Genomic DNA, 72089 nt, shown 5'->3' with positions numbered 1-72089 from the left:
CAGCCAGGACTCGGGGACAGGTTGTCAGATGAGATTTCTCCTGCATTTTGTGAGCCCTACCTGTTGTTGGGGTACCCATGTTTGTTTCATGGCTAATCCACGCCTGGTCATCACTCTTCATATGGTTCCGCAGGATCTGCTGAAGGGGCCTTGTACAGGGTGGAGAGGACTGCACAGAGATGGGAAGCCTGGGTAGAGTAGCTGAGGGGTACAATACCCCAGCCATAGACTGTTCAGAAGGTTCTGACATTTCCATACCCACTGTGCAGCCATAGACTCCGTCAGTGCAACCTTCACTGATGTTATAAGGACCAGGCAGATGAAAAGCCTCCGACTTCTCTTGGGGATCCAGGCAGTTGCAGCTGGGCAGCATCATGGCAGCTGAGCTTTCAGAGAAAAATAATCTGTTTCCTATGAAAACTCCTCCTGAATAAATGGGTGAAAGGGGAACATTTCAGTTTGAATCTCAAAAAGAAAAGGAGTACTTGTGGCACCTTAGAGACTAACCAATTTGTTTGAGCATAAGCTGTCATGACGAAACCTTATGCTCAAATAAATTGGTTAGTCTCTAAGGTGCCACAAATACTCCTTTTCTTTTTGTGAATAAAGACTAACATGGCTGTTACTCTGAAACCTGTCAGTTTGAATCTCAGTTATTTATGGTGTCTGTTTTCCAGCCCATCATCAGCCTCTGTCCCTTGTGCTATAGGACCACAGCCCTGGGTGGCAGCACTCCCACACTGGGCAGTCCTTTAGGGTGACCATATTTCATAAGGAGAAAACAGGAGACACCCAGCTGCTCGCCAGAGGCCACTCCCGTCCCCTCCTGTGCAAGGCTGACTCCTGTGGCTGGAACCCTGCGTCCCTGCCTCCAGCTCTGCCTACCCCATACAGGGAGCTTACATCTCAATTTGTCTCCAATGAACATTCCTCTGCTCCCCACTGCTTTTACAGGAACAGACATTTTTCCTGTTAGCACTTACAACATCAGCAAGAGCATGTGGGAGAAAAGCCTCTTTTGGAAAAAAAATGTCAGGTCAGCTGTGACAGGACTTAACTAAGGGTCTGTACAAGCCAAAACGGGACCAATGGGTACCCTACCACACACTCAGATGTGATATTGCAGAACTATGAACTATGGTTTGGAACCTATTACTTAGCTTCTGTACCAAAAGACTGGAGGGTAGCTAATTTTGATGGCAATTCTTAAAAAGGGCTTCAGTGGTGATCTAAGCAATTACAGGCTGGTAAGAGTAATTTCAGAAGTGGGCAAACTGGTTGCAGCAATAGTGAAGAACAAAATTGTCAAACATTTAGGTGAATATAATTTGGGGAGGAAGAGTAAACATGTTTTTTGTAAAGGGAAAATATGGCTCACCAATCTGTGAGAATTATCATAGAATCATAGAATATTAGGGTTGGAAGAGATTCAGGAGTTTGGTCTTGTCCACTAGCCTGTTCAAAGCAGGACCAACACCAACTAAATCATGCCAGCCAGGGCTTTGTCAAGCCAGGCCTTAAAAACCTCCAAGGATGGAGATTCCACCACCTCCCAAGGTAACCCATGTCAGTACTTCAGCTCCCTCCTAGTGAAATAGTGTTTCCTAATATTCAACCTAGACCTCCCCCACTGCAACTTGAGACCATTGCTCTTTGTTCTGTCAGCTGCCACCACTGAGAACAACTGAGCTCCATCCTCTTTGGAACTGCTCTTCAGGTATTCAAAGGCTGCTATCATATCCCCCCTCACTCTTCTCTTCTGCAGACTAAATAACCCCAGTTCCCTCTGCCTCTCCTCATAAGTCATGTGCCCCAGCCCCCTAATCATTTTCATTGCCCTCCTCTGGACACTCTCCAATTTGTCCACTTCCCTTCTGTAGTGGGGGGACCAAAACTGGAGGCAATACTCCAGGTGTGGTCTTACCAGTGCCAAATAGAGGGGAATAATCACTTCCCTCTGTCTCCTCGCAATGCTCCGACTAATAAAGCCCAATAGTCAGTTGGCCTTCTTGGCTACAAGGATACACTGTTGACTCATATCCAGCTTCTCGTCCACTGTAATCCCCAGATCCTTTTCTGCAGAATTTATGCTTAGCCAGTCGGTCCCCAGCCTGTAGCGGTGCATGGAACAGATAATCATCAGGTGACCCATCTCCTGTCTCCCAATTCCCAGCTTCTGGCAAAAGAAGGCTAGGGATACCATCTCTACCAATCCTGGTCAATATCCATTGATAGACCTATCCTCCATGAATTTATCTAGTTCTTTTATGAACCCTGTTATTGTCCTGGCCTTCATGACATCCTCTGGCAAGGAGTTCCACAGGTTGACTGTGTGTTATGTGAAAGAAAATACTTCCTTTTGTTTGTTTTAAACCTGCTGCCTATTGATTTCATTTGCTGCCACCTAGTTCTTGTGTTATGAGAAGGAGTAAATACCTACTTTTTCCATGCCAGTCATGATTTTATAGACCTCTGTCATACCCCCCTTAGTCGTCTCTTTTCCAGCTGAAAAGTCCCAGTCTTATTAATCTCTCCTCACATGACACCCATTCCATTCACCTATTCCTTTTTCTTGCCCTTTTCTGAACCTTTTCCAATTCCAATATATCTTTTTTGAGATAGGGTAACCACATCTACACACAGTATTCAAGATGTGGGCATACCATGGATTTATATTTTCTGTCTTATTATCTATCCTTTTCTTCATGATTCTCAACATTTTGATATGTTTTTTTTTTGACTGTTGCTGCACATTGAGTGGATGTTTTCAGGGAACTCTTCAGAATTACTCCAAGATCTCTTTCTTTAGTGGTAACAGCTAATTTAGTCTCCAACATCTTATATGTGTAGTTGAGATTATGTTTTCCAGTGTGCATAACTTTGCATTTATCAGCATTGAATTTCATCTGCCATTTTGTTGCCTAGTTATGCAATTTTGTGAAATCATTCAGAAGTGCTTTGCAGTATGCTTGGGACTTAACTATGTTGAGCTATTTTGTATCATCTGCAAATTTTACCATCTCAGTCTTTACCAGTTTTTCCAGATCATTTATGAATATGTTGAATAGGACTGGTCCGAGTACAGATCCCCGAGGGACCCCACTATTTACCTCTTTCCATTCTGAAACTATTTATCCCTACCTTTGTTTCCTATCTTTTAACCAGTTACCAATCCATGAGAAGAAATTCCCTACACATAGTAATTTTCCTTCTTGTCAGCTGTTGGAAATGGGCCACCCTGATTCCACTGGCCTCATCAGCATTTTCCTTCCCTTGGAATTCACCCCTTCTTGTCAACTGTTGAGAATAGAACACTTCCACCTTAATTGAATTGGCTCGTTAGCACTGACCCCCACACACTTGGTAAGGCAGCTCCCATCTTTCCATGTGCTTTGATATATATTCTGCTTACTGTATTTTTCACTCCATGCATCTGATGAAGTGGGTTTTAGCCCATAAAAGCTTATGCCCAAATAAATTTGTTAGTCTCTAAGGTGCCACAAGGACTCCTTGTTGTTTTTCCTCTTATCCCCTGACATCTTAATTTGCTTAAGAATCTTTGCTGAGGGACCGTGATAAAACTCAGGACACTATATCCACTGAATGCCACTTGTCCACCAGCTTGTTGACCCCATGAAATGGCCATTGGCCATTATCTCTGAAAATTCGTGGCGATTGGGGGAGGTCCCGGATGATTAGAAAAAGGCAAATAAAGTGCCCGTACTTAAAAAAGGGAAGAAAGAGAACCCGGGGAACTACAGACCGGTCAGCATCACTTCAGTCCCTGGCAAAATCATGGAGCAGGTCCTGCAGGAATCCATTTTGAAGCACTTGGAGGAGAGGAAGGTAATCAGGAACAGTCAACATGGATTCACCAAGGGCAAGTCAATTCTGACGAAACTGATTGCCTTTTAGGATGAGATAACTGGCTCTGTGGATATGGGGAAAGCAGTGGACGTGTTATTCCTTGACTTTAGCAAATCTTTTGATATGTTCTCCCACAGTATTCTTGTCAGCAAGCTAAAGAAGTAAAGATTGGATGAATGGTCTATCAGGTGGATAGATTGTCCGGCTCAATGGATAGTGATCAACGGCTCGATGTCTCGATGACAATAAGATTCGGGAGAGGTAGATATGCTGGAGGGTAGGGATAGGGCCCATAGTGACCTAGACAAATTGCAGGATTGGGCCAAAAGAAATCTAATGAGGCTAAACAAGGACAAATGCAGAGTCCTGTACTTAGTAAGGAGGAATCCCAGGCACCGCTACAGGCTAGGGACCGACTGGCTAAGCAGCAATTTTGCGAAAAAGAACCTGGGGGTTACAGGGGATGAGAAGCTGGATATGAGTCAGCCATGTGCCCTTGTTGCCAAGAAGGACAATGGCATATCGGGCTGTATTAGTAGGAGCATTGCAAGCGGAGGGAGGTGATTATTCCTCTCTATTCATCACTGGTGAGGCCACGTCTGGAGTATTGCGTCCAGTTTTGGTTCCCACCACTACAGAAGGGATGTGAACAAATTGGAGATAGTCCAGTGGAGGGCAAAGAAAATAATTAGGGGTCTGGGGCACATGACCTCTGAGAAGAGGCCAAATGAACTGGACATATTTTACCTGCAGAGGTGGGGATTTGAAGGGGGAATTATACCACCTTTCAACTACCTGAATGGGGGTTCCAAAGAGGATGGAGCTCAGCTATTCTCAGTGGTGGCAGCTGACAGAACAAGGAGCAATGGTCTCAAGTTGCAGTGGTGGAGGTCTAGGTTGGATATTGGGAAACACTGTTTTACTAGGAGGGAGGTGAAGCACCGGAATGGGTTACCTAGGGAGGTGGTGGAATCTCCATCCTTGGAGGTTTTTAAGGCCCGTCTTAACAAAGCACTGGCTGGGATGATTTAGTTGGTGTTGGTCCTGCTTTGAGTAGGGGATAGGACTAGATGAAGTTCAGAGGTCCCTTCCACCTGAATCTTCTGTGATTCTATGATTCTATGATCATCGTTACCGCTCAGCTGCCCCCGAGGTAGCCTTGAGACTAACTGGAACCATAAACAGTGATGACAAGCCCGGAATCCAGGAGCAGAGCCTGCAGCAGGGCTGGCCTGCAGTCCAGTTGGGTAGCATCTCCACAAATCCCCTGTGATTTGGCCTCCTGCACTTTGCCATTGGCCATGATGGGGTTAAAGTTGGTGCTCATGAAACCAAGCAGCTGAGGTTCCCTGATGGCGAAGTGGCCCCCAGGGGACTGTGCTGCCATGCTTCATAAAGACACCTGCCTCCCTGTCTGAACAGAGACTGTCTGCTGCCTGTTCCACCCCTCCGATGACTCCATGTCCTTTTGGGTGAAGACCTCTGGTGTCGGCAGCTCCACGCCGTGCAGGAACTGGGTACGTTGGCAGGTTTCAATGTCTTTAAAATGTGAAGTGAAGAGGAAAGGCTGGAAACTGTTTCCATTGGCAGATGTTCTGCGGCAGAGGACTCAGCGGGGCTGTCGGGGTGACTCAGTGAGGGGGCTGAAGGGCAGACAGCGCTAGATAGCTTGGGAACCCCTCCCCCACATCTGCTCAATTTTAATTTAATGTAATTTAATTTAATTTGATTAATAATATTAATACTAATTAATTACAAATATTAATAGTATGGATTTTAGGCTTGCCAATCTGTTTGATCAGAAGATAAAAGTTCTTGTTCTAAATCAGGCTCCACAGAATTTACAAGGGATTCTTGGGGTATGACAGGAAGCTCAGGCTGAGACAGATATAGCCTTAAAGACTTTTTCTTAAAATCAATAACAGTAAGTCAATGGTAAAATACTCAGAGTTTCAAAGTTACAATTGCATTACTGCTATTCAGAAGATACATTTGATAATATGGTATTATATGCAACAAATCTTTGCTTAATATACTCACACCCTTCCTTGATAACCTGGTGGTAAGAGACACAGGAACAGCCTTGCAGTTTAGGTTTCTCAATTCTTGAGTGAGGGATGCAGTGCGTAGAAGACACATATTCTATGAGCTATTGAAGCGAACTTAGGGTTTACTTAACTAACTTAAACTTAAAATCAAAACCTAATAAACAAAGAATAAAAACTTAGGGAAACCAAGCTTCGCCTATTTCCTTTGAAACTTAAAGTTTAAAAAGAAGAAGTATAGCCTAATGATAGTAGCAGTCATTGCAGATCGATAGAATAGATAGAGAGAGATAGAGTAGAAATTGAATAAGTAAGAATAGAAAATGGAGTACTCTGTCGAGGTGGGTCACCTCTTTTTTGGGCAAAGTGCTGGAAATCCTTCCTCCTATGCCCAAATTTCATTCCTCACCCACAAAATGTTAGGGCATATTTCCATTTCCTGACTGGCTGGGGGCTCCAGCATTTCTATACAGTAGCTATCCCTCAGAGTTACAGGGCTACCAGTATCTCTGTCCCCTCTCTGGTCTTTTAATGCCAGATATCAGGCCTTGTAGTCTTCCCTCTCATGGGGTGGAATCCCACGATTCTCCCACCCTTAGACTAGGCTCTGGGCTATAACACACTGCGGGTCGACTGGGCTTGGCGAGCAGGTCCGAGTGTCTGTGGTTCTCCCCTCTGGGAATCTGTGTCCAGTGGTGAGTCGATTGACCAGCCAGCCTTCGAGAACCAAAATACTGTTGAATCCGAACAGCAGGAAGAAAGTGGAACATGGGAGAATCAGAGGGTTTTAAAACAGCAATCTGTACAGATCTCTGACCCCAAGCCCTTCTGCTCTGACAGGGACCCAGGCAGGCTGAGGGCCTTCAGACTTCCCAACAGTGTCTGTACCTGTCAGACTGAAGAGATTCTCACAACAGCTGCCCCACCTCTGGACAGACTGACAGAACTGGCAAAACAAGCTGTGGAATGCGGCTGGAACTCAGAAACGGGCTCTTCCCAGCTTCTAGCTTCTGTGTTCTCTCTTGACCTCCCTGGGGTGGTGGCTGAGCAATGGCTTTTTCTGAGCTATTGCTTCCCTTCTTGCTTGTTTTCCAGCAGCCTGCTATGAAACTAGGAAGATCCATATTGGTTTCACCCAATAGAGCCATAACTTAAATATCCCAAATGTTAACACAGTATAGCTCTGCAGCAAACATCCCAAGAACTGGGTTTAACATACACATTCATTATGGCAACTCAGCTCCATGTCTGTCACAATGCTGTTCCCAGATGCCACTTATTTTATGAATACAGGACGGAGACAGTCAAAGTGCAAGCGAGAGAGAGAGAGAGAGCAATGAACTACTTTCACGTGGGAAATGAAGTTCCATTTCCATGAATACTCATTCATTTGACTTGTTTACATTTCAGCCTCCTGGACCCTAACTTGGAACTGCTGTAATTTTAATAAACCACAGCATGAGCTTTTTTCACAGCCATATGATATTGGTGGCTCATAGTCATCCTATGATCAACCAAAACTTCAAGGACTTCTCCTCCTCCGTTACTTCTAATTGATGAGTCCCCAGCTTATAACGAAAATTCTTGTTATTAATCCCTAAATGCATGACCTTACACGTCTCACTATTCAATTTCATCCTATTACTATTACTCCAGTTTACAAGGTCATCCAGATCCTCCTGTAGGATATCCCTGTCCTTCTCTAAATTGGCAATACCTCCCAGCTTTCTATCATCTGCAAACTTTATTAGCACACTTCCACTTTTTGTGCCAAGGTCAGTAATAAAAAGGTTAAATAAGATTGGTCCCCAAACCCATCCTTGAGGAACTCCACTGGTAACCTCCCTCCAGCGTGACAGTTCACCTTTCAGTAGGACCCGTTGTAGTCTCCCCTTTAACCAATTCCTTATCCACCTTCCAATTTTCCTATTGATCCCCATCTTATCCAATTTAACTAATAATTCCCTATGTGGCACGGTATCAAACGCCTTACTGAAATCTAGATAAATTAGATCCACTACATTTCCTTTGTCTAAAAAATGTGTTACTTTCTCAAAGAAGGAAATCAGGTTGGTTTGGCACGATCTACCATTTCTAAAACCATGTTGTATTTTGTCCCATTTGCCATTGACTTCAATGTCCTTAACTACCTTCTCCTTCAAAATGTTCTCCAAGACCTTGCATACTACAGATGTAAGTATTCTAAACCTTCCTGATTTACATGACAAAATATGTCTAACTAGTGGATGTCAGGGAGAAACTTTCCCTGGGATCAGAGTATTTCTTAGTTCGCTATTGCAGGGCTTCTTTCACCTTCCTTTGCAGCATTTCGTAATGCCTACTGGAGACTTGGCTAGACAGACTGTAGGTCTGATCCAGTCTGGCAGTGCCTACCTTCCTATTGGGGGCATAAATACAAGACAATATTTTTGCTGATTTTCCCTTGAGGTCCTGAGAATCCCTCGACTTGCACTGAGAGCAGAAAGATTTCTCGCTAACTATCACCTAGTCTACTCTTCTATTTCTTTTCAGGAAGAAAAGTTTAAAACTCCCCAGATGTGCCCAGTATATTATGTCAGCTGTCAATGACACTAAATTCAACTCTGTAATGTTCCTTCTCACCAGGATACCTGGGCTGGAAGACATCCACCTCTGGATCTCTATCCCCTTCTGTTTCATGTATGTTCTTTCAATTGTAGGAAATTCAGTCATTCTGTTCATTATAAAAACAGATCCAAGCCTCCATGAGCCCATGTACATTTTCCTTTTCATGTTGGCCGTCACAGACCTTGCCTTATCCATAACTACCATACCGACGATACTGGGCATATACTTGTTTAACTTTAGGAGAATCAGCCTCGAGGCCTGTTTTGCCCAGATGTTCTTCATCCACTCGCTTTCAAAAATTGAGTCCTTTGTCCTCTTGTTGATGGCCTTTGTCTGCTTCACCGCAATTTGTAACCCACTGAGATATACCTCCATCTTAACTCCACCGAGAATATCCAAGATGGGCCTGGTGGCTGTGGTGAGATCGAGAAGTCATGGCAGATGGATTGGACTCGTTCCTCATCTTCCTCTCTTATGTGATGATCCTCAAAACAGTGCTGAGTATCGCATCCCACAGAGAGTGTCTCAGGGCCCTGAACACCTGTGTCTCCCATTTCTGCGCTGTCGTGCTCTTCTACATATCAGACATTGGCCTGTCTTTGACACACTGATTTGGAAATAGCTCTACTTACTTGCTTCAGTTTATCCTGGGTTACATCTACCTGCTGGCCCCGCCCCGATGAACCCTATTGTGTACAGTGTGAAAAGCAAACACCTGCGTGAGAGGATAATCAGGGCATTTGTCAAGTGAAGGGTCAGTTCATCACCTGGCTCCAGTGCTGGTGACATGGGGGAGGAAAAACAGGAGTGATGGGCATGGCCACGAATTTCATCCTGGATCCTCTGCCCATGAAGCCCTTTCCTCTGCCCCATCTCTTCTCCAAAGACCACACCTCTCCTATTCCCCTTTACCCGAGACTCTGCCCCCTTAGCCAGAGTCAGGCCTTGCTTAGAGTTGCACAGCGAACCAGAGCCACTATGAGGTGCCCTACACCCTCTACATTTTATCCCCCAGGATGTACAAATCAGGGAATGTGGAGAGTCTTGGGCTCCCCACAGCAACCTTTGCAGCCAGGGCAGCTCTTGAAATTGCCCGACTCTGGCCTGGCTCAGAGGCAGAGCCTTGGGGAAAGTGGAGGAGCAAGAGGGTGGGCTTTGTGAGAATATATAGGTCAGAGGATAGGGCTTCAGGGGAAAAAGGGGAGTAGGGTCTGAACCAACGCTGACTGTAGTAATCAGGACCGTGGGGGTGATCCTGAGTGCAGGATAAGGCTGGGGCTGGAGGGTAAGAGATGTTGTGTTTTGGAGAAGACTAAAGAAATGCAACCCCACAAAGGGGGCTCTTGTTTTAAGTATCTGAGGCTGACAGTAAGTGATTGCAAGGACCATAGAGGGATGGGCAGGGTTCCTTCAGGGCCACCTCAGACCCCAAGAGGCACTCTGGGGTGGTTCCATCCACAGGGCTTGGCCATAGTGGGCTGTGCTCTTCGAAGTTGTTACCAATGGGCAGATGTCATCCGAGCCCCCAGGCTGCTCTAAACTCTGCTGAGAGAGGGAGAAAACAGGCCAGTGAATAAAACCCCTGTAACTGGCCCATGGCCATCCACACTCTATACAGCGCAGGGGGGAGGTCTGCTGGTGCAGCAGAGAATGCAACCAGGCCTGTCAACACTCAGGTGTCTGGAAGGCTGGTCCTGTTGTCTGGGCACGGCTCTGAAACTCCAGACAGCTGGGTTTGATTCCCAGGCCATGCGTGACTGTGGACAAGCTATTTCATATCTCTGCACAGGTGGATAATAGCCTTGCCCTGCCTCACAGCAGTGGTGGGAGGATAAATACATTCGATGCAGTTCGATACTCTGAGACCCTAAGATCAGGCCTGTGTCAGGGTTCCACAGAGCAACACCTCTGATATTCGTCTATAAAAGGCCTCTTACTCAGCCTCCTGTGAGAGCTGGCTTCTGGGAAGCCCCATGACTCCAGCCCCTTAGTATCTGTGGCAGATGTGGGGGTGACAGTGAAGGTTAAGTGGTGGATTTCTGAGGGAAATGTTGGAGTGTCATAGGGAGGTTCAGCACAGTCACAGAACCAGTGATTGTAAGCCATTGAGGCTAAATGGGTCTCACTACCAAACTATGGATCAATGGCCTCGGGGGCCTCCTCTTTGATTGTCTGGTTGAGAGAAAGCAGTCTGAGGGCAAAGGCCAGCTTCACAACTAGGCCCTGTAACAAAGAAGAGGCTGAGCACTATGGTGGTTACGCCCAGGCTCATACAGGTTTCAGCAAAGGCTGCTTCCTCCCGAAAAGGAAAGACAGATGGGACGATGCTCTAAGAGCCACAGGGAAACTAGGCTGGGTCCCAAGAGCGTCTTGTCTTCCCAAAAGAATGTAAGTTGGTCTTCCCAAAAGAATGTAAGTTGGGCCAGTTCTGTTTGCTACTAAAGCTCCTCATTTCAAGGAGGCTGGGAGTGACTGTATAGGTCTGGTCAAAGTAAGAGTCTCATGTGACCATTCAGTGCTGCTGGGTGATAAGCTTTTATCATCGATGGGATGTTGTTCCCAGCTCACACAGTGGGACAATTAAAAACATCAGGATCCAAGAACAGCCATAGTGGGTCAGACAAATGTTCCATCTAACCCAGTGTCCTGTCTTCCAATAGTGGCCAATGCCAGGTGCCCCAGAGGGAATGAACGGAACAGGGAATCATCAAGTGATCCTTCTCCTGTCGTCCATTGCCATCTTCTGGGAAACATAAGCGAGATATACCATCCCTGCCCATCCTGGCTAATAGGGATATAGGACCTCTCCTCCACTAATTTATCTAGTTCTTTTTTGATCCCTGTTATAATCCTGGCCTTCACTAAATCCTCTGGCAAGGAGTTCCATAGGGTGGCTGTGCATTGTATAAAGAGATACTTTCTTTTGTTGTTTTAAATCTGCTGCCTATTAGTTTCATTTGGTGACCCTAGTTCTTGTGTTATGAGAAGGAATAAATAACATATCCCTGTGTACTTTCTCCACACCCATCATGATTAAATTGTGAGATTCCTCTCACGACAGGAAAGGATCTGGTTTACAGGGTAAAGAGAACATATATCCTTGTTTCACTGTTATAGTCTTGAGTCTTCTAGGCCAGCATATATTCTTGTTGAGTGATTGTAAGCATTCAGAATAGCAACTTTCTTCAGTTGCATCCAAAATAGAAATTCACTCAAGAGAATAAATAATAGGTTTCTAGAAGTTAAGGAAAGAAGGGACCATTAGATTATCGAATCTGACCTCCTGGAGACTTTCTCCCAGTTTACCCCCATATGAGCCCAATGACTTGTATCTGACTAAAGTATCACTTCTGTTCCTCTAAAGCGTATCTTTTAGGAAGGCATGTAATATTGGTTTGGAGACATCAGGAGAATCCACAACGTCCTTTGAGAGTTTGTTCCCCTGGTTAATGACCAACACAGTCAAAAATATGTGTGCCTGTGTGCTGCAGGAGTGAACAAAGCAAATGAGATCCTAGAATGTGAGAGGCGAGATAGGGAATTAGTAGGATCCTTATAACAGACACTGGTCAGACTTCCTCTGGCAAACTATGTAAAATTCTGGTCACGTGTATTACAGAAAGAAGAATTCAGACTGGAACAGGTGCAAAGAAGGGCTCCTAGGATGGTCAGGGCAATGGAGGGCCCAGCTTTTGGAGGAGACTGGAAGAATTTGGCTGGTTCAGCATAAGACAATGCAGGCTGCATGGGGATCAGATTGCTCTATAAATACATCGGGTCGGGAAAGGGGGAAACACCAGGAAGGGAGCCAAGCTCCTGAAGCTAAAGGACACCATTGGTACAAGAACAAATGAGAAGAAACTGGCCAAAAGCAAACTGAGGCTGGAAATGAGAAGTTGGTTTCTGAGCATTAGAGTAGGGAGGTTCTGAAACTGCTGCCCAACAGAAAGGTGGGGAGACAACATTTGAAGATAGAGTTTGACAGGTTTATGCACTGGGTGATATGGCGGGGTCGCCTGCCATAAAAGGGGACTGGGCTCATTGACCCAGGAGATCCCTTCCAGTCTCATGTCCCTATGGATCACATTAGCCCATTCTGAGTCCCACTGAGAGCTCCTGTGGAATTGCTTGTCCACTTTGACCGTGCTCTGTGCCCTGGCCGATGGTTTTGTCCCTCAGGAGATTCAGGAGAAAGCATGACTCAGCCTTATTGTCTGGAAAAGGAATTGTTCTTGGGTTCCTGTTTAGTGTTGTCACAGGAGTGTAATTGCATGAGTTTCTGGTAATCGCAGCATGCTGAGCTGCCAGCTGCCCCCACTCAGTCACTTGCCCCAGAGATGAAGGATGGTTCAGGGTTAAAGTGCGAACCCGGGGCTCCTAAGAAGTGGCTTCAGTTCCATGCTCTTCCAAAGACTTCTTCTGTGACGTTGTGCAACTCACTTAGTCCATCTGTGCCTCTGCAATATGAGTTTTAATCCAGCTCAATGTAAAGGTGTACATCTAGGAAGAAGGGATGCTAGCCATCCCTATTAGATGGGGGTTTCATAACTGGGAATCAGTGATCCTCAAAAAGACTTGGGGGGGTCACAGTGGTTAATCAGCTGAACATGAGCTCCTAGTGTGACACTAAGAATGAAAAAGCTAGTGCAATCCAGGATGTACAAGCAAGGGAATCTCGAGTTTGAGCAAAGGTTATTTTTCCTCTATATTTGGCACTGGTGCAACCACTGCTGTAATGTTGTGTCTAGTTCATTTGTCTACAGTTCAAGAAAGACATTGATAAATTGAAGACAGTTGAGAGAAGAACCATGAGAATGAACTGAAAGCAATGGCAGACAATTGTTTCACGCCTTTTTTCCTGAGTTACCTGTGCAGACACCAGACTACGGCAAGCATGGAGCCCACTCAGATCACTTTGGCAATTAGGAGCACATTAAACACCACGCGCATTATCCAGCAGTATATGCAGCACCAGAACCTGCCAAAGCGAAACCGGGCGAATAGGTGACGTCAGCACGGTGACGAGAGTGTTGCGGACATGGACACAGATTTCTCTCAAAGCATGGGTCCTGGCAATGCAGTCATCACGGTGCTAATGGGGCAGGTTCATGCTGTGGAACGCCGATTCTGGGCCTGGGAAACAAGCACAGACTGGTGGGACCGCATGGGGTTGCAGGTTTGGGACGATTCCCAGTGGCTATGAAACTTTTGCATGCGTAAGGCACTTTCATGGAACTTTGTGACTTGCTTTCCCCTGCCCGGAAGTGCATGAATACCAAGATGAGAGCAGCCCTCACAGTTGAGAAGCGAGTGGCAATAGCCCTGTGGAAACTTGCAACGCCAGACAGCTACCGGTCAGTTGGGAATCAATTTGGAGTGGGCAAATCTACTGTGGGGGTTGCTGTGATGCAAGAAGCCAACACAATCAAAGATCTCCTGATATCAAGGGTAGTGACAATGGCAAATGTGCAGGTCATAGAGGATGGCTTTGCTGCAATGGGATTCCCTAACGGTGGTGGGGCAATAGACGGAACCCATATCCCTATCTTGGCACCTGAGCACCAAGCTGGCGAATACATGAACCACAAGGGGTACTTTTCAATGGTGCTGTAAGCACTGGTGGATCTCAAGGGACGTTTCATCAACATCAACGTGGGATGGCCGGGAAAGGTACATGACGCTCGCATCTTCAGGAACTCTGGTCTATTTCAAAAGCTGCAGGAAGGGACTTTCTTCCCAGACCAGAAAATAACCGTTGGGGATGTTGAAATGCCTATAGTTATCCTTGGGGACCCAGCCTACTCCTTAATGCCCTGGCTCATGAAGCCGTACACAGGCAGCCTGGACAGTAGTCAGGAGCTGTTCAACTACAGGCTGAGCAAATGCAAAATGGTGGTAGAATGTTTAAAAGCGAGCTGACGCAGTTTACTGACTGAGTTAGACCTCAGCGAAACCAATCTTCCCACTGTTACTACTGCTTACTGTGTGCTCCACAATATCTGTGAGAGTAAGGGGGAGACGTTTATGGTGGAGTGGGAGGTTGAGGCAAATTGCCTAGCCGCTGGTTACATGCAGCCAGACACCAGGGCATTTCGAAGAGCACAGGAGGGCATGGTGCACATCAGAGAAGCTTTGAAAACCAGTTTTATGACTGTCCAGGCTGTGGTGTGAAAGTTCTGTTTGTTTCTCCTTGATGAAACCTCCTGCCCCTTGGTTCACTCTTCTTCGCTGTAAGCTAACCACCCTGTCCTCCTTCGTTCGATCACCGCTTTCAGAGGCAATAATGACATTGTTGCTTCACTTTTATGCATTCTTTATTAATTCATCACACAAATAGGGGGATAACTGCCAAGGTAGCCTGGGAGGGGTGGTGGAGGAGGGAAGCACCGGGAGGGGTGGTGGAGGAGGGAAGGACAAGGACACACAGCACTTTAAAAGTTTAAAACTTTAAAACTTATTGAATGCCAGGCTTCTGTTGCTTGGGCAATCCTCTGGGGTGGAGTGGCTGGGTGGCCGGAGGCTCCCCCACCGCATTCTTCTGCATCTGGGTGAGGAGGCTATGGAACTTGGGGAGGAGGGCGGTTGGTTACACAGGGGCTGTAGTGGCGGTCTGTGCTCCTGCTGCCTTTCCTGCAGCTCAGCCATACGCTGGAGCATATTAGTTTGATCCTCCAGCAGCCTCAGCATTGAATCCTGCCTCCTCTCGTCATGCTGCTGCCACCTTTCAGCTTCAGCCCTCTCTTCAGCCAGCCACTTACTCTCCTCAGCCCGCCATCTCTCCTCCTGGTCATATTGTGCTTTCCTGCACTCTGAAATCGTCTGCCTCCACGCATTTGTCTGTGCTCTGTCAGTGTGGGAGGACAGCATGAGCTCAGAGAACATTTCATTACAAGTGTGTTTTTTTCACCTTCTACTCTTCACTAGCCTCTGGGAAGGAGAAGATCCTGTGATCCTTGAAACACATGCAGCTGGTGGAGAAAAAAAAAGGGACAGTGGTATTTAAAAAGACACATTTTATAGAACAATGGGTACACTCTTTCAGGGTAAACTTTGCTGTTAACATTCCATTCCATTTCAAGGTCGCATTTTGCCTCCCACCAGTGTGTGGCTAGCCGCTTCCCCTGCCCCCCTCCCCATGGCAAACAGAGGGGACCATTTATGTTCAGCCACAGGCAAACAGCCCAGCAGGAACGGGCACCTCTGAATGTCCCCTTAAGAAAAGCAGCCTATTTCAACCAGGTGACCATGAATGATATCACTCTCCTGAGGATAACACAGAGAGATAAAGAAAGGATGTTGTTTTAATGCCAGCAAACATACCCTGCAATGCTTTGTTCTACAATGATTCCCGAGTAGGTGCTACTGGCTTGGTGTGGTAAAGTGTCCTACCATAGTGGACGGAATAAGGCTGCCCTCCCAGAAACCTTTTGCAAAGGCTTTGGGAGTACATCCAGGAGAGCCGCAAAGACCGGGGCAAATTAATCATTAAACATGCTTTCTTTTAAACCATGTATAGTAGTTTAAAAGGTACACTCACCAGAGGTCCCTTCTGTGCCTGGCGGGTCTGGGAGGCAGCCTTGGGTGGGTTCTGGGGCTACTGGCTCCAGGTCCAGGGTGAGAAACTGTTCCTGGCTGTTGGGAAAACTGGTTTCTCTGCTTGCTTGCTGTGAGCTATCTACAACTTCATCCTCATCATCATCTTTCTTGTCCCCAAAACCTGATTTTGTGTTGCCTCCATCTCCTTTGAAGGAGTCAAACAACAAGGCTGGGGTAGTGGAGTCTGAACCCCCTAAAATGGCATGCAGCTCATCATAGAAGTGGCATGTTTGGGGCTTTGACCCGGAGCGGCCGTTTGCCTCTCTGGTTTTCTGGTAGGCTTAGAATCATAGAATCATAGAATATCAGGGTTGGAAGGGACCCCAGAAGGTCATCTAGTCCAATCCCCTGCTCAAAGCAGGACCAACTCCCAGTTAAATCATCCCAGCCAGGGCTTTGTCAAGCCTGACCTTAAAAACCTCTAAGGAAGGAGATTCTACCACCTCCCTAGGTAACGCATTCCAGTGTTTCACCACCCTCTTAGTGAAAAAGTTTTTCCTAATATCCAATCTAAACCTCCCCCACTGCAACTTGAGACCATTACTCCTCGTTCTGTCATCTGCTACCATTGAGAACAGTCTAGAGCCATCCTCTTTGGAACCCCCTTTCAGGTAGTTGAAAGCAGCTATCAAATCCCCCCTCATTCTTCTCTTCTGCAGGCTAAACAATCCCAGCTCCCTCAGCCTCTCCTCATAACTCATGTGTTCCAGTCCCCTAATCATTTTTGTTGCCCTTCGCTGGACTCTCTCCAATTTATCCACATCCTTCTTGAAGTGTGGGGCCCAAAACTGGACACAGTACTCCAGATGAGGCCTCACCAATGTCGAATAGAGGGGAACGATCACGTCCCTCGATCTGCTCGCTATGCCCCTACTTATACATCCCAAAATGCCATTGGCCTTCTTGGCAACAAGGGCACACTGCTGACTCATATCCAGCTTCTCGTCCACTGTCACCCCTAGGTCCTTTTCTGCAGAACTGCTGCCTAGCCATTCGGTCCCTAGTCTGTAGCTGTGCATTGGGTTCTTCCGTCCTAAGTGCAGGACCCTGCACTTATCCTTATTGAACCTCATCAGATTCCTTTTGGCCCAATCTTCCAATTGGTCTAGGTCCTTCTGTATCCTATCCCTCCCCTCCAGCGTATCTACCACTCCTCCCAGTTTAGTATCATCCGCAAATTTGCTGAGAGTGCAATCCACACCATCCTCCAGATCATTTATGAAGATATTGAATAAAACCGGCCCCAGGACCGACCCTTGGGGCACTCCACTTGATACCGGCTGCCAACTAGACATGGAGCCATTGATCACTACCCGTTGAGCCCGACAATTTAGCCAGCTTTCTACCCACCTTATAGTGCATTCATCCAGCCCATACTTCCTTAACTTGCTGACAAGAATACTATGGGAGACCGTGTCAAAAGCTTTGCTAAAGTCAAGAAACAATACATCCACTGCTTTCCCTTCATCCACAGAACCAGTAATCTCATCATAAAAGGCGATTAGATTAGTCAGGCATGACCTTCCCTTGGTGAATCCATGCTGGCTGTTCCTGATCACTTTCATCTCATGCAAGTGCTTCAGGATTGATTCTTTGAGGACCTGCTCCATGATTTTTCCAGGGACTGAGGTGAGGCTGACTGGCCTGTAGTTCCCAGGATCTTCCTTCTTCCCTTTTTTAAAGATTGGCACTACATTAGCCTTTTTCCAGTCATCCGGGACTTCCCCGGTTCGCCACGAGTTTTCAAAGATAATGGCCAGTGGCTCTGCAATCACAGCCGCCAATTCCTTCAGCACTCTCGGATGCAACTCGTCCGGCCCCATGGACTTGTGCACGTCCAGCTTTTCAAAATAGTCCCTAACCGCCTCTATCTCCACAGAGGGCTGGCCATCTCTTCCGCATTTTGTGATGCCCAGCGCAGCAGTCTGGGAGCTGACCTTGTTAGTGAAAACAGAGGCAAAAAAAGCATTGAGTACATTAGCTTTTTCCACATCCTCTGTCACTAGGTTGCCTCCCTCATTCAGTAAGGGGCCCACACATTCCTTGGCTTTCTTCTTGTTGCCAACGTACCTGAAGAAACCCTTCTTGTTACTCTTGACATCTCTGGCTAGCTGCAGCTCCAGGTGCGATTTGGCCCTCCTGATAACATTCCTACATGCCCGAGCAATATTTTTATACTCTTCCCTGGTCATATGTCCAACCTTCCACTTCTTGTAAGCTTCTTTTTTATGTTTAAGATCCGCTAGGATTTCACCATTAAGCCAAGTTGGTCGCCTGCCATATTTACTATTCTTTCGACTCATCGGGATGGTTTGTCCCTGTAACCTCAACAGGGATTCCTTGAAATACAGCCAACTCTCCTGGACTCCTTTCCCCTTCAAGTTAGTCCCCCAGGGGATCCTGGCCATCCGTTCCCTGAGGGAGTTGAAGTCTGCTTTCCTGAAGTCCAGGGTCCGTATCCTGCTGCTTACCTTTCTTCCCTGCGTCAGGATCCTGAACTCAACCAACTCATGGTCACTGCCTCCCAGATTCCCATCCACTTTTGCTTCCCCCACTAATTCTACCCGGTTTGTGAGCAGCAGGTCAAGAAAAGCACCCCCCCCTAGTTGGCTCCTCTAGCACTTGCGCCAGGAAATTGTCCCCTACGCTTTCCAAAAACTTCCTGGATTGTCTATGCACCGCTGTATTGCTCTCCCAGCAGATATCAGGAAAATTAAAGTCACCCATGAGAATCAGGGCATGCGATCTAGTAGCTTCCGTGAGCTGCCGGAAGAAAGCCTCATCCACCTCATCCCCCTGGTCCGGTGGTCTATAGCAGACTCCCACCACTACATCACTCTTGTTGCACACACTTCTAAACTTAATCCAGAGACACTCAGGTTTTTCTGCAGTTTCGTACCGGAGCTCTGAGCAGTCATACTGCTCCCTTACATACAGTGCTACTCCCCCACCTTTTCTGCCCTGCCTGTCGTTCCTGAACAGTTTATAACCATCCATGACAGTACTCCAGTCATATGAGTTATCCCACCAAGTCTCTGTTATTCCGATCACGTCATAGTTCCTTGACATCACCAGGACCTCCAGTTCTCCCTGCTTGTTTCCAAGGCTTTGTGCATTTGTATATAAGCACTTGAGATAACCTGTTGATCGCCCCTCATTGCCAGTATGAGGCAGGAGCCCTCCCCTCACAGACATTCCTGCCTGTGCTTCCTCCCGGTATCCCGCTTTCCCACTTACCTCAGGGCTTTGGTCTCCTTCCCCCGGTGAACCTAGTTTAAAGCCCTCCTCACTAGGTTAGCCAGCCTGCTGGCAAAGATGCTCTTCCCTCTCTTCGTAAGATGGAGCCCGTCTCTACCCAGCACTCCTCCTTCATGGAACACCATCCCATGGTCAAAGAAACCAAAGCCTTCTCTCCGACACCATCTGCGTAGCCATTCGTTGACTTCCACGATTCGACGCTCCCTACCTAGGCCTTTTCCTTCCACGGGGAGGATGGACGAGAACACCACTTGCGCCTCCAACTCCTTTATTCTTCTTCCTAGAGCCACATAGTCCGCAGTGATCCGCTCAAGGTCATTCTTGGCAGTATCATTGGTGCCCACGTGGAGAAGCAGGAAGGGGTAGCGATCCAAGGGCTTGATGAGTCTCGGCAGTCTCTCCGTCACATCACGAATCTTAGCCCCTGGCAAGCAGCAGACTTCTCGGTTTTCCCGGTCAGGGCAGCAGATAGATGACTCAGTCCCCCGGAGGAGAGAGTCCCCGACCACCACCACCCGCCTTCTCCTCTTGGGGGTGGTGGTCGTGGAACCCCCAACCTCAGGACAGCGCATCTCATGCCTTCCAACCAGTGGAGTCTCCTTCTGCTTTCTCGCCCCAGACATATCATCTGGTCCACTCTCCGCAACGATACCTTGCCTCAGTTCCTTAAGTTTCACGCGGCACTGCTTCTGGCCCTTGTTGTGTCCTCTGTCCTTCATGCCCTGGGAGATTTTGACAAATGTTTTGGCGTTTCAAAAACTGGAACGGAGTTCTGATAGCACAGTTTCCTCTCCCGATACAGCAATCAGATCCCGTACCTCCCATTCAGTCCATGCTGGAGCTCTTTTGCAATTCTGGGACTCCATCATGGTCACCTCTGCTGATGAGCTCTGCATGGTCAGCTCTGCTGATGAGCTCTGTACTCACATGCAGCTTGCCATGCTGTCCAAACCGGAAATTGAAATTCCAATGTTTGCGGGCCTTTTCCTGTCTACCTGGCCAGTGCATCAGAGTTGAGAGTGCTGTCCAGAGCGGACACAATGGAGCACTCTGGGGTAGCTCCCGGAGGCCAATGCCATCTAATTGCATGCACAATACGCCAAATTCGACCCAGTAAGGCCGATTTCAGCACTAATCCCCTTGTCAGTGGTGGAGTAAGGAAATCAATTTTAAGAGCCCTTTAAGTGGAAAAAAAGGGCTTCATTGTGTGGATGGTGCAGGGTTAAATCGAATTAATGCTGCTAAATTTGACCTCAACTCCTTGTTTAGACCAGGGCTTAGAGTGATAGACTGAAGGAGCTGAATGTATTTAGCTGTAGGTTAAGGGGTGATTTAATCACCATCTGTAAGTGCCTGCATGTGGACCATATATTTAACATTGGGCTCTTCAATCTACCAGAGAAAGTTATAACAGGATCCAGTGGCTGGATGTCGAAGCTAGACACATTCAAACTGGAACTAAGGTGTAATATTTTCTAACAATGAGAGTAGTTAAGCATTGGATGAATTTACCGAGGGCCGTAGTAGATTTGCCGTCACTGACAATTGTTACATGAAGTCAGGATGTAGTTCTAACAGCTCTGCTCAAGGACTTATTTTGGTGCAGGTCTCTGCCATGTGCTGTAAAGGCGGTCAGACTACGAGATTGCAGTGGTGCCTTCTGGCTTTGGGATCTGCCCAGTGGTGTTCGTAGCTCTGCCCTGCCGCACGGGGTGTTGTACTGATAAATATGTCACAGATTGACAGGCGCTCGGATGCTACAATAATTGGGGCCGGAGCTAAGAGCTTTAGAGAGATTTCAGCTCTTTACCTCTTAAGGACGATTTGGAGTATTGGGTGGAGAACCTGTACTCTTCCCAACACCCCGTGGTGATGAAGCCTGTCATTAGCACAGCACCTTTTGATGAGGGAGATCTGGGCCCCTCCTGCAGCTCGGCAGTAAGAGGGAGAATCAGGACGTGGTTTCAGAGAGTGAAGGATGTGGAGAGTGTTGCCTGGGCAAACAGAGCCCTGCTGGGCTGCCCCTCACTTTGTTCCTGACCCCCACCTGCTCCATGATCAGTGAGAGCCGCTCTAGCGCTGGTGATAGACCTCACACTCTGCATCCAAATTTCAATTATCACCCAGTTTGGGGGTAGCTGGATCAGGGGGAAGGGGTTGTTTGGGTCCAACAGAGAGTTGTAGCTGGATTTGGGTCATGTCTCTTTCTATTCAGAATGTACTGAGCCTTGCTTACCCAGTGTTTGTATTTCTCATGGCTGAAGAAGGGGAGAGACTGAGTTGTGTATCAGGTACCAAGTCGCTCTGCGAGCTAGTCACTGTTATGTCCGGAGCTCTGTGGCGTAACGGGGCTCTCATAAGTATAGTTCTAAATCTCATTATTTTGAACCATGTGATGATTTTCTGGGGTGTGGCTCATAGTTTTTGAATTGGGCTCGGCAATACTGCGCAAGTAGTTCAAAAGATGTGAAGGGAAACTAGGAAAAGTCATAAAAATTAGGAACAATTTTTTAAAGTACCTCAGAAGCAGGAAGCCTGCCAAAGAATGAGTGGGGCCACTGGATGACTGAGGTGCTAAAGGAGCACTCAAGGAAGATGAGGCCATTGTGGAGAGGCTAAATGAATTATTTGCATTAATGTTCACTGCAGAGGATGTGAGGGAGTTTCCCACACCCGAGTCCCTCTTTTTAGGAGACAAATTGAGTCCCACATCGAGGGATCAATAAAGGAGGTTGTGACACTACATCCCATATGATGATAGTGGTATGATTATGACATGATTATGACACAATTATGTTGCATCTTCTATAAGATATGTCTTGTGATGTGTCACTGGAAAAGTTAGGATTTGCTGAATATTATTATCCTATTTGTGTGCATGTTTCATTTTTGTACCTGAAGTTATCAACATGGACTATATATCTGTATTTCAAATACCCCCCACCAGGTATTAATACATAATCTGGGTTAATTAATAAGTTAACAGTGACTTTATGAAATACCAAAAGTAGGATTTAAGTGGTTCCAAGTAATAACAGAGAGAACAAAGTGAATTACCAAGCAAAATAAAATAAAGCATGCAAGTCTAAACCTAGTACAATAAGAAAATGATTAAGGATGAAATCTCAACCTCAGAGATATTCCAGTAAGTTTTTTTGACAGACTAGCCTCCTTCTAGTCTGGGTCCAGCAATCACTCACACCCCTGTGGTTCCTGTCCTTTGTTAAAGTTTATTTCAGGTATTCTTTTGGGGGTGGAAAGGCTATCTCTTGAGCCAAGACAAAATGGAGGGGTCTCCCCCAGGCTTAAATAGATTTTTTCTCGTGGGTGGAAACCCCTTCTCTCTCCTATGCAGAATCCAGCTAAAAGCTGCAGTTTTCGAGTCACATGGGCAAGTCACATGTCCATGCATGACTCAGAACTTTACAGGTGGCAGCCATTGTCCACATGCTACCTTGAACGTCACAAGTAGACTTCTTATGTGGATTGGAGTCTTCCAAGGTTCCATTGTCAATTAAGTGTTTCTTGATTGGGCTCTTGCAAATTCCTTTCTTAAGAAGCTGAACAATGCCTTACGAAGGCTACTTAAAATCAAATAAGTACACAGCCACTATTCATAACTTCAAACACAATAATGACACATGCATACAAATAGGATGAATATATTCAGGAGATCACAACCTTTACAGGGATATGTTTCATGTCATAGGTAGAACCAAACATATTCCAGTTATGTCATATTTACATTCATGAGCATATTTCCAGAAAGCATTATAGGGTGCAACGTCAGAATGATAGGTTTCAGAGTAGCAGCCTTGTTAGTCTGTATTTGCAAAAAGAAAAGGAGTACTTGCGGCACCTTAGAGACTAACCAATTTATTTGAGCATAAGCTTTCATGAGCTACAGCTCACGTAAGCTGCAGCTCATGAAAGCTTATGCTCAAATAAATTGGTTAGGCTCTAAGGTGCCACAAGTACTCCTTTTGTTTTAAGGTCAGAATGGTGTCACCAGGCACTGTGGGATACATATTCACAATGCATCACCCCCGACAATGGTGCCCCGAATGTGGACACAATCTGTTGACAGAGGGAGCAAATGTAGACTCGCTTTGGTGACTTTGCTTTTGTCAATTTTTTCATGTTGACATAAGTTTCATTGACAAAACTTGGCAGTGTAGAAAAGCCCTTTGTAAATGCTGCTGACTGCCTTGGTCTCCATCCCACAGTTAGCTGTCCTTCCTCACCAGCCCCTCTCCCATTGCTCCAGGCCTTAAACACTGTCTGAACCTCTCTCTACAGACTGGAGATCAGTAGCTCATGTCGTCTCAGATGTAAGGGTCCAACAAGGAATAGGTGGCCCATGTTTTTCATCTCCCGGGTCAGCAGCATGGGAGACACCATTGACCTTTCACTTGAGGAACACTCTGATTATCCTCCCACGAAGGTGTTTACTTGTCACACTGTACACGATTGGGTTCATCAGGGGTGGGACGAGCAGGTAGATGTAGCCCAAGTCAATCTGTAGTAAGGGAGAAGAGCCCTTCCCCAATCTGTGTATCAAAGCTAAGCCAATATCTGGTGTGTAGAAGAGCAGGACGGCACAGAGGTGGGAGACGCAGGTGTTAAGGGCCCTGAGGCACTCCGTGTGGGATGCAACACTCAGCACCGTTTTGAGGATCATCACATAAGAGAGGAAGATGGGCAGTGAATCCAACCCCACCGTGGAGACTGTAAGAAACAAGCCATAGATGTAGTTGACTGTGATATCCGAACAAGCCAGCTTCATGACATCCTGGTGCAGGCAGTAGGAATGGGAGAGGACATTGACTCGACAGTATTGGAACCGTTTCAGAAGAAAGGGGAATGGGAATGATACGGTCACCCCTCTTAGCACGCATGCCAGTCCCATCTTGAATATTCTCGGCAGGGTTAAGATGGAAGCATATCTCAGTGGTTTAGAGACTGCAACAAAGCGGTCAAACGCCATCAGCAAGAGTATGGAGGATTCAATCATTGCAAATGAGTGGATGAAAAACATCTGAGCGAAACAGGCATCGAGGCTGATCTCCCTAGAGTTAAACAAGTATATACCCAGTATTGTCGGTATGGTGGATATCGATAAGCCAAGATCTGTGACGGCCAACATTGAAAGGAAAATGTACATGGGCTCATGAAGGCTTGGATCTATTTTTATAATGAACAGAATGGTTGAATTTCCCAATATAGAAAAAACATAAATGAAGCAGAAGGGGATAGAGATCCAGAGATGGGCATCTTCCTGCCCAGGTATCCCAGTGAGAAGGAACATTGCAGAGTTGAGTTTGGTGTCATTGACATCTGACATACTGTACACGGGAGGTCCCAAGAGTTTTGGACTTTCCTTCCTGAAAGGAAAAAGAACAGGTGACAAGGTGATATTTAATGAGACATCATTCTGCTCTCTGTGCAATCCTAGAGACTCCCAGGAGCTCAAGGAAGATCAGCAAAAACATAGTCTTGGATTTACACCATGGTGAAGAAGATAGGCACTGCCAGACTGGACCTGCAGTCCATCTAGCTCAGTATCCAGTGACCAGTTCTCGGTGCTTCAGTGGAAGGTGGAAGAAGCCCTATAATAGGCAGCTATGAGACAACCTGCTCCCAGGAAAAGGTTCCCTCGATACCCACTAGTAAGACATATTTTGTGGTATAAATCAGGAAGGTTGTGTGCCCTTCCAAGACTTTTTAAAACAATCCTCAACACTGGAATTGTATATTCTTGTTACCCATATACACACCTAGTCACTCTTTGAAAACGTCTAAGCTCTTGGCCTCACTGATATCTTGTGGCTTTGAGTTCCGCAGCCTACTTGAATGCTGTTATTTTACAATTGTGACCTTCGCAGAGACACCCTTTCTGGCTCTTAATTTCTGAGTATGGCCCATTGTATCATGACATTTGTGTAAACACATGGAAAGTGCATGGTGAAAAAGGTCGTTGTATTTATCTGCCCTGCATAGAAGCCATTCATAAATGTGTTTCATTCCCTCATTATCTATCTATCTATCTATCTATCTATCTATCTATCTATCTATCTATATGTAAGCAGAGTCAGAATGAGCTCTACCCTGACATCTGGTGGCGAGTCATGGTGTGTTGTGGAAAAGAACTTCAGTGGCTGATCTCATTTGCATAGGCACACCCACCCTGCCTAATGGTCACTTTGGCTGCTCTAAGAGCCCCAGTTTCTCTGTTATTGGGGCAGGAATAAACTGTTATTATCCTGATTATGTGAATCAAGGACAGTGGAACTGTTCTTGGCCTTTTGTTATGATGGAGGGACTCATCATCAACTAAGCAGCACTCGCTAGGCAAGGGTCATGGGTTCCAAAACCCAGTGACTGGAGAGAGGATTGGGACAGGTGTTAATACTTGGTTGTATGGGTCTTTGTAGTGAGGGTATTACATGCCAGTTGTGTCTCCTTTTCTCTCTACTGTGGACTATCAGACCTAATTATGATTCTATTAGCAGTCTAATTACAGGCTGTTAAGCTGAATTCGTTTTGGACTGATAGTGTACGAGCCCTGAGTTTCCCCTACTACAAGCTGAAACCACAAAAGAGCTAAACTTACAAAGAGCTGAAATCACTGAGTGTTGCGTTAAGTAGTGGGGGAGCCTGAAAATATTTTGCAAAGCAGGTTGCGGGATGGCTGGTTGGCAGAGCAGAGCAGCTGATGGAGTGGAGCAGGTTGTCGGATGCCTGGAGCAGCTCATGGGGGCAGCTGGCAGAGCGGAGTCCCATGGAGAGGTGGGGCAATCAGCTTTGGACTACTTAAGGTGCCTCTTAACCCCCCTCCCACCCACGTCTCCACCCAGGTTGGGAGGTAAAACTCTGCAGATAAACTTTCAAACTCTGGGACTGCCCTCACCAGGGACAGAGACTTTTGGGTTCTTGGACTTTTGGGACTTTGGGTGATTTTGGGTTGCTGGACTCAAGAACCAAAGGGAAAGGACACGCCTCAATTTGCTTGGGGTGGGTTTTTTGTTCATGGGTTGTGTTACGAATCCTATTGGTGGTGTTTGCCCAACATAATGCCACTTTATTTCTCTCTGTTATTAAAAGGCTTTTTGATACACTCAGACTCTGTGCTTGCTAGAGGGGGTGGTATATATTTGTCCCAGGTCACTGGGTGGGGCTTGACCCGGTTTTGCATTGTGTTATTGGAATGGAACCCCTAGATACTGAACCTGGCCCTTGTTGCTGCCAACTCTGATTGGCAGAAGGGTGACATTATATATAATTTTTTTACCTCCTGAGAGTCCAAATTATGCCACTGTCTCTTAAGGTACATGGGATAAATTCTTAGGGCCAGGATCTTAATTCAATAATAGTGACTTCAACTGTATCACTCTTGATTTAAATGTGTAAATTTGATCAGAACTGGGAACTATGAACTTTCCCTTATCAAATGCTCCCGGTGATACAAGCTGAGCCCCAAAAATCCCTCCAAGAGAAGCTGAAGTGCTTTGCCTGAATAGTGTTGCCTGAATCCAGAGATTTGGATCATCCTACAGCCTTCTCTTCATCCTCATAGGACCTGCATCCTCTCCCCATGCAAGGGATTGTAGTTATCTGGCAAGTTATAAGCTAACATGGAGAGTTACTTCAGCTGGATGGGGGAGTAGTTGGCGTCACCCACGTCTGACACCGTGCAAACACTAGGTTTCCCCTCGTATCCAGTCGAGTGTCCAAGTTACTTCTGCCATGCTCATGTAAGAGGTGATATTTGTAAATTTCATACAACCTCTATAACACTGCTCTTTCCTGCACCTCAGCTCTCTACTGCTGAAACAGAGATTTGCAGAGGGATTGTGTTCATGACCCTGAATATAAGTGTTAGAAACATCTTTTGGTCAGTTACCAGGAGACACTGTCAGACAACTGTTCACTGAACAAAGAGTCCATAGCAGAAACCCATTGCAACCAGTATGTGGAGTATTTCCGAAATACTTTCTAAAGCAAAAGCCATTAAGCAGTAAAGTTTCCATTACTCTTTCCTGTAGAGATTCCAACAACTCTACTGCTGGCTTTCAATACACAGGAATGTCATGAAAGTTTGATTTGTAATATTTGTATTACGATGAGAAGTTTTGGCATAACATTTACACATCTGTACTTTCATACACACAATGTTTCACGAGGAGGGTGGTAAAGCACTGGCATGGGTTACCTAGCGAGGTGATGGAATCTCCTTCCTTAGAGGTTTTAAAGGTCAGGCTTGATAAAGCCTTGGCTGGCATGATTTAGTTGGGGATTGGTCCTGCTTTGAGGAGGGGATTGGACTAGATGACCTCCTGAGGTCTCTTCCAACCCTAATATTCTTTGATTTCTCAGGATACAGTGGGACTTAAAATGGAGCATCTGTCATCTGGATTTCTTCAGAATCTGAAAAGATCGCAGTGTCTCAACCCTCATTCAGTCGCTTGTCAGCAAACAAAAGTCTAGTAGCTCCCCTGTCCCTAGGTTAATAGCTGACTGGGTCTCTTCAGGTTCTGTTTTGTCAGTCTGCAGCCTGTGCACGGAGAATCTGCAGCTCTGAATTCCTGCATTCACAACTGAGCCAGAGATTAAAATCTTTGAAAATGGCACTAGGAAACCAGAGAGAGGGCAGAGATGCCGGGAGCCCTGTAACTCTGAGGGGTTTCTACAGGGCAGAGATTCTAGAAACAGCCATTCAGGAAACAGACATACACCCTATCGGACCTGTTACCACAGAGCAACGCAGCTCTGAATTCCGGCGTTCACAATCGAGCCAGACAATAAAACCTTTCAAAATGCATTTGCTGAATAAAATTCCAGGAGCAAATAAACCTGAGGTGATTTGGGAACTAGTCACTGATAATCGGTGGGATATCCTCTCACTGAGCCCCAGGCAGGATCGGGCCCAGAGCACACGGCATCTCTAGAAATAGGATCCCTTGAGAAATCCTGATGCAGGGCATGGGAATTGTTATAGTCTGAGCTCACGTTGAATGTCAGATTTCTGTGTAGCTTGAACAGCCCACCGTGGAGCACGGTTCCCAAGCTTCCTAGCGTTGCCTGTCTTCCAAACCCCTCACTGAGTCACCCGACAGCCCCGCTGTGTCCTCTGCCACTGCACAGAACATCTGCCAATGGAAACAGCTTCCAGCCTTTCCCCTCCACTTCATGTTTTAAAGTCAGTGAAACCTACCAACGTACCCAATTCCTGCTAGAAGGGAGCCGCTGACACCCGAGGTCTTCACCCTAAAGGACAAGGAGTCATCGGAGCGTTTGCATCAGCAGCAGGCAGTCTCTGTTCAGAGAGGGAGGCAACTGTCTTTATGAAGCCTGCCGGCACAGTCCCTCAGGGGCCTCTTGGCCAACAGGGAATGTCAGCTGCCTGGCTTTGTACGCACCAGTTTAACCCCTGGCATGACCAATGGCAAACTGCCGGAGGCCAATTCACAGGGGACACCCGGTGATGCTGCCCAACTGGACGGCAGCTCCAGCCCTGCCACAGGATCTATTCCTGGAATCCGGGCTTGTCGTTACCAGTGGGGGACATAGAGTTAGTGGGGCCCCCCATGCGTCGCTTTATCTTTGGGTCCTCCCCTTTGGGACCCAGCCAAGAAAAGAACATTCTCTCTTATCTGCCCCTCCCATTTTTCATTCTGTTTTTCTTCCTCCTCCTCCTCTGTTGTAAGTAATAGGAAGTAAATGAAAATAAAGTGAGGTAGCTTGATTGGCGCAGGGAGGGGGTGAGGTACCTTGATTGGTGTGGGAGGGGGTGTGGGTGCAGGGTGAAGGCTCTGGCCTAGGGAAGGGGGTTAGGGTATGGGAGGGGGTGTGGGGAGTCAGGTTCTGGGAAAAAGTTTGGGTGCAGTTTCTGGGCTGAGGCAGGGGGTTGGGGTGTGGGAAAGGGTGTGGGGGTTGGGGTCCGGGAGGTCGTTTGGGTGCGGGGTGCAGTTTCTGGGCTGAGGCAGGGGGTTGGGGTTTGGGAAGGGGTGTGGGGGTTGGGCTCCGGGAGGGCCTTTGGGTGCGGGGTGCAGTTTCTGGGCTGAGGCAGGGGGTTGGGGTGTGGGAGTTGGGCTGCGGGAGGACCTTTGGGTGCAGGGTGCAGGCTCTGGCCTAGGGAAGGGGGTTGGGGTGTGGGAAGGGGTGTGGGGGTTGGGCTCCGGGAGGTTGTTTGGGTGCGTAGTGCAGGCTCTGGCCTGGGGCAGGGGGTTGGAGTATGGGAGCGGTTGTGGGGAGACAGGTTCTGGGAGGAAGTTTGGGTGTGGGTTCTGGGCTGGGGCAGGGGGTTGGAGTGTGGGAGGCCGTGAGGGGGTCAGGCTCTGGGAGGAAGTTTGAGGGGGTCAGGCTCTGGGGAACGGGGTTGTGGTGTGGAATGGGGTGGGGGGCCGGGCTCTGGGAGGACGTTTGGGTGACGGGTGTGGGTTCTGGGCTGGGCCAGGGCCTCGCGGTGCAGGAGGGGGTCAGGGGCGTAGCACTTACCTCGGGTGGCGCAGCTCCCAAAGTGATTGGTATTCACACCCCTCTGGCAGCAGCTTCTAGGCCGGGCGGGGGGGGAGGGGGCAGTTGGCGGCAGGCGCCACCCCAGTAGCTTCCACTGGCAGATGTTCCTGGCCAACAGGAGCTGTGGAGTTTGCGCTCGGGGTGAGGGCAGCACAGAGTGACACCCCCCACAGGGGCTAGAGGGAGATGCCCGCCACTTCTCGGAGTGGGGTAGAGAGAGGGAAGCAGAGTGGGGAGGGAGCCGCCATCGCCCTTTGTGATATTATTGACATAAACTGTGACCGTATAGATCATTGTTGCAGCCACTGTTATATATTTGCAGCAAATATTGTCCAAAAGTTGACATATGAGGGGTCTATGAAAAGGTTATGATTTGCTGGTTAGGATTATGCTATCTGTATGTGTGTATCATTTTGTAGTTGAAGTTATGAATATTGGCTATGTACTTGTGTCTCAATGTGTCGCATAAGTGAAGCATTTGGTCAGCTTCTTGAGAAGGGACTCTGCAGACTAAGTGCCCAACCAAGAAACACTTAACTCACAATTGACTTTGAGAGACTCCAAAGCACATCTGAATTTTGCTGGGAACGTTCAAACTATCATGTAAACAATGGCACTGGCCTGCAAAGAACTGAGTCATGCATGGACATGTGACTCCAAACTCCATCTTGCTGCTGTGATTTCCACAGTAAGAACAAAGGGGTGTCCTTCTACATGGCAGAGAATATAAAAGGCCTTGGAAATTCCTCCATTTTGTCTTCAATCCTGCTTCTTGCCTCTGGAGGAACTGTGCTACAAACTGAAGCTCTGAAGAATGGACTGAAAGACCCATCCCAGCTGTGGATGGACTCCAGAGACTTGATGTGAACCTGCAGTTTATTCCATCACTGCTGCAAGCCTGAACCAAGAACTGTCTGTAATTGATTCCATTCAACCAATTCTAGCTCTTATCTATGAATTTCTTTCTTTTTATGCATAAACCTTTAGGTTTTAGATTCCAAAGGATTGGCAACAGCGTGATTTGTGGGTAAGATCTGATTTGCATATTGACCTGGGTCTGGGGCTTGTTCCTTTGGGGTTGGGGGAACCTTTTTTCTTTTACTGGGGCATTGGTTTTCATAACCATTCACCCTCATAATGAGTGGCACTGGAGGTGATACTGGGAAACTGGAGTGTCTAAGGGAATTGCTTGTGTGACTTCTGGTTAGCCAGTGGGGTAAAACCAAAGTCTTCTCTGTTTGGCTGGTTTGGCATGCCTTACCTGATGTGCCAAGATGACTTCTGCTCCTGCTTTCCTGCCCTGGCAGCTGAGGGCTTCAGTGCCCTGCCTGGTCTGGTCTGAGCCAAACCTGATAGCCAGCTGCAAACCCAGACCCAGGCCTGAACCACGTCCCCTAACAGCTGGACGCCTAACTGAATGAAGCTTACAGAAGTGTTCCTGCCTTTAACACTCAGATGCCCACCATTTATGATTTTACAGTGTAAACTCATAAATTGTTTGCCCTCTATAACACTGATAGAGAGATATGCACATCTGTTTGCTCCCCGCACCCCAGGTATTAATACATACTCTGGGTTAATTAATAAGTAAAAAGTGATCTTATTAAATACAGAAAGTAGGATTTAAGTGGTTCCAAGTAGTAACAGACAGAACAAAGTGAATTACCAAGCAAAATAAAATAAAATAGGCAAGTCTGTGTCGAATCAAACAGAATACAGACAAAAACCTCAGCAGTTCCCAAAAGCTCTCTTTTACAGACCAGCCTCCTTCTCGTCTGGGTCCAGGAAGCTCTCACAGCCCCTGTAGTTACTGTCCTTTATTCCAGTTTCATTCAAGTATCCTTTGGGGTGGAGACGCTATGTCCTTAGCCAGCTGAATACAAAATGGAGGAGTCTCCCATGGGCTTAACTAGACTTTCTCTTGTGTGTGGAGACCCCATCCTCTAGCATATGCACAGTCCAGCTCCAAATTGGAGTTCTGGAGTCACCTGGGCCAATTACATGTCCATGCGTGACTCTCAGTTTTTACAGGCAGTAGCCATTGCCCACATGGCATCTTGAATATCTCCAGGAAGACTTCTTATTTGGACTGGAGCCTTCCAAGATGCATTGTTCCTTAAATGCTTCTTGATTGGGCACTTAACTTTGCGAATTCCTTTCTCCAGGGACTGACCAAATGCTCTACTAAGGTTATTTAGAAATCAAGCCAGTACAAGGCCAATATTCATAACTTCGAATACAGAAATGAGACATGCATACAAATAGGATTAATAGATTCAGTAAATTATTACCTTAACAAGGATATATTACATGGCATACATGGCATAGAATATATTCAAGTTATGTCATATATATTTATAAGCATATTTCCATGAAGCCTTATGGGGGGCACCGTCACACCCCCCACCCTACTTCAGGGGTGCACAGAGACGTGCCAGCAGTCGGCTGCTACTGGGCGTGGCATGGGACCACCATCCATAGCATGCAAGCAGGCTGCCTGCCTGAGCCCTGCTACGCCACCAGCCAGGACTTGGGGACACGTTGTTAGATGAGATTTCTCCTGCATTTTGTGAGCCCCTCCTGTTGTTGGGGGACCCATGTCACCACACGGTTTGTTCCGTGGTTAATCCACTCCTGGTCATCACTCTTCATATGGTTCCGATTAGTCACATGGCTACCTCGGGGTGGCCAAGTGGCACTGATGATGCTGCCAGAGGTGTGATGGTGCTGAAATAAACTAAAATAGAATAATAATATGGGACCTGATTTCTCCCCGTCAGCCCCCTTTCCTGCATTACAAACCCAGGGTGCAGGCCATGGATGGGAGATTCCACAAGGCTCAGTACAGGGAAATTTCCCTCAGATTGGTCTGTGGAGAGCTTTCCTTCCCTTCTCCCTGAGGAATGAAAAGGAGGACCCAGCCTCCAGGGATCCCCAAAAGTTAGGCACAGATCTCAGTGATCCACTGGTAGACAGGCCCACCCACCACAGTCTCTGGGCCTCCACAACTGCTCTAGGACCCTCTTCAGCTTCCTGCTAGCACAGGTTCATCAGAGATCTGCTACCAGGCCTGTCACAGCAGCCACTGACACAGGATCTGCTGAAGGGGTATGGTACAGGGTGGAGGGGACTGCACAGAGATGGGAGGGCTGGGGAGAGTAGCTGAGGGGCACAGTACCCCAGCCACAGACTGGTCAGGAGGTTCTGACATTTCCATACCCAGAGTGCAGCCCAAGACTCTGTCAGTGCAACCTTCATTGACGTTATAAGGACCAGGCAGATGAAAAGCCTCCAATTTCTCTTGGGGTTCCAGGAAGCTGCAGCTGGGCAGCATCATGGCAGCTGAGCTTTCAGAGAAAAATGATCCTTTTCCTATGAAAACTCCTCCTGAATAAATGGGTGAAAGGGAACATTTCAGTTTGAATCTCAGTTATTTACGGTGTCTGTTTTCCAGCCCAGCATCAGCCTCTCTCCCTTGTGCTATAGGATACACCCCTGGGTGGCAGCACTCCCACATTGGGCAGTCCTTTAGGGTTACCATATTTCCTAAGGAGAAAACAGCAGACACCCAGCTGCTCGCCAGAGGCCACCCCTGTCCCCTCCTGTGCAAGGCTGTCTCCTGTGGCTGGAACCCTGTCTTGTCAGCGGTGGCTGGAACCCTGCCTCCAGCCCTACCGATACGGGGAGCTGGCATCTCCATTCGTCTCCAACGAACATTCCTCTGCTCCCCACCGTTTTGACAGGAACAGACGTTTCTCCTGTTAGTGCTTACGAAGTCAGCAAGAGCATATGGGACAAAAGCCTCTTTTGGAAAAAAAATGTCAGGTCAGCTGTGACAGGACTTAACTAAGGGACTGTACAAGCCAAAACGGGACTAATGGGCACCCTACCACACACTCAAATGTGATATTGCAGAACTATGAACTATGGTTTGGAACCTATCACTTAGCTTCTGTACCAAAAGACTGGAGGGTAGCTAATTTTGATGGCAATTCTTAAAAAGGGCTTCAGGGGTGATCTAAGCAATTACAGGCTGGTAAGAGTAATTTCAGAAGTGGGCAAACTGGTTGCAGCAATAGTAAAGAACAAAATTGTCAAACATTTAGGTGAATATAATTTGGGGAGGAAGAGTAAACACGTTTTTTGTAAAGGGAAAATATGGCTCACCAATCTGTGAGAATTATCATAGAATCATAGAATATTAGGGTTGGAAGAGATTCAGGAGTTTGGTCTTGTCCACTCCCCTGCTCAAAGCAGGACCAACACCAACTAAATCATGCCAGCCAGGGCTTTGTCAAGCCGGGCCTTAAAAACCTCCAAGGATGGAGATTCCACCACCTCCCAAGGTAACCCATGCCAGTGCTTCAGCTCCCTCCTAGTGAAATATTGTTTCCTAATATTCAACCTAGACCTCCCCCACTGCAACTTGAGACCATTGCTCTTTGTTCTGTCAGCTGCCACCACTGAGAACAACCGAGCTTCATTGTCTTTGGAACCGCTCTTCAGGTATTCGAAGGCTGCTATCATATCCCCCCTCACTCTTCTCTTCTGCAGACTAAATAACCCCAGTTCCCTCTGCCTCTCCTCATAAGTCATGTGCCCCAGCCCCCTAATCATTTTCATTGCCCTCCTCTGGACACTCTCCAATTTGTCCACTTCCCTTCTGTAGTGGGGGGACCAAAACTGGAGGCAATACTCCAGGTGTGGTCTTACCAGTGCCAAATAGAGGGGAATAATCACTTCCCTCGGTCTCCTCGCAATGCTCCGACTAATAAAGCCCAATAGTCAGTTGGCCTTCTTGGCTATAAGGGTACACTGTTGACTCATATCCAGCTTCTCGTCCACTGTAATCCCCAGATCCTTTTCTGCAGAATTTATGCTTAGCCAGTCGGTCCCCAGCCTGTAGCGGTGCATGGAACAGATAATCATCAGGTGACCCATCTCCTGTCTCCCAAGTCCCAGCTTCTGGCAAAAGAAGGCTAGGGACACCATCCCTACCAATCCTGGTCAATATCCATTGATAGACCTATCCTCCATGAATTTATCTCGTTCTTTTTTGAACCCTGTTATTGTCCTGGCCTTCACGACATCGTCTGGCAAGGAGTTCCACAGGTTGACTGTGTGTTATGTGAAAGAAAATACTTCTTTTGTTTGTTTTAAACCTGCTGCCTATTGATTTCATTTGCTGCCACCTAGGTCTTGTGTTATGAGAAGGAGTAAATAACACTTCCTTATCTACTTTTTCCATGCCAGTCATGATTTTATAGACCTCTGTCATACCCCCCTTAGTCGTCTCTTTTCCAGCTGAAAAGTCCCAACCTTATTAATCTCTCCTCACACGGCAGCGGTTCCATTCACCTATTCCTTTTTCTTGCCCTTTTCTGAACCTTTTCCAATTCCAATATATTTTTTTGAGATAGGGTAACCACATTTGCACACAGTATTCAAGTTGTGGGCATACCATGGATTTATTTTTTCTGTCTTATTATCTCTCCTTTTCTTCATGAGTCTCAACATTTTGATATCATTTTTTTGACTGCTGCTGCACATTGTGTGGGTGTTTTCACAGAACAATTACTCCAGGATCTCTTTCTTTAGTGGTAACAGCTAATTTAGTCTCCAACATCTTATATGTGTAGTTGGGATTATGTTTTCCAGTGTGCATTACTTTGCATTTATCACCATTGAATTTCATCTGCCATTTTGTTGCCCAGTCATGCAATTTTGTGAAATCATTCAGAAGTGCTTCGCAGTCTGCTTGGGACTTAACTGTATTGAGCTGCTTGGTATCATCTGCAAATTTTATCACCTCACCCTTTACCCCTTTTTCCAGATCATTTATGAAGATGTTGAATAGGACTGGTCCCAGGACAGACCCCTGGGGGACACCACCTCTCTCCATTCTGAACCTATTTATTCCTACCCTTTTTTCCTATCTTTTAACCAGTTACCAATCCATGAGAAGAAATTCCCTACACAAAGAATTTTCCCTCTTGTCAACTGTTGGAAATGGGCCACCCTGATTCCACTGGCCTCATTAGCATTTTTCTTCCCTTGGTATTCACCCCTTCTTGTCAACTGTTGAGAATAGAACTCTTCCACCTTAATTGAATTGGCTCGTTAGTACTGACCCCCCCACACTTGGTAAGGCAACTTTCATGTGCTTTGATATATATTCTGCTTACTGTATTTTTCGCTCCAGGCATCTGATGAAGTGGGTTTTAGCCCATAAAAGCTTATGCCCAAATAAATTTGTTAGTCTCTAAGGTGCCACAAGGACTCCTCGTTGAGGGACCCTGGTAAAACTCAGGACACTATATCCACTGAATGCCCCTTGTCCACCAGCTTGTTGACTCCATGAAGTGGCCATTGGCCATTATCTCTGAAAATTCGTGGCGATTGGGGGAGGTCCCGGATGATTAGAAAAAGGCAAATATACTGCCATATTTAAAAAAAAGTGAAGAAAGAGAACCCGGGGAAGTACAGACTGGTGAGCATCACTTCAGTCCCTGGCAAAATCATGGAGCAGGTCCTGTAGGAATCCATTTTGAAGCACTCGGAGGAGAGGAAGCTGATCAGGAATAGTCAACATGGATTCACCAAGGACAAGTCAATTCTGACCAACCTGATTGCCTGCTATGATGATATAACTGGCTCTGTGGATATGGAGAAAGCAGTGGACGTGTTATTCCTTGACTTTAGCAAAGCTTTTGATAACGTTCTCCCACAGAATTCTTGTCAGAAAGTTAAAGAAGTATGGATTGGATGAATGGACTATAAAGTGGATAGAAAGGTGGCTAGATTGTCCGGCTCAATGGATAGTGATCAACGGCTCGATGTCTAGTTGGCAGCCAGTAGAAAGCGGAATGCCCCAAGAGTTGGTCCTGGGGCAGGTTTTTTTCAACATCTTTATTAAAGATCTGGATGATGGGATGAATTGCACCCTCAGCAAGTTTGCAGATGACAAGAAGCTTCGGGAGAGGTAGATACGCTAGAGGGTAGGGATAGGGCCCAGAGTGACCTAGACAAATTGGAGGATTGGGCCAAAAGAAATCTGATGAGTCTCAACAAGGACAAGTGCAGAGTCCTGTACTTAGTAAGGAAGAATCCCAGGCACTACTACAGGCTGGGGGTCGACTGGCTAAGCAGCAGTTCTGTAGAAAAGTACCTGGGGGTTACAGCGGATGAGAAGCTGGATATGAGTCAGCAGTGTGCCCTTGTTGCCAAGAAGGACAACAGCATATTGGGCTGTATTAGTAGGAGCATTGCCAGCAGATGGAGGTGATTATTCCTCTCTATTCATCACTGGTCAGGCCACGTCTGGAGTATTGCATCCAGTTTTGGTTCCCCCCACTACAGAAGGGATGTGAACAAATTGGAGATAGTCCAGCGGAGAGCAATGAAAATGATTAGGGGGCTGGGGCACATGCCTTACTGAGAGAGGCTGAAGGAACTGGGGTTATTTAGTCTGCAGAAGAGAAGAGTGAGGGGGGATTTGATAGCAGCCTTCAACTACCTGAATGGGGGTTCCAAAGAGGATGGAGCTCGGCTGTTGTCAGTGGTGGCAGCTGACAGAAAAAGAAGCAATGGTCTCAAGTTGCAGTGGGGGAGGTCTAGGTTGGATATTAGGAAACACTAGTTCACTAGGAGGGTGATGAAGCTCTGGAATGGGTTACCTAGGGAGGTGGTGGAATCTCCTTCCTTAGGGGTTTTTAAGGCCTGGATTGACAAAACCATGGCTGGGATGATTTAGTTGGTGTTGGTCCTGCTTTGAGCAGGGGATAGGACTAGATGACGTTCAGAGGTTCCTTCCAACCCAAATCTTCTATGGTTCTGTGATTCTATGATCATTGTTACCGCTCAGCTGCCCTCGAGCAACTAATTGGAACCATAAACAGTGATGACAAGCCCAAAGTCCAGGAGCAGAGCCTGCAGCAGGGCGGGCACTGCAGTCCAGTTGGGTAGCATCTCCACAAATCCCCTGTGATTTGGCCTCCTGCACTTTGCCATTGGCCATGACGGGGTTAAATCCGATGTGCATGAAACCAAGCAGCTGAGGTTCCCTGATGGCCAAGTGGCTCCCAGGGGACTGTGCCGGCACGCTTCATAAAGACACCTGCCTCCCCATCTGAACAGAGACTGCCTGCTGCCTGTGCCACCTCTCTGATGACTCCGTGTCCTTTTGGGTGAAGATCTCTGGTGTCAGCAGCTCCACGCCGTGCAGGAACTGGGTACGTTGGCAGGTTTCACTGTCTTTAAAACGTGAAGTGAAGGGGAAAGGCTGGAAGCTCTTTCCATTGGCAGATGTTCTGTGCAGCGGCAGAGGACTCAGCAGGGCTGTCAGGGTGACTCAGTGAGGGGGCTGAAGGGCAGGCAGCACTAGGTAGCTTGGGAACCCCTCCCCTACACCTGCTCATTGTTCATGGTGGACTATTCAAGCAACACAGAAGTCTCACATTGAAAGCAACTTCAAAGTGTTCAAACCCCGATGCCCCAAGTCAGGATTTTTCAAGGGGTCCCATTTCTACAGGTGCCGTGTGCTCTGGGACGATTCTGCCAGGGGCTGAGTGAGAAGAAACCCCACGCAAGACCAGTGACTCGTTCCCAAATCATCTCACTTGTAGCCTGATTTAGGGTGCACGAATAATATTAATATAATTCCTCAATTTTAATGTAATGTAATTTGATTAATAATATTAATACTAATTAATTACAAATATCAATAGTATGGATTTTAGGTTTGCCAATCTGTTTGATCAGAAGATAAAAGTTCTTGTCCCAAATCAGGCTCCACAGAATTTACAAAGGACCTTCAGGGTATGATGGGAAGCTCACGCTGAGACAGATACAGCCTTAAAGACTTTTTATTAAAATCAATAATAGTAAGTCAATGGTAAAATACTCAGAGTTTCAAAGTTACAATTAAAAAAGGAGTAGTTGTGGCACCTTAGAGACTAACCAATGCATCCAATGAAGTGAGCTGTAGCTCATGAAACCTCATGCTCAAATAAATTGGTTAGTCTCTAAGGTGCCACAAGTCCTCCTTTTCTTTTTGCGAATACAGACTTACACGGCTGTTACTCTGAAAGTTACAATTGCATTACTGCTATTCAGAAGATACATATGATAATGTGGTATTATATGCAACAAAGCTTTGGTTAATATACTCACACACTTCCTTGATAGCCTGATGGTAAGAGACACAGGAACAGCCTTGCAGTTCAGGTTTCTCAATTCTTGAGTGAGGGATGCAGTGCGTAGAAGACACAAATGCTACGAGCTATTGAAGCAAACTTAGGGTTTACTTGACTAACTTAAACTTAAAATCAAAATCTAATAAACAAAGAATAAAAACTTAGGGAAACCAAGCTTCGCCTATTTCCTTTGAAACTTAAAGTTTAAGAAGAACAAGTAGAGCCTACTAATAGTAGCAGTAATCGTAGACTGATAGAATAGATAGAGAGATATAGAGCAGAAATTGAATAAGTAAGAATAGAAAATGGAGTACTCTGTCGAGGTGGGTCACCTCTTTTTTGGGCAAATTGCTGGAAGTCCTTCCTCCTATGCCCATATTTAATTCCTCCCCCACAAAATGTTAGGGTACTCTTACCCCATAGGCTTGTATGTTTGTGTGTATTGATGACAGGTACATCTGCACATAAGTTTCCCTGTGGTGTACCTGTTAAGTCTGTGGGTACAACATTGAAAAAACCCCTATGCCATTCTCCACTGTCTATAGGTCTAGAAAAAAGGTCATAGACATACGCGTGGGTTTTTATCTATTTAGGTAACAAAGTATAGGTCAACTTTACTTTTCTGGGTAAAAGGTCTTCATATAGATATACTAATTTTGCCTTACATTAACATAGAGGATATGGCTTGTAGGTCTCTTGCATTACAGCCAAACGTACTTGAATATAAATCTATAAACCTATTACAGTACATCAAATACTTGACCTATAAGAAAAGACATATATATATATATATATATATATATATATATATATATATATATATACGCAAGCAGTTTAGTCCTATAAGCTACACAGGTTTACTTTTGCAGAGAAATGTAACCATCAAATGCATTTTCAAAGGTTTTATTATATTTCCATTTCCTGACTGTCTGACGGCTCCAGCATTTCTACACTGTAGCTACCCCTCAGAGTTACAGGGCTTACAGGTTTCAGAGTAACAGCCGTGTTAGTCTGTATTCGCAAAAAGAAAAGGAGGACTTGCGGCACCTTAGAGACTAACCAATTTATTAGAGCAATAATAATAAACTAATAAATTGGTTAGTCTCTAAGGTGCCACAAGTCCTCCTTTTCTTTTTACAGGGCTTACAGTATCTCTGTCCCCGCTCTGGTCTTTGAGTGCCAGATATCAGGCCTTGTAGTCTTCCCTCTCATGGGGTGGAATCCCACGATTCTCCCACCCTCAGACTAGGCTCTGAGCTACAGCACACTGCGGTTGACTGTGCTTGGCGAGCAGGTCCGAGTGTCTGTGGTTCTCCCTTCTGGGAGTCTGTGACCAGTGGTGAGATGAGAGACCAGCCAGCCTTCGAGAACCAAAATACTGTTGAATCCGAACAGCAGGAAGAAAGTGGAACATGGGAGAACCAGAGGGTTTTAAAACAGCAATCTGTACAGATCTCTGACCCCAAGCCCTTTTGCTCTGACGGGGACCCAGGCAGGCCGAGGAACTTCAGACTTCCCAGCAGTGTCTGCGCCTGTCAGTCTGAAGAGATTCTCACAACAGCTGCCCCACCTCTGGACAGACTGACAGAACTGGCAAAACAAGCTGTGGAATGCGGCTGGAACTCAGAAACGGGCTCTTCCCAGCTTGTAGCTTCTGTGTTCTCTCTTGACCTCCCTGGGGTGGTGGCTGAGCAATGTCTTTTCTTGAGCTATTGCTTCCCTTCTTGCTTGTTTTCCAGTAGCCTGCTATGAAACTAGGAAGATCCATGTTGGTTTCACCCAATAGAGCCATAATATTAACATCCCAAATGTTAACCCAATATTGCTCTACAGCAAACATTCCAAGAACTAAAAGAAAAGGAGTACTTGTGGCAGCTTAGAGACTAACCAATTTATTTGAGCATAAGCTTTTGTGAGCTACAGCTCACTTCATCGGATGCATAAAAGTGGAAAATGCAGTGAGGATGTTTTTATACACACAGATCATGACAAAATTGGTGTTTATCACTTCAAAAGGTTTTCTCTCCCCCCACCCCACTCTCCTGCTGGTAATAGTTTATCTAAAGTGATCACTCTTCTTACAATGTGTATGATAATCAAGGTGGGCCATTTCCAGCACAAATCCAGGGTTTTACAAGAACGTCTGAGGAAGGCGGGGGGGAGTAGGAAAAAACAAGGGGAAATAGATTACCTTGCATAATGACTTAGCCACTCCCAGTCTCTATTCAAGCCTAAGTTAATTGTATCCAATTTGCAAATGAATTCCAATTCAGCAGTCTCTCACTGGAGTCTGGATTTGAAGTTTTTGTGTTGTAATATCGCAACGTTCATGTCTGTAATCACGTGAGCAGAGAGATTGAAGTGTTCTCCGACTGGTTTATGAATGTTATAATTCTTGACATCTGATTTGTGTCCATTTATTCTTTTACGTAGAGACTGTCCAGTTTGCCCAATGTACATGGCAGAGGGGCATTGCTGGCACATGATGGCATATATCACATTGGTAGATGTGCAGGTGAACGAGCCTCTGATTGTGTGGCTGATGTGATTAGGCCTTGTGATGGTGTCTGTCAGGGGGCTTATTCCTTCACCCACTTACTTCCCTGGTCCTTCTCGCATGAACAGAGAGCAACAATACCCGAAGTCCAAATGTGCAAACAATTTGATGTTTATTGGGGTGAACTTCCAGCAAGCATGATTCCCGTTTCCTTCCTTAGTGTCCCCCTTCCCATCTCTGACACCACAGAGTCGTACACCTGTGTCCCTGTTCCCATTCCTGCCCTTAGCCAAACATGATTCCAACTTCCTTACTCCCATTCCCTGTTCCCATTTCCCCTCTTTAGCAAAACATGATTCCAATTTCCTTACCCCCATTCCCTGTTCCCATTTCCCCTTCTCACCCCCGCCCGCACTTCCTGATTGACTGCAGACTATATAGTAAAACTTGAGTTCCTCTTAGATATACCTTAAGCCATCATTTTCCTGAAATTTAACTAACGAATCCTAACGTATTGTAACATGACCACGTAACCAATTATATCCCACCACCTTAATTAGTTTACACCCAGCAAAATTAATTATACAGCAAACAGGCACAATCACAGAACCAGACAGAGATTATATAGACAAACAATAGCAAAGTGGGAACTATAATGACAAAACAATACCGAAGTGAGGATTTCACATCCCAGCTGTCGATAAGTGAGTTCTTGCCAGACAGGATGCTATCAAACTAAGTTTCCTTTTATATTTTCTAGGCACTTCCCTTTCTCTGGAGGTGATAGGCATTATCAGGACAGGATTGTATCCTAACAGCCCAATAGCACCTTATTTCAATGTGACTAGTTTGGAATGTGAGGAGGTGACCGGTCGCTTCCCAGCTTATGGCTGCCTCTGCTGCTTAGCCAAAGGCCTTAGCCTAAGAACAGGGCCTCAGACTGTCACAGTAAGAGAAGGCCCTTACACTGGCAGACAGTGATTTTGATTCTTTCTTTTATACCTCTATAACTAGCCAAGTGATAAGAATACACCTAAATTCTTAAAGTACAGGCCTTTGCACACAGGCCTGAATATCTATATCCTAACAGTGTCCCCGAATAGATATGTGGGCACAGTTGGCAACGGGCTTTGTTGCAAGGATAGGTTCCTGGGTTAGTGGTTCTGTTGTGTGGTATATAGTTGCTGGTGAGTATTTGCTTCAGTTTGCGGGCTGTCTGTAGGCAAGGACTGGCCTGTCTCCCAAGATTTGTGAGAGTGATGGGTCGTCCTTCAGGATAACTTGTAGATCCTTGATTATGCCTTGGAGAGGTTTTAGTTGGGGGCTGAAGGTGATGGCGAGTGGCGTTCTGTTATTTTCTTTGTTAGGCCATGCGGGTACCCCCACAGTATGCAAACATTTTTATGGCTGACTTAGAACAATGCTTCCTCAGCTCTCGTCCCCTAATACCCCGACTCTACTTGCGCTATATTGATGACATCTTCATCATCTGGACCCATGGAAAAGAAGCTCTTGAGGAATTCCACCATGATTTCAACAATTTCCATCCCACCATCAACCTCAGCCTGGTCCAGTCCGCACAACAGATCCACTTCCTGGACACTATAGTGCTAATAAGCGATGGTCACATAAACACCACCCTATACCGGAAACCTACTGACCGCTATTCCCACCTACATGCCTCCAGCTTTCACCCTGACCACACCACACGATCCATTGTCTACAGCCAAGCTCTACGATACAACTGCATTTGCTCCAACCCCTAAGACAGAGACAAACACCTACAAGATCTCTATCAAGCATTCTTACAATTACAATACCCACCTGCTGAAGTGAAGAAACAGATTGACAGAGCCAGAAGAGTTCCCAGAAGTCACCTACTACAGGACAAGCCTAACAAAGAAAATCTATCCCACATATCTATTCAGGGGACACCTTCATAGGGCCTAATAACATCAGCCACACAATCAGAGGCTCATTCACCTGCACATCTACCAATGTGATATATGCCATCATGTGCCAGCAATGCCCCTCTGCCATGTACATTGGGCAAACTGGACAGTCTCTACGTAAAAGAATAAATGGACACAAATCAGATGTCAAGAATTATAACATTCATAAACCAATCGGAGAACACTTCAATCTCTCTGCTCACGCGATTACAGACATGAATGTTGCGATATTACAACAGAAAAACTTCAAATCCAGACTCCAGCGAGAGACTGCTGAATTGGAATTCATTTGCAAATTGGATACAATTAACTTAGGCTTGAATAGAGACTGGGAATGGCTAAGTCATTATGCAAGGTAATCTATTTCCCCTTGTTTTTTCCTACTCCCCCCGCCTTCCTCAGACGTTCTTGTAAAACCCTGGATTTGTGCTGGAAATGGCCCACCTTGATTATCACACACATTGTAAGAAGAGTGATCACTTTAGATAAGCTATTACCAGCAGGAGAGTGGGGTGGGGGGAGAGAAAACCTTTAGAAGTGATAAACACTCATTTTGTCATGATCTGTGTATATAAAAACATCCTCACTGCATTTTCCACTTTTATGCATCCGATGAAGTGAGCTGTAGCTCACGATAGCTTATGCTCAAATAAATTGGTTAGTCTCTAAGGTGCCACAAGTCCTCCTTTTCTTTTTGTGAATACAGACTAACACGGCTGCTACTCTGAAACCATCCCAAGCACTGGGTTTAACATACACATTCATTATGGCAGCTCAGCTCCATGTCTGTCACAATGCTGTTCCCAGATGACACATAGTTTATGAATACAGGATAGAGACAGTCAAAGTGCAAGTGAGAGAGAGAGAGCAATAGACTACTTTCATGTGGGAAATAAGTTCCATTTCCATGAATACTCATGCATTTGACTTTCAAATCCACTTCCTGCAAACACTCATCGTGGATGAATAACCGGTGCTGGGGTTACGATGTACGAGTGAGTCAGAGCTCAGGGAATAAATATTTTCTATCCTGACTCCAAGGCTTGTTACCACTCTGGATATGGGCTACAGACTGACAGAAGAGAACCTGAGGAGAACCAGTCAGCTATTAACCCAGGGACAGAGGAGCTACTCGGCTTCTGTTTGCTGACAAGGTATTGAATGAGGACTGAGACACTGCGATCTTTTCAGATTCTGAAGAAATCCAGTTGACAAACCGTGCATTTTAAGTCCCACTGTAAGCTGAGAAATCATCCCTGAAAGAAGATCAGAGGGGAAGGAATGGGTTGACAGGTGTGTGCTAAACTACAAATGTGTGAATGGGTATTAGTGCAAATGTAGTGTTTGCATATTCACCCATTAGTGACACCAATTCCTCTCCCACCCAGCTGAAGTAACTGCGTGTGTTAGCTTGTAACTTGCCAAGTATCTATAGACCCGACCATGGGGACAGGATGCAGGTCCTGTGAGGAAGATCGAATGCTCAGGCTTCAGTTAACATTGGCCAGGCAAAGCACTTCAGCTTCCCTTGGGGGGATTCTTGGGGATCAGAGTGTATCTCTGAGAGCGTATGGTAAGGGAAAGTTAACAGAGCCCGGTTCTGACTGAATTTACACATGAAATCTGGAGCAACCCAGTAGAAGTCACGATTATTGAATTAAGAACCTGGCACTAAGAATTTATCCCATGTGCTGGAAAGAGAGAGTGGAATAATTTGAAGTCTCAGGAGTGGAGAAAATAAAATGTATATCCGTGAGGCAATGAAACACGTTTATAAATAGCTTCAATGCAGGGCAGATAAATAAAATGACCATCTTCGCCATGCACTTGCCATGTGTTTATGGGCATCATGATACAATGGGCCAACTCAGAAGTGTGTGGCCAGAAAGAGTGTCTGTATGAAGGTCAGAATTGTAAAATCACATAGTGCTCAAGTAGGCTATGGAACTCGCAGCCACAAGATATCAATGTGGCCAAGAACGTCTAAGGCTTCAAAGAGGGATGGGATGTTTAAATGGGTAATCAGGAAATCCAATTACATAAGAACATAGGAATGGCCTTACTAGGTCAGACCAAAGGTCCATCCAGCCCAGTATCCTGTCTACCAACAGTGGCCAATGCCAGGTGCCCCAGAGGGAGTGAACCGAACTGGTAACGATCAAGTGATCTCTCTCCTGCCATCCATCTCCACCCTCTGACAAACAGAGGCTAGGGACACCATTCCTTACCCATCCTGGCTAATCGCCATTAATGGAGTTATCCTCCATGAATGGATACAGTTCTCTTTTAAACCGTGTTATAGTCCCAGCCTTCACAAGCTCCTCAGGCAAGGAGTTCCACAGGTTGACTGAGTGAAGAAGAACTTCCTTTTCTTTGTTTTAAACCTGCTGACCATTAATTTCATTTAGTGGCTCCTTGTTCTTATGTTATGGGAGCAAGTAAATAACGTTTCCTTTTTCACTTTCTCCACAGTCTCCTCTTTTCCAAGCTGAACAGGCCTAGCCCCTTTAATATCTTCTCATATGGGACCCATTCCAAACCCCTAATCATTTTAGTTCCCTTTTCTGAACCTTTTCTAATGCCAGTATATCTTTTTTGAGATGAGGAGACCATATCTATGCACAGTATTCAAGATGTGGGTGCACCCGGGATTTATATAAGGGCAATAAGATTTTCTTCATCTTATTCTCTATCCCTTTTCTAATGATTCCTAACATCCCGTTGGCTTTTTTTTTTTTGACTGCCGCTGCACACTGCGTGGACTTGGGGATATTTTTTCCAATGTGCATTACTTTGCATTTATCCACCTTAAATTTCATTTGCCGTTTTGTTGCCCAATCACTTATTTTTGTGAGATCTTTTTGAAGTTCTTCACAGTCTGGTTTGGTCTTAACTATCTTGAGCAGTTCAGTATCATCTGCAAACTTTGCCACCTCACTGTTTACCCCTTTCTCCAGATCATTTCTGAAGAAGTTGAATAGGATTGGTCATAGGACTGACCCTTGGGGAACACCACTCGTTACCCCTCCCCATTATGAACATTTAACATTTATAACAGTACTGAGAATTTTTGAAAAAAATGTCTTAGATTCATAGATATTTCAGTCAGAAGGGACCATTATGATGATCTAGTCTAACCTCCTGCAGAACACAGGCCACAGAAAAAACCTCTCACCTATATCTGAGCTATTGAAGTCATCAAATCGTGGTTTAAAGACTTCAAGAAGCAGAGAATCCTCCAGAAAGTGGCCCGTGCCCCATGCTACAGAGGAAGGTGAAAAACCTCCAGGGCCTCTTCCAATCTGACCTGGAGGAAAATTCCTTCCCGACCCCAAACATGGCGGTCAGCTAAACCCTGAGGATATGGGCAAGATTCACCAGCCAGATTCTACAGGAAATTCTTTCCTGGGTATCTCAGATCCCACCCAATCTAATATCCCATCACAGGCCAGTGGGTCTATTTACCATGAATATTTAATTACCAAAACCACGTTATCCCATCATACCATCTCCTCCATAAATGTATCAAGTTTAATCTTAAAGCCAGATAGATCTTTTGCCCCCACTACTTCCCTTGGAAGGCTATTCTAAACTTTACTCCTCTGATGGTTAGAAACCTTCATCTAATTTTTGTCTAAACTGCCTGGTGACCAGTTTATATCCATTTGTTCTTGTGTCCACATTGGTACTGAGCTTAAATAATTCCTCTCCCTCTCCGGTATTTATCCCTCTGATATATGTATAGAGAGCAATCATATCTCCCTTCAACCTTCTCTTAGTTAGGCGAAAGAAGCCAAGCTCTTTGAGTCTCCTTTCATAAGACAAGTTTTCCATTCCTCGGATCATCGTAGGAGCCCTTCTCTGTACCTGTTCCAGTTTGAATTCATCCTTCTTAAACATGGGAGACCAGAACTGCACACAGTATTCCAGGTGAGGTCTCACCACTGCCTTGTATAACGATACTAAAACCTCCTTTTCCCTATTAGAAATACCTGTCCTGATGCATCCCAAGACCGCATGAGCTTTTTTCACGGCCATATCACATTGGCGGCTCATAGTCCTCCTATGATCAACCAATACTCCAAGGTCCTTTTCATCCTCCGTTTCTTCTAATTGATGCGTCTCCGGCTTACAACGAAAATTCTTGTTATTAATCCCTAAATGCATGACCGTACACTTCTCACTATTCAATTTCATCCTATTACTATTACTCCAGTTTACAAGGTCATCCAGATCCTCCTGTAGGATATCCCTGTCCTTCTCTAAATTGGCAATACCTCCCAGCTTTCTATCATCCGCAAACTTTATTAGCACACTCCCACTTTTTGTGCCAAGGTCAGTAATAAAAAGGTTAAATAAGATTGGTCCCCAAACCCATCCTTGAGGAACTCCACTGGTAACCTCCCTCCAGCCTGACAGTTCACCTTTCAGTAGGACCCATTGTAGTCTCCTCTTTAACCAATTCCTTATCCACCTTTCAAGTTTCCTATTGATCCCCATCTTATCCAATTTAGCTAATAATTCCCTATGTGGCACGGTATCAAACGCCTCACTGAAATCTAGGTAAATTAGATCCACTGCGTTTCCTTTGTCTAAAAAAGTGTGTTACTTTCTCAAAGAAGGAGATCAGGTTGGTTTGGCACGATCTACCTTTTGTAAAACCATGTTGTATTTTGTCCCATTTACCATTGACTTCAATGTTCTTAACTATCTTCTCCTTCAAAATTTTCTCCGAGGCCTTGCATACTACAGATGTAAGTATTCTACACCTTCCTGATTTACATGACAAAATATGTCTAACTAGTGGATGTCAGGAAGAAACTTACCCTGGGATCAGAGTATCTCTTAGTTCGCTATTGCAGGGCTTTTTCCATCTTCCTTTGCAGCATCTCATAATGCCTACTGGAGACTTGGCTAGACAGACTGTAGGTCTGATCCAGTCTGGCAGTGCCTACCTTCCTATTGGGGGCATAAATCCAAGACAACATTTTTGCTGATTTTCCCTTGAGGTCCTGAGAATCTCTCGACTTGCATTGAGAGCAGAAAGGTGTCTCGCTAACTATCACCTAGTCTCCTGTTCTATTTCTTTTCAGGAAGAAAAGTTCAAAAGTCCCCAGAACAGCCCAATACATTATGTCAGCTGTCAATGACACTAAATTCAACTCTGTAATGTTCCTTCTCACCGGGATACGTGGGCTGGAAGACATCCACCTCTGGATCTCAATCCCCTTCTGCTTCATGTATATTCTTTCAATCATAGGAAATTCAGTCATTCTGTTCATTATAAAAACAGATCCAAGCCTCCATGAGCCCATGTACATTTTCCTTTCCATGTTGGCCGTCACAGACCTTGCCTTATCCATAACCACCATACCGACGATACTGGGCATATACTTGTTTAACTCTAGGAGAATCAGCCTCGAGGCCTGTTTTGCCCAGATGTTCTTCATCCACTCGCTTTCAAAAATTGAGTCCTTTGTCCTCTTGTTGATGGCCTTTGACCGCTTCATAGCAATTTGTAACCCACTGAGATATACCTCCATCTTAACTCCACCGAGAATATCCAAGATGGGCCTGTTGGCTGTGGTGAGATCGGTGGCCCTAATACTCCCACTCCCCATTCTCCTGAAACAGTTCCGATACTGTCGAGACAACGTCCTCTCCCATTCCTACTGCCTACACCAGGACATCATGAAGGCGGCTTGTTCAGACTTCTCAGTGAACAGCATCTATGGCTTGTTTGTGAAAGTCATCACGGTTGGGTTGGACTCGTTCCTCATCTTCCTCTCTTATGTGATGATCCTCAAAACAGTGCTGAGTATCGCATCCCACAGCGAGTGCCTCAGGGCCCTGAACACCTGTGTCTCCCATCTCTGTGCTGTCGTGCTCTTCTACATATCCGACATTGGCCTGTCTTTGATACACAGATTTGGAAATAGCTCTACTCACTTGCTTCAGATTATCCTGGGCTACATCTACCTGCTGGTCCCGCCCCTGATGAACCCAATCGTGTACAGTGTGAAAAGCAAACACCTGCGTGAGAGGATAATCAGGGCATTTGTCAAGTGAAGGGTCAGTTCATCACCTGGCTCCAGTGCTGGTGACATGGGGGAGGAAAAACACGAGCGATGGGCATGGCCATGAATTCCATCTTGGATCCTCTGCCCATGAAGCCCTTTTCTCTGCCCCATCTCTTCTCTGAAGACCACACCTCTCCTATTCCCCTTTACCCGAGACTCTGCCCCCTTAGCCAGAGTCACGCCTTGCTAAGAGTTGCACAGGGAGCCAGAGCCACTGTGAGGTGCCCTACACCCTCTACATTTTATCCCCCAGGATGTACAAGTCAGGGAATGTGGAGAGTCTTGGGCTCCCCACCGCAACCTTTGCTCCCAGGCCAACTCTGAAAGTAGCCCGACTCTGGCTTGGCTCAGAGGCAGAGCCTTGGGGAAACTGGAGGAGCAAGAGGCTGTGCTTAGTGAGAAGATATAGGTCAGAGGATAGGGCTTCAGGGGAAAAAGGGGAGTAGGGTCTGAACCAATGCTGACTGCAGTAATCAGGACCGTGGGGGTGATTCTGAGTGCAGGAGAAGGCTGGGGCTGGAGGGTAAGAGATGTTGTGTTTTGGAGAAGACTAAAGAAATGCAACCCCACAAAGGGGGCTCTTGTTTTAAGTGTCCGAGGCTGACAGTAAGTGATTGTAAGGACCGTAGAGGGATGGGCAGGGTTCCTGCAGGGCCACCTCAGACGCCAAGGGGGAATTCTGGGGTTTTTCCATCCACAGGGACTTGGCCAAAGTGGGCTGTGCTCTTTGAAGTCATTACCAACGGGAAGATGTCATCCCAGCCCCCAGGCTGCTGTAAACTGTGCTGAGTCAGGGAGAAAACAGGCCAGTGAATCAAACCCCTGAAACAGCCCCATGGCCATGCCCACTCTATACAGCGCAGAGAGGAGATCTGCTGGCACAGCAGAATATGCAACCAGGCTTGTCACCACTCAGGTGTTTGGAAGGCTGGTCCTGTTGTCTGGGCACGGCTCTGCAACTCCAGACAGCTGCGTTTGATTCCCAGGCCATGTGTGACTGTGGACAAGCCATTGGATATCTCTGCACAGGTGGATAATATCCTTGCCCTGCCTCACAGCGGTGGTGGAAGGATATATACATCCGATGCAGTTCGATACTCTGAGACCCTAAGATCAGGTCTGTGTCAGGGTTCCACAGAGCAACACCTCTGACCTTTGTCTATAAAAGGCCTCTTACCACAACCTCCTGTGAGAGCTGGCTTCTGGGAAGCCCCATGACTCCAGCCCCTTAGTGTCTGTGGCAGATGTGGGGGTGACAGTGAAAGTTAAGTAGTGGATTTCTGAGGGAAATGTTGGAGTGTCCCAGGGAGGTTCAGCACAGTCACAGAATCAGTGACTGTAAGCCATTGAGGCTAAATGGGTCTCACTGCCAAACTGTGCATCAATGGCCATGGGGGCCTTCTCTTTGATTGTCTGGTTGAGAGAAAGCAGTCTGAGGGCAAAGGTCAGCTTCACACCTCGGCCCTGTAACACAGACGCGGCTGAGCACTATGGTTGCTGTGCCCAGGCTCATACAGGTTTCAGCAAAGGTTGCTTCCAACCGAAAAGGAAAGACAGATGGGACGATGCTCTAAGAGCCACAGGGAGACTAGGCTGGGTCCCAAGAGCTTCTTGTCTTCCCAAAAGAATGTAAGTTGGGCCAGTTCTGTTTGCTACTAAAGCTCCTCATTTCAAGGAGGCTGGGGGTGACTATGTAGCTCTGGTCACAAGTAAGAGTGTCAAGTGTCCATTCAGTGCTGCTGGGTGATAAGCTTTTATCATCGATGGGATGTTGTTCCCAGCTCAAACAGTGGGACAATTAAAAACATCAGAATTCAAGAACAGCCATAGTGGGTCAGACAAATGTTTCATCTAACCCAGTGTCCTGTCTTCCAATAGTGGCCAATGCCAGGTGCCCCAGAGGGAATGAACAGAATAGGGAATCATCAAGTGATCCTTCTCCTGTCGTCCACTGCCAGCTCTGGGAAACATAAGCATCCCTGCCCATCCTGGCTAATAGGCATTGAAGGACCTCTCCTCCACTAATTTATCTAGTTCTTTTTCGATCCCTGTTATAATCGTGGCCTTCACTAAATCCTCTGGCAAGGAGTTCCATAGGGTGGCTGTGTATTGTGTGAAGAAATACTTCCTTTTGTTGTTTTAAACCTGCTGCCTATTAGTTTCATTTGGTGACCCTAGTTCTTGTGTTATGAGAAGAAGTAAATAACATATCCCTGTGTACTTTCTCCACACCTGTTATTATTACATTGTGAGATTCCTCTCATGATAGGAAAGGATCTGGTTTACAGCATAAGGAGTCCATAAATAATGGTTTCACTGTGAAAGTCTTGAGCCTTCTAGGCCAGCATATATTCTTGTTGAGTGATTGGAAGCATTCAGAATAGCAACTTTCTTCAGTTGCATCCAAAATAGAAATTCACTCAAGACAATAAATGAAAGATTTATAGAAGTTAAGGAAAGAAGGGACCATTAGATTATCGAGTCTGATCTCCTGGACACTTTCTCCCAGTTTACCCCCATATTGAGCCCAATGACTTGTATCTGACTAAAGTATCACTTCTGTTCCTCTAAAGCGTATCTTTTAGGAAGGCATGTAATATTGGTTTGGAGATATCAGGAGAATCCACAACGTCCTTTGAGAGTTTGTTCCCCTGGTTAATGACCAACACAGTCAAAAATATGTGTGTCTCATTTCCAAATTTAATTTCTCAGGCTTCAGTTTCCAGCCACTGGTCCTTGTTATACTTTTTCCGGCAAGGTTAAAGAGCCCTTTAGTACCTGGTATTTCATTCCTGTAAAAGGGCTGGTAGACTATTATCAAGTCAGTTCTGAATCTTCCCGAGTTCGACTCACTACGTGCCAGTTTATACAGCCAAAGGTAAGTTGGAAGTGACCGAGGAGGCTGTATTAGTCAGTCCCAGGATGACTGTGGGCCACCAGTGTGCTGCAGGAGTGAACAAAGCAAATGAGATCCTAGAATGTGTGAGGCGAGATAGGGAAGTAGTAAGATCCTTATAACAGACACTGGTCACTTCCTCTGGCAAACTATGTAAAATTCTGGTCACGCGTATTACAGAAAGAAGAATTCAGACTGGAACAGGTGCAAAGAAGGGCTCCTAGGATGGTCAGGGCAAAGGAGGGCCTTTCTTTCGGAGGAAACTGGAAGAATTCGGCTGGTTCAGCATAAGACAAGCCTGTCATTAGACAGCACCTTTTGATGAGGGAGTTCTGGGCCCCTCCTGCAGCTCGGCAGTAAGAGGGAGAATCAGGACGTGGTTTCAGAGTGAAGGATGTGGAGAGTGTTGCCTCGGCAAACAGAGCCCTGCGGGGCTGCCCCTCACTTTGTTCCTGACCCTCACCTGCTCCATGATCAGTGAGAGCCGCTCTAGTGCTGGTGATAGACCTCACACTCTGCATCCAAATTTCCATTATCACCCAGTTTGAGGGTAGCTGGATCAGGGGGAGGAAGTTGTTTGGGTCCAACAGAGAGTTGTAGCTGGATTTGGGTCACGCCTCTTTCTATTCAGAATGTACATAGCCTTGCTGAACAAGTGATTGCATGTCTCTTGGCTGAAGAAGGGGAGAGAGTGAGTTGTGCCTCAGGTACCAAGTGGCTCTGCGAGCGAGTCACTGTAATCTCCGGAGGTCTGTGGTGTAACGGGGCTCTCCTAAGTATATTTTTAAATCTCATTATTTTGAACCATGTGATGATTTTCTGGGTTGTGGCTCATAGTTTTTGAATTGGGCTTGGCAATACTGCACAAGTAGTTCAAAAGATGTGAAGGGAAACTAGGAAAAGTCATAAAAATTAGGAACAATTTTTTAAAGTACCTCAGAAGCAGGAAGCCTGTCAAACAATGAGTGGGGCTGTCATAAATATAAAGGGAAGGGTAAACCCCTTTAAAATCCCTCCTGGCCACAGGAAAAATCCTCTCACCTGTAAAGGGTTAAGAAGCTAAAGGTAACCTCGCTGGCACCTGACCAAAATGACCAATGAGGAGACAAGATACTTTCAAAAGCTGGGAGGAGGGAGAAAAACAAAGGGTCTGTGTCTGTCTGTATCGTGCTTTGGCTGGGGATAGAACAGGAATGGAGTCTTCAAATTTATTACGTAATCTAGCTAGGTATGTGTTAGATTATGATTTCTTGAAATGGCTGAGAAAATAGCTGTGCTGAATAGAATGAATATTCCTGTCTGTGTGTCTTTTTTGTAATTTAAGGTTTTGCCTAGAGGGATTCTCTATGTTTTGAATCTAAATACCCTGTAAGGTATTTACCATCCTGATTTTACAGAGGTAATTCTTTTCTTTTTACTTCTATTAAAAGTCTTCTTGTAAGGAAACTGAATGCCTTTTTCATTGTTCTCAGATCCAAGGGTTTGGATCTATGGTCACCTATGCAAATTGGTGAGGATTTTTACCAAACCTTCCCCAGGAAGTGGGGTGCAAGGGGTGGGAGGATTTTGGGGGCAAAGACGTTTCCAAACTAGGTTTTTTCAGGAACCCAGATAAAGTTTGGTGGCGCCAGTGGAAGTCCAAGTGTAAAATAGTTTCTACCTTGGGGAAGTTTTAACCTAAGCTGGTAAAAGTAAGCTTAGGAGGCTTTCCTGCAGGTCCCCACATCTGTACCCTAGAGTTCAGAGTGGGGAAGGAACCATGACCGGGGGCACTGCATGACTGAGGTGCTAAAAGAGCACTGAAGGAAGATGAGGCCATTACGGAGAGGCTAAATGAATTCTTTGCATTGGTGTTCACTGCAGAGGATGTGAGGGAGATTCCCACACCTGAGTCCCTCTTTTTAGGAGACAAATTGAGTCCCACATCGAGGTGTCAGTAAAGGAGATTGTGATGCTACACCCCATATTGATGATAGTGGTATGATTATGACATGATTATGACATAATTATGATGCATCTGGTATAAGATAGGTCTTGTGATGTGTCACTGGAAATGTTAGGATTTGCTGAATATTATTATCCTATTTGTGTGCATGTTTCATTTTTCTACCTGAAGTTATCAACATGGACTATAAATCTGTATTTCAAATACCCGCCCCCAGCAGGTATTAATACATAATCTGGGTTAATTAGTAAATTAACAGTGATTTTAAGAAATACAGAAAGTAGGATTTAAGTGGTTCCAAGTAATAACAGAGAGAACAAAGAGAATTACCAAGCAAAATAAAACAAAGCATGCAAGTCTAAACCTAGTACAGTAAGCAAATGATTACAGATGAAATCTCACCCTCAGAGATGTTCCAGTAAGTTTCTTTGACAGACTAGCCTCCTTCTAGTCTGGGTCCAGCAATCACTCACACGCCTGTGGTTCCTGTCCTTTGTTGCAGTTTCTTTCAGGTATCCTTTGGGAGTGGAAAGGCTACCTCTTGAGCCAGCTGAAGACAAAATGGAGGGGTCTCCCACAGCCTTAAATAGATTTTCTCTTGTGCGTGGAAACCCCGTCTCTCTCCTATGCAGAATCCAGCTGCAAGCTGCAGTGTTGGAGTCACCTGGGCCATTCACATGTCCATGCATGACTCAGATCTTTACAGGTGGCAGCCATTGTTCACATGCTACCTTGAACATCACAAGTAGACTTCTTATGTTGATTGGAGTTTTCCAAGGTTCCATTCTCAATTAAGTGTTTCTTGATTGGGCACTTAACTTGCAAATTCCTTTCTTAAGAAGCTAACCAAATGCCTTACTAATGCTACTTAAAATCAAACAAGTACACAGCCACTATTCATAACTTCAAACACAATAATGACACATGCATACAAATAGGATGAATATGTTCAGTAGATCATAACCTTTACAGGGCTGTCTTACATGGCATACATAGAATCAAACATAATCCAGTTATGTATATTTACATTCATGAGCATATTTCCAGAAATAATTATAGGGGAAACATCAGAATGGTGCCACCAAGCACTCTGGGATACATACTCACAGTGCATCGCTCACGCTGTCGACAGTGGTGCCCCAAATGTGGACACAATCTGTTGACAGAGGGAGCAAATGTAGACTCGCTTTGGCGACTTTGCTTTTTTCGTGTCAACATAAGTTTCATTGACAAAACTTGATAGTGTAGACAAGCCCTTTGTAAATGCTGCTGACTGCCTTGGTCTCCATCCCCCAGTGAGCTGTCCTCCCTCACCAGCCCCTCTACCATTGCTCCAGACCTTAAACACTGTCTGAACCTCTCTCTACAGCCTGGAGATCAGTAGCTCATGTTGTGTCAGATGTAAGGGTCCAGCAAGGAATAGGTGGCCCATGTTTTTCATCTCCCAGGTCAGCAGCACTGGAGCCAGCATTGACCTTTCACTTGACAAACACTCTGATTATCCTCCCACGAAGGTGTTTGCTATTCACACTGTACACGATCGGGTTCATCAGGGGAGGGACGAGGAGGTAGATGTAGCCCAAGACAATCTGTAGTAAGGGAGAAGAGCCCTTCCCCAATCTGTGTATCAAAGACAAGCCGATCTCTGGTGTGTAGAAGAGTAGGATGGCACAGAGGTGCGAGACGCAGGTGTTCAGGGCCCTGAGGCACTCCGAGTGGGATGCAACACTCAGCACCGTTTTGAGGATCATCACATAAGAGAGGAAGATGAGCAGTGAATCCAACCCCATGATGGAGACCATAAGAAAAAGCCATAGATGTAGTTGACTGTGATATCCGAACAAGCCAGCGTCATGACATCCTGGTGCAGGCAGTAGGAATGGGAGAGGACATTGACTCGACAGTATTGGAACCGTTTCAGGAGAAAGGGGAATGGGGATGATACGGCCACCCCTCTTAGCACACATACCAGTCCCATCTTGAATATTCTCGGCAGGGTTAAGATGGAAGCATATCTCAGTGGGTTAGAGATTGCTACAAAGCGGTCAAATGCCATCAACAAGAGTATGGAGGATTCAATGATTGCAAATGAGTGGATGAAGAACAGCTGGGCAAAACAGGCATCGAGGCTAACCTCCCTAGAGTTAAACAAGTACACACCCAGTATTGTCGGTGTGGTGGATATCGATAAGCCAAGGTCCGTGAAGGCTAATATGGAAAGGAAAATGTACATGGGCTCATGGAGGCTTGGATCTGTTTTTATAATGAAGAGAATGGTTGAATTTCCCAATATTGAAAAAACATAAATGAAGCAGAAGGCGATAGAGATCCAGAGATGGGCCTCTTCCTGCCCAGGTATCCCAGTGAGAAGGAACATTGCAGAGTTGAGTTTGGTGTCATTGACAGCTGACATAATGTACAGGACAGGTCCCAGGAGTTTTGGACTTTCCTTCCTGAAAGGAAAAACAACAGTGACAAGGTGATATTTAATGAGACATCATTCTGCTCTCTGTGGAATCCTAGAGACTCCCAGTATCTCAAGGAAGATCAGCAAAAACATAGTCTTGGATTTACACCACAGATAAGAAGATAGGCACTGCCAGACTGGACCTGCAGTCCATCTAGCTCAGTATCCAGTGACCAGTTCTCGATGCTTCAGTGGAAGGTGGAAGAAGCCCTATAATAGGCAGCTATGAGATGACCTGCTCCCAGGAGAAGGTTCCCTCGACACCCACTAGTAAGACATATTTTGTGATATAAATCAAGAAGTTTGTGGGCACTTCCAAAACTTTTTAAAACAATTCTCAATACTGGAATTGTATTTTCTTGTTACCCATATACACACCCAGTCACTCTTTGAAAGGGTCTAAACTCTTTGCCTCATTGATAGCTTGTGGCTATGAGTTCTGCAGCCTAATTGAACGCTGTTATTTTACAGTTGTGACCTTCGCACAGACACCCCTTCTGGCTCTTAACTTAAATCAGTATGGCCCATTGTATCATGACATGTATGGAAACACATGGTAAGTCCATGGTGAAAATGGTCATTGTATTTATCTGCCCTGCATAGAAGCTATTCATAAACGTGTTTCATTGCCTTATTATATATATATATATATATATATATATATATATATATATTGTATATATTTTCACCTCCTGAGAGTCCAAATTATGCCACTGTCTCTTAAGGTACATGGGATAAATTCTTAGGGCCAGGATCTTACTTCAATAATAGTGACTTCAAATGTATCACTCTTGATTTAAATGTGTAAATTTGATCAGAACTGGGAACTATCAATTTTCCCTTACCAAATGCTTCCGGTAATACAATCTGAGCCCCAAGAATCCCTCCAAGAGAAGCTGAAGTGCTTTGCCTGAATAGTGTTGCCTGAATCCAGAGATGTGGATCTTCCTACAGCCTTCTCTTCATCCTCATAGGACCTGCATCCTCTCCCCATGCAAGGGATTGTAGTTATCTGGCAAGTTATAAGCTAACATGGACAGTTACTTCTGCTGGATGGGGGAGGGGTTGGCGTCAGACATGGGTGACGTGTGCAAACACTAGGATTCCCCTAATATCCAATCAAGTGTCCAAGTTACTTCTTCCATGCTCACGTAAGAGGTGATATTTGTAAATTTCATACAACCCCTATAACACTCCTCTTTCCTGCACCTCAGCTCTCTACTACTGAAAGAGAGATTTGCAGAGGGATTGTGTACATGACCCTGAATGTAAGTGTTAGAAACAGCTTCTGGTCAGTTTGATTTGTAATATCTGTATTACAATGAGAAGTTTTAGCATAACATTTACACATCTGTACTTTCATACACACAATGTTTCACGAGGAGGGTGGTAAAGCACTGGCATGGGTTACCTAGGGAGGTGGTAGAATCTCCTTCCTTAGAGGTTTTAAAGGTCAGGCTTGACAAAGCCCTGGCTGGCATGATTTAGTTGGGGATTGGTCCTGCTTTGAGCAGGGATGGGACTAGATGACCTCCTGAGGTCTCTTCCAACCCTAATATTCTATGATTTCTGAGGATACAGTGGGACTTAAAATTGGGCATCTGTCATCTGGATTTCTTCAGAATCTGAAAAGATTGCAGTGTCTCAACCCTCATTCAGTCGCTTGTCAGCAAATAAAAGTCTAGTAGCTCCCCTGTCCCTTGGTTAATAGCTGACTGGGTCTCCTCAGGTTCAGTTCTGTCAGTCTGCAGCCTGTACCCGGGGAATCTGCAGCTCTGAATTCCTGCATTCACAAGTGAGCCAGACAATAAAACCTTTCAAAATGCATTTGCTGAATAAAATTCCAGGAGCAAATAAACCTGAGGTGATTTGGGAACTAGTCACTGATAATCGTTGGGATCTCCTCTCACTGAGCCCCAGGCAGGACTGGGCCCAGAGCACACGGCATCTCTAGAAATAGGACCCCTTGAGAAATCCTGATGTAGGGCATGGGAATTGTCATAGTCTGAGCTCACTTTGAATGTCAGATTTCTGTGTAGCTTGAATAGCCCACCGTGGAGCACGGTTCCCAAGCTTCCTAGCGTTGCCTGTCTTCCAAACCACTCACTGAGTCACCCGACAGCCCCGCTGTGTCCTCTGCCACTGCACAGAACATCTGCCAATGGAAACAGCTTCCAGCCTTTCCCCTCCACTTCATGTTTTAAAGTCAGTGAAACCTGCCAACATACCCAATTCCTGCTAGAAGGGAGCCGCTGACACCCGAGGTCTTCACCCTAAAGGACAAGGAGTCATCGGAGCGTTTGCATCAGCAGCAGGCAGTCTCTGTTCAGATAGGGAGGCAACTGTCTTTATGAAGCCTGCCGGCACAGTCCCTCGGGGGCCTCTTGGCCATCAGGGAATGTCAGCTGCCTGGCTTTGTACGCAGCAGCTTTAACCCCTGGCATGACCAATTGGAAACTGCCGGAGGCCAATTCACAGGGGACGCCCAGTGATGCTGCCCAACTGGACGGCAGCTCCAGCCCTGCCACAGGCTCTATTCCTGGAATCCGGGCTTGTTGTTACCAGTGGGGGACATAGAGTTAGTTGGGCCCCCCATGCGTCGCTTTATCTTTGGGTCCTCCCCCCGTTTGGGACCCAGCCAAGAAAAGAACATTCTCTCTTACCTGCCCCTCCCATTTTTCATTCTGTTTTTCTTCCTCCTCCTCCTCTGTTATAAGTAATAAGAAGTAAATGAAAATAAAGTGAGGTAGCTTGATTGGCACAGGGGGTGGGGGTGTGGGAGGGGGTGTGGGTGCAGGGTGCAGGCTCTGACCTGGGGCAGGGGGTTGGGGTGTGGGAAGAGGTGTAGGGGTTGGTCTCCGGGAGGATGTTTGGGTGTGGGGTCAGGCTTTGGCCTGGGGCAGGGGGTTGAGGTATGGGACGGGGTGTGCGAGGGCTCAGGTTCTGGGAGGACGTTTGAGTGCGGAGTGCAGGGTCTGGCCTGGGGCAAGGGGGTTGGGGTATGGGAGGGGGGGTGGGTGCAGTGTGCAGGCTCTGGCCTGGGTTAGGGGGTTGGGGTATGGGAGGGGGCGTGGGGGGTCGGGTTCTGGGAGGATGTTTGGGTGCAGGATCTGGGCTGTGGCAGGGGCTGGGGGTGCAGGAGTGGGTGAGGAGTGTGGGCTCTGAAGAAGTTTGGGTGCGGTAGTGGTGCGGGCTCTGGGCTGGGGAACGGGGCTGTGGTGTGGAATGGGGTGGGGGAACGGGCTCTGGGAGGAAGTTTGGGTGACGGGTGTGGGTTCTGGGCTGGGCCAGGGCCTCGCGGTGCGGGAGGGGGTCAGGAGCGTGGCACTTACCTCGGGTGGCGCGGCTCCCAAAGTGACTGGCATTCACACCCCCCTGGCAGCAGCTTCTAGGCTGGGGCGGTTGGCGGCAGGCGCCACCCCAGTAGCTCCCAATGGCAGATGTTCCAGGCCAATAGGAGCTGTGAAGTCTGTGCTCGTGGTGAGGGCAGCACACAGTGACACCCGCCCACCCCCAGGGGCTGGAGGGACATACCCGCCACTTCTGGGAGCGGGATGGATGTAAAGAGGCAGAGTGGGGAGGGAGCTGCCGTCGCCCTGTGTGATATTATTGACATAAACTGTGACCATATAGATCATTGTTGCAACCACTGTTATATATTTGCAGCAAATATTGTACAAAGGTTGTCATATGAGGGGTCTATGAAAAGGTTATGATTTGCTGGTTAGGATTATGCTATCTGTATGTGTGTATCATTTTGTAGTTGAAGTTATGAATATTGGCTATGTACTTGTATCTCAATGTGTCGCATAAGTGAAGCATTTGGTCTGCTTCTTGAGAAGGGACTCTGCAGACTAAGTGCCCAATCAAGAAACACTTAACTCACAATGGACTTTGAGGGACTCCGAAGCACATCTGAGTTTTGCTGGGAACGTTCAAACTATCATGTAAACAATGGCATTGGCCTGCAAAGAACTGAGTCATGCATGGACATGTGACTCCAAACTCCATCTTGCTGCTGTGATTTCCACAGTAAGAACAAAGGGGTGTCCTTCTACATGGCAGAGAATATAAAAGGCCCTGGAAATTCCTCCATTTTGTCTTCAATCCTGCTTCTTGCCTCTGGAGGAACTGTGCTACAAACTGAAGCTCTGAAGAATGGACTGAAAGACCCATCCCAGCTGTGGATGGACTCCAGAGACTTGATGTGAACCTGCAGTTTATTCCATCACTGCTGCAAGCCTGAACCAAGAACTGTCTGTAATTGATTCCATTTTATCAATTTTAGCTCTTATCTATGAATTTTTTTTATGAATAAATCTATAGATTTTAGATTCTAAAGAATTGGCAACAGCGTGGTTTGTGGGTAAGATCTGACTTGTATATTGACCTGGGTCTGAGGCTTGTTCCTTTGGGATCGGGGGAACCTTTTTTTCTTTTACGGGAGCATTATTTTTCATAACCATTCACTCCCATAATAAGTGGCACTGGTGGTGATACTGGGAAACTGGAGTGTCTAAGGGAATTGCTTGTGTGACTTCAGGTTAGCCAGTGGGGTAAAACCAAAGTCCTCTCTGTTTGCTGGTTTGGCGTGCCTTATATGTAAAGGACCTCCAGATTTGGGCTGTGACTGCTCTGCTCGAAGCAATTTGTCCCGAATTGACACTCTCAGTTGAGTCCTGGCAGAGACAACATCGTTACACCCCGGCCTGCTGTGCGGCTGCTGGAAATCTCTGTGTGCCCCTGGAGGGGAGCGGGGGAGTGGGTCTGCGGGGCAGGGGAACACATAGAAATGCCTCCTGTGACGGGTTGGATCACAGAAACCCCCTGAGAGGTGCCACCTGATGTGCCAAGTCGACTTCTGCTCCTGCTTTCCTGCCCTGGCAGCTGAGGACTTCAGTGCCCTGCATAGTTTGAGCCAAACCTCCTAGCCAGCTGCAAACTCAGACCCAGGCCTGAATTACATCCCCTAACAGCTGTAGGCTTATCTGAAAGCAATTTAAGACGTGTTCCTGCCTTTAACACTCAGATGCCCAAGTTCCAATGGGGACCAAACCCTAAAAAAATCCGCTTTACCCTGTATAAAGCTTATACAGGGTAAATTCATAGATTGTTTGCCCTCTTAAACACTGATGAACAGATATGTACAGCTGTTTGCCCCCGCCCCCAGGTATTAATACATACTCTGGGTTAATTAGTAAGTAAAAAGTGATCTTATTAAATACAGAAAGTAGGATTTAAGTGGTTCCAAGTAGTAACAGACAGAAAAAAGTGAATTACCAAGCAAAATAAAATAAAATAGGCAAGTCTGTGTCGAATCAAACAGAATACAGACAAAAACCTCAGCAGTTCCCAAAAGCTCTCTTTTACAGACCAGCCTCCTTCTCGTCTGGGTCCAGGAAGCTCTCACAGCCCCTGTAGTTACTGTCCTTTATTCCAGTTTCATTCAAGTATCCTTTGGGGTGGAGACGCTATGTCCTTAGCCAGCTGAATACAAAATGGAGGAGTCTCCCATGGGCTTAACTAGACTTTCTCTTGTGGGTGGAGACCCCCTCCTCTAGCATATGCACAGTCCAGCTCCAAGATGGAGTTCTGGAGTCACCTGGGCCAGTCACAGGTCCATGCGTGACTCTCAGTTTTTACAGGCAGTAGCCATGGCCCACATGGCATCTTGAATATCTCCAGGAAGACTTCTTATTTGGACTGGAGCCTTCCAAGATGCATTGTTCCTTAAATGCTTCTTGATTGGGCACTTAACTTTGCGAATTCCTTTCTCCAGGGACTGACCAAATGCTCTACTAAGGTTATTTAGAAATCAAGCCAGTACAAGGCCAATATTGATAACTTCGAATACAGAAATGAGACATGCATACAAATAGGATTAATAGATTCAGTAGATTATTACCTTAACATAGATATATTACATGGCATACATAGCATAGAATATATTCAAGTTATGTCATATATATTTATAAGCATATTTCCATAAAGTCTTAAGGGGGGCACCGTCAGATCTCCCACTCCACTCCAGGGGTGCACAGAGACGTGCCAGCAGTCGGCTGCTACTGGGCTTGCCATGGAGCCACCAACCACAGCATGCAAGCAGGCTGCCTGTCTGAGGCCTGCTGTGCGTCCAGCCAGGACTCGGGGACAGGTTGTCAGATGAGATTTCTCCTGCATTTTGTGATCCCCTCCTGTTGTTGCGGGATCCATGTCACCATACGGTTTGTTTCATGGTTAATGCACTCCTGGTCATCACTCTTCATATGGTTCCGATTAGTCACATGCCTACCTCGGGGTGGCCAAGTGGTACTGATGATGCTGCCAGAGGTGTGATGGTGCTGAAATAAACTAAAATAGAATAATAATATGGGACCTGATTTCTCCCCGTCAGTCCCCTTTCCTGCATTACAAACCCAGGGTGCAGGCCATGGAAGGGAAATTCCAAACAAGGCTCCGTACAAGGAAATTTCCATCGGATTGGTCTGTGGAGGGCTTTCCTTCCCTTCTTCCTGTGCTACCAGGGCGTGTCAGAGCAGCCACTGCCCGCAGGATCCGCTGAAGGGGTTGTACAGGGTGGAGGGGGCTGCACAGAGATGGGAGGGCTGGGGAGAATAGCTGAGGGGCACAATACCCCAGCCATAGACTGGTCAGGAGGTTCTGACATTTCCATACCCAGAGTGCAGCCCGAGACTCTGTCAGTGCAACCTTCATTGACGTTATAAGGACCAGGCAGGTGAAAAGCCTCCAATTTCTCTTGGGGTTCCAGGAAGCTGCAGCTGGGCAGCATCATGGCAGCTGAGCTTTTTCATAGAAAAATGATCCGTTTCCTATGAAAACTCCTCCTGAATAAATGGATGAAAGGGGAACATTTCAGTTTGAATCTCAGTTATTTACGGTGTCTGTTTTCCAGCCCAGCATCAGCCTCTCTCCTTTGTGCTATAGGATACACCCCAGGGTGGCAGCACTCCCACATTGGGCAGTCCTTTAGGGTGACCATATTTCCTAAGGTGAAAACAGCAGACACCCAGCTGCTCGCCAGAGGCCACCCCCGTCCCTTCCTGTGCAAGGCTGTCTCCTGTGGCTGGAACCCTGCCTCCCTGCCTCCAACTCTGCCTACCCCATGCGGGGAGCTGGCGTCTCCATTCGTCTCCAACGAACATTCCTCTGCTCCCCACCGTTTTGACAGGAACAGACGTTTCTCCTGTTAGCACTTTCGAAGTCAGCAAGAGCATACAGGACAAAAGCCACTTTGGGAAAAAAATGTCAGGTCAGCTGTGACAGGACTTAACTAAGGGACTGTACAAGCCAAAACGGGACCAATGGGCACCCTACCACACACTCAGATGTGAAATTGCAGAACTATTAACAATGGTTTGGAACCTATCACTTAGCCTCTGTACCAAAAGACTGGAGGGTAGCTAATTTTGATGGCAATTTTTAAAAAGGGCTTCAGGGGTGATCTAAGCAATTACAGGCTGGTAAGACTAATTTCAGAAGTGGGCAAACTGGTTGAAACTGTAGTAAAGAACAAAATTGTTAGACATTTAGATGAATATAATTTGGGGAGGAAGAGTCAACATGTGTTTTGTAAAGGGAAATCATGCCTCACCAATCTATGAGAATTATCATAGACTCATAGAATATTAGGGTTGGAAGAGACTCAGGAGGTTGTCTAGACAATCCCCTGCTCAAAGCTGCACCAACACCAACTAAATCATGCCAGCCAGGGCTTTGTCAAGCCAGGCCTTAAAAACCTCCAAGGATGGAGATTCCACCAGCTCTCTAGGTAACCCATGCCAGTGCTTTACCTCCCTCCGAGTGAAATAGTGTTTACTAATATCCAACCTAGACCTCCCCAACTGCAACTTGAGACCATTCCTTCTTGTTCTGTCAGCTGCCACCACTGAGAACAGCCGAGCTCCATCCTGTTTGGAACCCCCCTTCAGGTAGTTGAAGGCTGCTATCAAATGCCCCCTCACTCTTCTCTTCTCTTCTCTTCTCTTCTCTTCTCTTCTCTTCTCTTCTCTTCTCTTCTCTTCTCCAGACTAAATAACCCCAGTTCCCTCAGCCTCTCCTCATAAGTCATGTGCCCCAGCCCCCTGATAATTTTCATTGCCCTCCTCTGGACACTCTTCAATTTGTCCACTTCCCTTCTGTAGTGGGGGGACCAAAACTGGAGGCCGTACTCCAGGTGCAGTCTCACCAGTGCCGAATAGAGGGGAATAATCACTTCCCTTGATCTGCTGGCAATGCTCTGACTAATAAAGCCCAATGGTCCTTGGCCTTCTTGGCTACAAGGGCACAATACACCAGGTGTGGCCTCACCAGGGCTGAGTACTCAGCACTCAGGGATAAACAGTGATGACAAGCCCGGAGTCCAGGAGCAGAGCCTGCAGCAGGGCGGGCACTGCAGTCCAGTTGGGTAGCATCTCCACAAAGCCCCTGTGATTTGGCCTCCTGCAGTTTGCCATTGGCCATGACGGGGTTAAAGCTGATGCGCATGAAACCAAGCAGCTGAGGTTCCCTGATGGCCAAGTGGCCCCCAGGTGACTGTGCTGCCATGCTTCATAAAGACACCTGCATCCCTGAGACTGCCTGCCGCCTGTGCCACCTCTCCGATGACTCCGTGTCCTTTTGGGTGAAGACCTCTGGTGTCAGCAGCTCCACGCCGAGCAGGAACTGGGTACATTGGCAGGTTTCAATGTCTTTAAAACGTGAAGTGAAGAGGAAGGCTGGAAACTGTTTCCATTGGCAGATGTTCTGCGGCAGAGGACTCAGCGGGGCTGTCGGGGTGACTCAGTGAGGGGGCTGAAGGGCAGACAGCGCTAGATAGCTTGGGAACCCCTCCCCCACATCTGCTCAATTTTAATTTAATGTAATTTAATTTAATTTGATTAATAATATTAATACTAATTAATTACAAATATTAATAGTATGGATTTTAGGCTTGCCAATCTGTTTGATCAGAAGATAAAAGTTCTTGTTCTAAATCAGGCTCCACAGAATTTACAAAGGATTCTTGGGGTATGACAGGAAGCTCACGCTGAGACAGATATAGCCTTAAAGACTTTTTCTTAAAATCAATAATAGTAAGTCAATACTCAGAGTTTCAAAGTTACAATTGCATTACTGCTATTCAAAAGATACATTTGATAATATGGTATTATATGCAACAAAGCTTTGGTTAATATACTCACACCCTTCCTTGATAACCTGGTGGTAAGAGACACAGGAACAGCTTTGCGGTTCAGGTTTCTCAATTCTTGAGTGAGGGATGCAGTGAGTAGAAGACACATATTCTATGAGCTATTGAAGCGAACTTAGGGTTTACTTGACTAACTTAAACTTAAAATCAAAACCTAATTAACAAAGAATAAAAACTTAGGGAAACCAAGCTTCGCCTATTTCCTTTGAAACTTAAAGTTTAAGAAGAACAAGTATAGCCTAATAATAGTAGCAGTCATTGCAGATCGATAGAATAGATAGAGAGAGATAGAGTAGAAATTGAATAAGTAAGAATAGAAAATGGAGTACTCTGTCGAGGTGGGTCACCTCTTTTTTGGGCAAATTGCTGGAAATCCTTCCTCCTATGCCCAAATTTCATTCCTCACCCACAAAATGTTAGGGCATATTTCCATTTTCTGACTGGCTGGGGGCTCCAGCATTTCTATACTGTAGCTATCCCTCAGAGTTACAGGGCTACCAGTATCTCTGTCCCCGCTCTGGTCTTTGAGTGCCAGATGTCAGGCCTTGTAGTCTTCCCTCTCATGGGGTGGAATTCCACGATTCTCCCACCCTCAGACTAGGCTCTGGGCTACAACACACTGTGGGTCGACTGTGCTTGGCGAGCGGGTCCGAGTGTCTGTGGTTCTCCCTTCTGGGAGTCTGTGTCCAGTGGTGAGACGAGTGACCAGCCAGCCTTCAAGAACGAAAATACTGTTGAATCCGAACAGCAGGAAGAAAGTGGAACATGGGTGAATCAGAGGGTTTTAAAACAGCAATCTGTACAGATCTCTGACCCCAAATCCTTCTGCTCTGACGGGGACCCAGACAGGCTGAGGACCTTCAGACTTCCCAGCAGTGTCTGTGCCTGTCAGTCTGAAGAGATTCTCACAACAGCTGCCCCACCTCTGGACAGACTGACAGAACTGGCAAAACAAGCTGTGGAATGCGGCTGGAACTCAGAAACGGGCTCTTCCCAGCTTCTAGCTTCTCTTGACCTCCCTGGGGTGGGGACTGAGTGATGGCTTTTCCTGAGCTATTGCTTCCCTTCTTGCTTGTTTTCCAGCAGCCTGCTATGAAACTAGGAAGATCCATATTGGTTTCACCCAATAGAGCCATAATATAAACATCCCAAATGTTTACACAGTATAGCTCTGCAGCAAACATCCCAAGAACTGGGTTTAACATACACATTCATTATGGCAGCTCAGCTCCATGTCTGTCACAATGCTGTTCCCAGATGCCACATAGTTTATGAATACAGGACAGAGACAGTCAAAGTGCAAGCGAGAAAGAGAGCAATGAACTACTTTCACATGGGAAATGAAGTTCCATTTCCATGAATACTCATGCATTTGACTTTCAAATCCACTTCCTGCAAACCCTCATCATGGATGAATAACCGGTGCTGGGGTTACTATGTACGAGTGAGTCAGAGCTCAGGGAATGAATATTTTCTATCCTGACTCCAAGGCTTGTTACCACTCTGGATATGGGCTACAGACTGACAGAAGAGAACCTGAGGAGAACCAGTCAGCTATTGACCCAGGGACAGAGGAGCTTCTCGCCTTCTGGTTGCTGACAAGGGACTGAATGAGGGCGGAGACACTGATCTTTTCAGATTCTGAAGAAATCGAGATGACAATCCCTATATTTTAAGTCCCACTGTAAGTCCCATCTGCAAACTTTGCCACCTCACTGTTTACCCCTTTCTCCAGATCATTTATAAAGAAGTTGAATAAGATTGGTCGTAGGACTGACCCTTGGGGAACACCACTCGTTATCCCTCTCTATTCAGAAAATTTAACATTTATTACAGTACTGAGTATTTTTGAAAAAAATGGCTTAGATTCATATATATTTAGGTCAAAAGGGACAATTATGATCATCTCGTGTGACCTCCTGCACAATGTAGGCCACAGAATTTCACTCACCACTCCTGCAAAAAACCTCTCACCTATGTCTGAGCTATCGAAGTCCTCAAATCGTGGTTTAAAGACATCAAGGAGCAGAGAATCCTCCAGCAAGTGACCTGTGCCCCATGCTGTAGAGGAAGGTGAAAAACCTCCAGGGCCTCTTCCAATCTGACCTGGAGGAAAATTCCTTCCTGACCCCAAACATGGTGATCAGCTAAACCCTGAGCATAAGAGCAAGATTCACCAGCCAGGTACTATAGAAAATTCTTTCCTGGGTTTCTCAGATCCCACCCCATCTAATATCCCATCACAGGCCATTGGGTCTATTTACCATGAATATTTAATTACCAAAAGCATGCTATCCCATCATACCATCTCCTCCATAAACTTATCGAGTTTAATCTTAAAGCCAGACAGACCTTTTGCCCCCACTACTTCCCTTGGAAGGCTATTCCAAAACTTTACTCCTCTGATGGTTAGAAACCTTTGTCTAATTTCAAGTCTAAACTTCCTGGTGACCAGTTATATCCATTTGTTCTTGGGTCCACATTGGTACTGATCTTAAATAATTCTTCTCCCTCTCCGGTATTTATCCCTCTGATATATTTATAGAGAGCAATCATATCTCCCCTCAACCTTCTTTTAGTTAGGCGAAAGAAGCCAAGCTCCTTGAGTCTCCTTTCATAAGACAAGTTTTCCATTCCTCGGATCATCCTAGTAGCCTTTCTCTGTACCTGTTCCAGTTTGAATTCATCCTTCTTAAACATGGGTGACCAGAACTTCACACAGTATTCCAGGTGAGGTCTCACCAGTGCCTTGTATAACGATACTAAAACCTCCTTATCCCTACTGGAAATACCTCTCCTGATGCATCCCAAGATCCCGTGAGCTTTTTTCACGGCCATATGATATTGGCGGCTCATAGTCATCCTATGATCAACCAAAACTTCAAGGTCCTTCTCCTTCTCCGTTACTTCTAATTGATGAGTCCCCAGCTTGTAACAAAAATTCTTGTTATTAATCCCTAAATGCATGACCCTACATTTCTCACTATTCAATTTCATCCTATTACTATTACTCCAGTTTACAAGGTTATACAGATCCTCCCATAGGATATCCCCGTCCTTCTCTAAATTGACAATACCTCCCATTTTTGTATCATCCACAAACTTTATTAGCACACTCCCACTTTTTGTGCCAAGGTCAGTAATAAAAAGGTTAAATAAGATTGGTCCCCAAACCCATCCTTGAGGAACTCCACTGGTAACCTCCCTCCAGCCTGACAGTTCATCTTTCAGTAGGACCCTTTGTAGTCTCCCCTTTAACCAATTCCTTATCCACCTTTCAATTTTCCTATTGATCCCCATCTTATCCAATTTAGCTAATAATTCCCTATGTGGCACGGTATCAAACGCCTTACTGAAATCTAGGTAAATTAGATCCACTGAGTTTCCTTTGTCTAAAAAATGTGTTACTTTCTCAAAGAAGGAGATCAGGTTGGTTTGGCACGATCTACCTTTTGTAAAACCATGTTGTATTTTGTCCCATTTACCATTGACTTCAATGTCCTTAACTTCAAAATTTTCTCCAAGACCTTGCATACTACAGATGTAAGTATTCTAAACCTTCCTGATTTACATGACAAAATATGTCTAACTAGTGGACGTCAGGGAGAAACTTTCCCTGGGATCAGAGTATCCCTTAGGTCCCTATTGCAGGGCTTCTTCCACCTTCCTTTGCAGCATCTCGTAATGCCTACTGGAGACTTGGCTAGAAAGACTGTCGGTCTGATCCAGTCTGGCAGTGCCTACCTTCCTATTGGGGGCATAAATCCATGACAATGTTTTTGCTGATTTTCCCTTGAGGTCCTGAGAATCTCTTGACTTGCACTGAGAGCAGAAATATTTCTCGCTAACTATCACCTAGTCTCCTGTTCTATTTCTTTTCAGGAAGAAAAGTCCAAAGTCCCCAGACCTGCCCAGTCCATTGTGTCAGTGTCAATGACACTAAATTCAACTCTGTAATGTTCCTTCTCACCAGGATACCTGGGCTGGAAGACATTCACCTCTGGATCTCTATCCCCTTCTGCTTCATGTATGTTCTTTCAATCGTAGGAAATTCAGTCATTCTGTGCATTATAAACACAGATCCAAGACTCCGTGAGCCCATGTACATTTTCCTTTCCATGTTGGCCGTCACAGACCTTGCCTTATCCATTGTCACCATACCAACGATACTGGGCATATACTTGTTTAACTCTAGGAGAATCAGCCACGAGGCCTGTTTTGCCCAGATGTTCCTCATCCACTCACTTTCAAAAATTGAGTCCTTTGTCCTCTTGTTGATGGCCTTTGACCGCTTCATCGCAATTTATAACGCACAGAGATATACCTCCATCTTAACTCCACCGAGAATATCCAAGATGGGCCTGGTGGCTGTGGTAAGATCGGTGGCCCTAATACTCCCACTCCCCATTCTCCTGAAACGATTCTGATACTGTCGAGACAATGTCCTCTCCCATTCCTACTGCCTGCACCCGGACATCATGAAGGCGGCTTGTTCAGACACCTCAGTGAACAGCATCTATGGCTTGTTTGTTAAAGTCATCATGGTTGGGTTGGACTCGTTCCTCATCTTATAGATTCATAGATTCATAGATATTTAGGTCAGAAGGGACCATTATGATCATCTAGTCTGACTTCCTGCACAATGCAGGCCACAGAATTTCACCCACCACTCTTCCTCTCTTATGTGATGATCCTCAAAACAGTGCTGAGTATCGCATCCCACAGAGAGTGCCTCAGGGCCCTGAACACCTGTGTCTCCCATCTCTGCGCTGTCGTGCTCTTCTACATATCAGACATTGGCCTGTCTTTGATACACAGATTTGGAAATAGCTCTACTTACTTGCTTCAGATTATCCTGGGTTACATCTGCCTGCTGGTCCCGCCCCTGATGAACCCAATTGTGTACAGTGTGAAAAGCAAACACCTGCGTGAGAGGATGATCAGGGCATTTGTCCAGTGAAGGGTCAGTTCATCACCTGGCTCCAGTGCTGGTGACATGGGGGAGGAAAAAGTTGAGCGATGGGCATGGCCACGAATTCCATCCTGGATCCTCTTCCCACAAAGCCCTTTCCTCTGCCCCATCTCTTCTCCAAAGACCACACCTCTCCTATTCCCCTTTACCCAAGACTCTGCCCCCTTTGCCAGAGTCACACCTTGCTTAGAGTTGCACAGGGAACCAGAGCCACTGTGAGGTGCCCTACACCCTCTACATTTTATCCCCCAGGATGTACAAGTCAGGGAATGTGGAGAGTCTTGGGCTCCCCACAGCAACCTTTGCAGCCAGGGCAGCTCTTGAAATGGCCCGACTCTGGCCTGGCTCAGAGGCAGAGCCTTGGGGAAAGTGGAGGAGCAAGAGGGTGGGCTTTGTGAGAAGATATAGGTCAGAGGATAGGGCTTCAGGGGAAAAAGGAGAGTAGGGTCTGAACCAATGCTGACTGCAGTAATCAGGACCGTGGGGGTGATCCTGAGTGCAGGAGAAGGCTGGGGCTGGAGGGTAAGAGACCTTGTGTTTTGGAGAAGACTAAATAAATGCAACCCCACAAAGAGGGCTCTTGTTTTAAGTATCCGAGGCCGACAGTAAGTGATTGCAAGGACCATAGAGGGATAGACAGGGTTCCTTCAGGGCCACCTCAGACCCCAAGAGGCACTCTGGGATGTTTACATCCTCAGGGCTTGGCCATAGTGGGCTGTGCTCTTCGAAGTTGTTACCAACGGGCAGATGTCATCCCAGGCCCTAGGCTGCTCTAAACTCTGCTGAGGGAGGGAGAAAACAGGCCAGTGAATAAAACCCCTGTAACTGGCCCATGGCCATCCACACTCTATACAGCGCAGCGGGGAGGTCTGCTGGTGCAGCAGAGAATGCAACCAGGCTTGTCACCACTCAGGTGTCTGGAAGGCTGGTCCTGTTGTCTGGGCACAGCTCTGCAACTCTAGACAGCTGCGTTTGATTCCCAGGCCA

At 46.2% G+C, this 72089-nt stretch overlaps 2 protein-coding genes and 2 pseudogenes across 2 annotated transcripts; 2 read left to right on the top strand and 2 right to left on the bottom strand.

The window, feature by feature from the left end:
* Positions 1 to 23781: 23781 nt before the first annotated feature.
* Positions 23782 to 24717, bottom strand: LOC140897546 (olfactory receptor 51G2-like). Its single transcript, XM_073310323.1, has one exon. It carries the CDS (start codon positions 24715 to 24717, stop codon positions 23782 to 23784), a length of 936 nt encoding a protein of 311 aa, XP_073166424.1.
* Positions 24718 to 48667: 23950 nt separating this feature from the next.
* Positions 48668 to 49603, top strand: LOC140897462 (olfactory receptor 51G2-like). The gene has a single exon (XM_073310218.1). The coding sequence runs from the start codon at positions 48668 to 48670 to the stop codon at positions 49601 to 49603; it is 936 nt and encodes a 311-aa protein (XP_073166319.1).
* Positions 49604 to 55933: 6330 nt separating this feature from the next.
* On the bottom strand, positions 55934 to 56868 carry LOC140897410 (olfactory receptor 51G2-like; annotated as a pseudogene).
* An 8584-nt stretch (positions 56869 to 65452) lies between these two features.
* LOC140905605 (olfactory receptor 51G2-like) lies at positions 65453 to 71090 on the top strand (annotated as a pseudogene).
* The last annotated feature ends 999 nt before the right edge of the window (positions 71091 to 72089 follow it).

The sequence above is a fragment of the Lepidochelys kempii genome, chromosome 1, assembly GCF_965140265.1.
Source record: "Lepidochelys kempii isolate rLepKem1 chromosome 1, rLepKem1.hap2, whole genome shotgun sequence".
NCBI lineage: Eukaryota > Metazoa > Chordata > Testudines > Cheloniidae > Lepidochelys > Lepidochelys kempii.
This window is presented reverse-complemented; position numbering and strand designations above follow the sequence as displayed.

What these genes read in the sequence shown, in the direction of transcription:
- LOC140897546 (XM_073310323.1), bottom strand. Translation starts at nt 24,717, where the DNA reads ATGTCAGATGTCAATGACACCAAACTCAACTCTGCAATGTTCCTTCTC.
- LOC140897462 (XM_073310218.1), top strand. Translation starts at nt 48,668, where the DNA reads ATGTCAGCTGTCAATGACACTAAATTCAACTCTGTAATGTTCCTTCTC.